Below are 72,089 nucleotides of genomic sequence, written 5' to 3'. Positions count from 1 at the left end.
TTTAGCATTCTCTAGCTTTGTTTTAGCAACATGGCTAAATTAAAGCTTTTGAGGTCTCGAAATTCCAAACCCCTAGCCTCCTTTGCTAAGCCCATCTATTCTCATTTTATCCATTGGACTTTTGTATTATCTCCATTCTGTCCCCACTAAAATTTCCTCAACATGTTGTTCAGCTTCTGAGTAATAAAAGAAGATAATAAAAAGATGCCTATGGTGTAGGCTGGAATGGCTTATATAACTGCCATCAATAGAATTTCCTTACCTACAATAGACAGAAATTTTGTTTTCCAGTTAGAAATACGAGCCCATGTTTTGTCTAATAGAGAATTGAAAGCTGAACATTTAGATCTCTCCACTGCAACTGGAAGTCCCAAATACTTCTTATAAGTTCTAGTTGATCTCACCCCTGCTATTTGCACAATTGTACTCTTCACATCTAGGGGAGTGTTCCCATTGAAAAAGATAGGAAGTCTTTTCTTTATTTAATATCTGCTCAAAAGCCCTCTCATATTGTTCCAAAATACATAAGACTCTACTCCATACCAAAGAATTTGCTTTATAGAACAAGAGAGTATCATCAGCAAAGAAGAAATGATTAATAGTGATAGGAGATCTTCCAAATGGCACACCTGAAATGCTGCCAATATGCTCAGCTTGGTTCAACGGTTTAATGGTGAAGTAAGAGCCTTAACACACATAATAAAGAGATATGGTGAAAGGGGGTCTCCTTATCTTAGACCCTTTGAAGGTGAGAAAGGGGCCTGAGGTTCACCATTAATCAATATGGAATATAAAACCGAGGAGATGCATTCCATAATAAGCGAATGGATCAAATCCCATTTTGTTCATTACTGCTTCAAGAAACCTCCACTCCACACGATCATATGCCTTACTTATATCGAGTTTAAGAGTCATGTAATAGTCATTTCCTTTCTTATCAGTGTTCAATGTATGAAGAGTTTCACAAGCCACAAGAATATTATCAATTATAGTCTCTACATACAAAAATATGAAATCGACATAAAGTAAGTAAGACTCAGTTATTCCAAAAAAGAAATTCTATAAAGGGGACCACTACAAATGTTGGATGATCTAACAACTCTACAAGAAAAGATTTATTTGCTACACTCTCTTTAGATCGTCTATCTTCAAGTTTCTATAGGTACGACGTATTTTTCAATCTCTTCTCAACACTATTACTATTTTCTCTATTGTATTGAGAACTATGTGAAGTCATGAGATCATGTAAAATCACCAAAGATGATGGATTTCACCTTCAAACGATCTATGGTAGCTATCATAATTTTATGTCGAACCACGTAATTCTCTCTTTATTCATTTTTGTATATTTTATTTATTATTTATTTCATGAATGAACATCCGCACATCAGATCAACGTCCAAGCCATCATTGTAGACTATTCGATCATATTATTGGATTTTGGCCATGTTGAAAAATTGCATCAACATACATACTAAATCTCTCTCTCTATAAGTTATAAGTTGTTTATAGTAGGTGAGAATGGTAACCAAACTCTTTATATATATATATATATATATGCTCTGAAATGAATGAGAATAAGAAATGGAAGCAAACTCCCCATGGGGAGGAGGGGAGAGAGAGAGCGCATTTCATGTAATGCCATGTGAGTAAGACTAAGAAATCATAAGTGTAATAGCCCATTTAGACAATCATACATTCCTATGAATTTCATGATATCTCTATTACGCAATGTGTGGGGTTCATCTAAAAGAAACCACATTAGTTTATGTCATCATCAAATGCATGGACTAGACTATGATGTGATGAGAGCGATGGGCCGTTATCAAGACTTTATGACATTGATTGGATATAAATTTGAGGTAGATTTTTGGTATACGTGGTGGGTCAAAATAAATGTCAATCAAAGAAATAAGGTCATTAATATTTCTTTATCCTTTATTATTGTTATTATTGGCCTTAATGTGCATTAAATGTCTAGTAGTGACAATTTAACACGTTAGTCTAAAACAATTAGGCACGACATCTATCTATATATATATATATATATATATATATATATATACACATATATATGAGTTGGTGTGAGGCGCCTAATATTATTTTTTTTTTTAGAAAGAAAGCCTAAATTAAGCGTCTTGATTGCTGGTGGCTAATTTAACTAGATTAAAACTAGATATAGTATGTGCAAGTCGCGTACTCGCATTAAAAAGAAGTGGGGCTTATCATATTAAAAAATAGATTTTTTCGCATGGATCTTAAATTTATCTATTTTTTTTTTAAAAAGAGTACACAGAACTTTTACATATGGTGACCCTTACTTCAATTGAATCGGTCCATTTAGCATCACTCTAATTTTACATAAAGATTGAAATTTATTTTTATTTTTAAATAAGAGTGCTTCCTAAAATACAAATAGCAATCTAGAAATGTACAAATGCCTATATTGTCCTAATAAATTATGGTTTTCAAATAGGAAACTAAAAGCCGATTACAAATAAGTATGGCATGAATCATGGTGCATGATATAAACATGAGGTAGTTCTCCACTAAAAGTGGAGACCATTTATGACAGTTTTGAATATGCAACTCAAATCAATGTGGCATTTCGGTTGTCATTGATGTTGTGCATCAATAAAGATGAAAGAAGATAGCTTAAAGAGACCTATATGCAAGGGGGAGGAGTTATAAGTACTTGTGAATGCACGTGATGCATGGTGGCGCATTCGAACTAGCGCATACCCCTCACATGTCGAGCAAGAGTAGGGCAAATACTGAAAGAGCAACAAAGAAGACAATAATGATCATAGATTGAAATGACGTAGATCTACAAAAACAAAAAAGGATTGAAGGAGCCCCAAGGAAGAGGGGTTTCAACATTAGGGATGGGTGCACCAAAAAATCTTGCAAGTAAGAGCAAAAGGAAATGAACATGAAAGAGCAAAAGTCAACTAGATATCGAAAAGGAAAGACGGAGCCCATGGTTATGTTGGGGTTGTCCCACATCGATTGTGAAATTGGCTGATAGTCAGTTTATAAGTGTGAGAGAAAATCTCATATCTTAAACTAACTTTTGAGGTTGAGAGAGGCTCAAAACCACCTAAGAAGTTATAAGTACAAAGATTTTCACTCCCTAGAATAATGAAAATGGAAGAGAAGTGAGTTTTGGATAAATAGGAGAACCCCTCTTCATGGGGTTAGATAATATCAATCTAATTTTACCACTACTTAGAATGTGATACTCTCGCTTTAAATAAAATGGAAATATATGGAATCAATGCACCCTCGTTCACATTTAAAAGCAAAACCAAAATAAATCTATATATATATATATATATGAGCAATGCTAGGTACAGTTCTCAAATGGAGACCGCAATGTAAGTTTAGACAATTTTAGCTTTAAAATTTTAAAATTATCCCTCTTAAAATGATATTTTCTCTCATTTAATAAAAGGTCTGCATATGCAGTCTCCAAATGGGAACTGTAAATAAAATTTCTCTTATATATATATATTTTTAATTTAGACATATTTGTTATGAAAATGATATATATAGAGACAACTAATTTACAACTTACAAATAAAATAATATTTTTTGTTAAATTTCAAATAAATTGTAGAAAAATTATAAAGGGATAGTTGCTTTATCATTTCTCCACAATCCAAACACCTCATCAGTAGGATCTTCAATCTCTTGCACAAGCATCAGAATTTTATGCAATGTGAGATGACACAATAGGTCAGAAACTCAGAAGTGCAGGCTTTGAATCTATACATTTTTCCATGTAATTCCGGATTGCCGGATTTCTGCTTCTAACTAGAGGGTCCAAATACACCCAATATATATATATATATATATATATATATATATATATATATTATTTATCATTTTTCGTATAGTAATATAATAATAATTATTATAATAATAAATACCATGTGTATATATATAATGATAAATAAAAAAAAAAAAAATGGTGGATGCCATGAAGTAAAGCAGGCAATGTTTTGGAAGCTTGTCTAAAGCTGATGTGACTTGCTTTGCTCAATATCAGCGGTAGGTGGCACCAGTCCATTTCATGCTTGTCCTCAATATTGATATTCCACGTCTCTTCTGGCTGGCCATGCTGGCTGCTTTCTGGCCTTTCCTTTCGCCTTTCAGGCAAGAAGATAAAATACTGATCCATTCTATTTATGAATTTTCTTTTCCTGAATAAGCATATTATATATTAAATATTTACAAAATACATGCATATAGAGGTTTCAATTAATATTTAATCACTTGGTCCCACCTATTTTTCATAATAAAATAAAATAAAATAAAAAATCGCTGATAACATTTCCATTTTTTTGAAAAGATAGACTCTTAACAATAGGATTATAGAATATGTTCATTATATTTATGAATTGATATAATTGATAGGACTACACTGATTAATAAAAATAGTATACAATTTAAAATTATCTATATTTTAAAGAACCCATATTTAATACTTTTCAACCTAATAAAATTTGATTTATAAGATAAGTTAATTAAAATTAAATTCTTGTGTAAATTAAATCATGTCATATCAGTCGTGTGGACTATATATCATTCACATCTGTTTATAAATAGAATAGCTTTTATTTAATTTATCAAGTAGCATGACAAATTATTATTAGAAAAGTTCTTATCATCAGTCAATATTCATACTTTCACTCTCCCACACCATATGAAAATACTATAAATAAATGTAGAGTGTGAGAGTAAATAATGACTGATACATAGCATTTCTCTTATTATTATAGTATTAATAGATACTAGAAATTAGTTGTAATAGAGATAGTATGCTAGCTAGCTTGTTTGGCTTCTTTGTCTTTTTATTGTCTTGTCTTGGACATGTATGTAGGGTATTGAACATATGACATGATTTTCATGATCGAGTGGCATCGCACGTATTGTATGTTTGTTGACTAACACGCTTCAAATTCACATTCATTGATTCCCTTTGTGAAGTCCCAAGTCTTTTCAAATTTATGTCTTTTATATCTAGATCTCTCCTTTCTTCACACTTTTTACCTATTGACTACATACATACATATATGTCTTCTTGTTCTTTGAGATGGTAAATAGATATTGGTGCTTATAAATTAACTCTCCCAATATGAGTATAAACTATATAATTTGAAGATTAATCTTCATGTATAAACTATATGTCATGTGTCCTTTTGATGCATGAATGCATCGCCCTTAGTAATCATATAATTTGACACTATTAAATGGTAGAAATAGGAAGTGGGCATAACCAAAAGTAGGAAGTGGGCATTGATGGTTAGAGCAAAGGGACCACTTCATAAAAGGTATGTGATGATGAGTGAACGTGGGTGGCGTTCTCATTTCCTCTAAGCTTCTTTTCTTGTTGGGTTCACATCCAGGGTGGTACTAGTTGCTCATTCAGCACGAATTATTGCGTGCAATTTTATATTAGAGAAATGTTAGTACGTCATTTGAGTTGGTTCTCTCATTTTGACCATTTATATATTTTATTTTAAATTTTTTTTACTTAATGATTAAAAAAGTAACTTTTAGTGTATTTTTATATTTTTTAAAAATATTTAAATATGTTAAAGAAATATGAAAAGAAAAAATAAAAAGACAAATTTGTACTAGGCGGCACACCCAACAGTCATTGTTGGGCGGCAACCTAGCACTACTCTTTATATTAATATATACATTTATTTCATTTTTTTATAAAAACAATAAACATAAGACTCTTATTTTATTTATTTATCTTTATTTATGACGAAAAAAATATTGTATATAAGAGTGGAACAACTGTTGAACATATACAAATACAAAACAAAATTAGTAGGTTTGAGTTTAATATAAATGAGCAAGTTTGGGTGTAATATTGGTTTTTTTATAGGTTAAAATATATAAAAAAAAATATTAATTTTTTTAGTAGGTAGTCTTAAGGGCTTGTTTGGGAAACACATTTCATCCCATTCCATCTCATCTTATATCAAAATCTCTTATAATTTTCTTCCCAAAATCACTCAAACACAATTTATTATAATTTTAACATAATTTCAAATTTTTCCAAACTTTCAAATAAAACACAAAAAATAATTTAACTTTTTCAAATCCTAAAATAAAAATTATATTAAAAAATTATATTCTAACAATATTTTAAATTTATAATAATTTTATTCAACTTTTTTCCTCTACTTTTCCAAAACCAAATACAATATCTTAACTTAAACTAAAACTATTAACAAATTTCTCACTCATTTCATTTCCCAAGCATCCCCTTATTATTTTTTTTATAGATATTGTGGCTACTAATAAATATAGATTTTAACTTTTATATGATATTATATTAATCAAGTCAAATAGGTTATGCAGATTAGTTCAACCCAAACAGATTGAAATGAATCGTGTCATGTTGACCTATTTCTAATTAATTATTAAACGGGTGACACGACACAACTTGTTATTTAAATGAATTGTATTAGAATTTGAAAATTTAACATGTTTAGCTTAACGGATCATATTCAGATTTTCTCATATAACCGAATGTCTATAATTTGATATGACATGACCACGACCCACAAACTCAAATTCTCACCCTAACTATATACAAGGTAATTATGAGACAAAGGAAGTATAAAGTGTTGAGTTGATTTGCACCCAGATGAGCCAATCTACGAGCTACACAATTTCCTTATTCGTAAACATGATAACCAAACAAGAACTCGTTGAGAGCAGAGAAGTAGAACAACATCCCATAATGCATGATACTTATCAAGGCAGATCATTCCAAAGATAATCACCCAGATGCTTAGCCTCAAATCATGCGGATATTCTTACCAAAAATGATGCTACTAATTTCCATACTAATGTAAATAAATAGTGCAACAGAATTCTAGCAAAACAGCTGTAAATTCTTCCATCTTTAGATTGATGTAATTCCTTATTTTGTGTATACACTATAAATTAGACTCTCAACACATCAATACATTTGAGGAAAATTTCTATTGAAATATCTTTGTACATTTCTCTACATGGTATCAGACAGCCACAACTCAAACAAGACTACGATTCCTACCTCAGATATGTCTTCTTCCCAAAATCCAAATAATCAACCTCTCTCCCCCACCGAAACACCATTGGTTGCTCTCAATATCACAGCTCAAATCAATGAGAAATTAACTCCCTCCACCTTTTCGCAATGGCGTGCCCAATTTGAAGCTCTTTTCATTGGGTACGACCTATTAGACTATGTCACTGGCCTTTCGGTGTGTCCATCATCTGATGGCACTCCCTCATCTACCTAAAAATAACCCATTGGGTTCGGCAGGACAAGTTGATTCTCAGTGCCATCCTTGCCTCAACATCCACCACCATCACTCCTTTTATAGTTACTGCTTAAACATCTCATGAGGCATGGAAAAAATTGAATCATATGTATGCTAGTAGAGCTCGAATAAGGGTTATGCAACTCAAGGAAGGAATTACCTTGATTCAAAAGGGAAATCGCTCGATTCCAGAGTATCTCCATGCCGTAAAGGCGTTGGCTGATGAGATAGCTCTAATTGACCATCCCATATCCGATGATGATCTAACCCTTTACATTCTTAATGGTTTGGGTTCTGATTTTAGGGAAATAGCTGCCCCAATCTGTGTGAGAGAAAAATCATTGACCTTCGAAGAGCTGCATGATCTTCTCATTGGCCATGACAGCTATCTTCGGCGACTTGAGTTTGCAACTCAAAACCTTGTGGTGTCGGCGAACTACACACATTGCAAGACAACTTCTGGAAATTCTTCCCAGAAAACTCACAGGAAACCATCTGGTTTCTCCCGTAACCAAGGCCAAACTAAAGACCCAAGGTTTCACAACAAAGCATCGGGCTGACCTAACAACACCCAAAGAAAGTATCAGCCCAGATGCCAACTTTGTGACTAGATTGGTCACACAGCTAAGTCGTGCTCTCAACTAAATTCTCATGTCGTCACTGCCAATTGCACCTCTACTTCTAAAGTCACGGAAAATAAATAGCTCAAGGACTCCGCTACGTCCCATAATATCACTGGTGATCTCAACAATTTATCAATTCACTCAGAATATGATGGTACCAATGAAGTCGTGCTTGGTGATGGTTCAAGTTTGGCTGTCTCACATATAGGATCCCTAACTCTAAAATCACCAAACAAGACTTTCATTCTCAAAGATACACTTTGTGTTCTCAGCCTTTCCAAAAATCTTATCTCTGTACATCATTTTACATCTCAAAATAATGTGATTATTGAATTTCACCCCTTTTATTTTCTTATGAAGGACAAGATCTTGGAGATGACCCTGCTAAGAGGTGCATGTGAAAATGGTGTCTACATCTTTCCGGAAATACTGGTGGCATCTTCTCCAATGGTTGCTAATGTGCATGAATGAACCTCTCTTGACGATGGCACAAACGTCTTGGTCATCCGTCCTCCAAAATTGTTCTCAATGTTGTTTGTAATTTTTCTTTTCCAGTCACACCAAATAAAGAGTCTTTTTTATGTTCATCATGTTCTATCAATAAAGCTCATCAACAATCATTTGGTTCTAATAGTCTCTCGAGCAATGCACCTCTTGAACTCATTTATACGGATGTTTGGGGTCCCGCTCACTATGTTGGTTTAGATGGTTCTCGCTATTATCTTCTTTTTATTGATCATCCCACCAAATACATGTGGTTTTATTCTATGGAAACAAAATTCAAGGTCGTAACAATTTTTCCAAAATTCAAAAATCTTGTTGAAAATCAGTTCCAATCCAAAATTAAAACCATATACTCGGACAATGGGGGTGAATATGTGAGTTTAAAATCTTTTTTCTCTCTTCATGGCATAAGTCATCTAACTACCGCTCCCCACACACCCCAACAAAATGGTGTCTCGGAATGACGTTACCGTCATCTGGTGGAAACTGGTCTCACGTTGCTTCATGATGCCAATTTACCTCTCACTTATTGGCCACATGCTTTTCAAACAGTCACATACCTTATAAATCATCAACCCACACCATTGCTCTAAAATATATCTTGGTACTCACCAAACCATACAACAGACACAAAATGGAGCCCAAATCTATACCCTGTATTTTTTTGGGCTATTCCCTCACTCAAAATGCTTACCGGTGTCTTGATCCAAACACACGGCGTCTTTATATCTCACGTCATGTATTATTTGACGAGGCCCAAAGCCCATTGACTGAAACTCAGCCCTCTTCAAACTCTCATACTAACTCGAGTATCTCCTAGGTTCCATATTCGGTCCTTTTGCCGCGCCGCCCGTGAAGCTCTCCGCGCCACCAATGTCTTCGGCTAATGTTCCCACCATGCTCACTGCAACTCCAAGTACTCTTCATGACTCGCCTTCATTTACTTTACAAACTCATTTGAATTTGGATTCTCATGTTGCAAACTCAGCACTGCCAAGCCCTAACCCGCCAAATACGTTGCCGAACTTGCCTCAAAGCCCCACTCTCTTTGTCCCTTTTGAACTAGGTGATAGCTCTACCCAACCTTCTGAACCGAACCACAAAATCCCTCACGGACTCAACACCCATCCACCTCTCGAACCCATCATATGACCACTCGGTCTATGAACCAAATCTTCAAACCAAAACAATTGCACACTGTCACCAAACATCCCCTACCCGCGACCATTGAACCCACATCTGTGAGTCAAGCCGTCTCTGAATCTCACTGGCGTGAGGCCATGTCCCACGAACTAACTGCCTTCATGCGGCATGGGACATGGGACTTGGTCCCTCCTCCAAGTCACTGCAACCCAGTAGGCTGTAAATGGGTCTTTAGAGTGAAATGCAAACTTGATGGGTCAGTGGACAGGTTTAAAGCCCGTCTTGTGGCTAAAGGGTACCACCAACGTCCGGGAGTTGATTACAAGGAGACCTTCAGTCCCGTGGTTAAGCCAGCCACGATTTGAACTGTTTTATCCATTGTTATAATGAATGGTTGGGGTTTGCGGCAAATGGAAATAAACAATGCCTTCTTACATGGGGAACTTAGTGAAACTGTTTACATGTTGCAACCCCCAAGTTTTAAGGATTTACTAAACCTGATCATGTCTGTCGACTCCATAAGGGTATTTATGGTCTCAAACAGGCACCTCGGGCATGGTACTCGGCACTGAAAAATGCTCTACTTCAGTTTGGTTTTCAGAATTCATGGCTGATTCTTCATTATTTATTTAAAAACATGATTCAATTCTCTGTTATTTTCTGGTATATGTGGATGATTTAGTGATTACAGGCAATAACTCAAAATTTGTGAGCTCTATTGTTGAACAACTTGGCTAGAAATTCTCATTGAAGGACATGAGATCCTTGCATTACTTCTTAGGAGTGGAAGTTTTACCCACTCAAGATGGTATATTTCTTTCCCAACACAAGTATGTTCGTGATTTATTGTCCAATACTAACATGCTTGGTTCCAAAGAAGTATGCACCCCTCTCTCAACCAACACACCTCTTAAACTCAATGATGGTACTGCTTCCTTTGATAGCACTGAATACAGAAGAGTTATTGGCAGCCTACAATATCTATCCCTCACTCGGCCCGACATCTCATTTGTTGTAAATAAGCTATCCCAATTCATGCACAAGCCCACTCAAACCCATTGAACAGCAACAAAGAGGCTCTAGCGCTACTTGAAGCAAACTATTTTCCATGGTGTTAAGCTGACCAGTAAGACACATCCCACTCTCACAACCTTTTCAGATGCTAATTGGGCAGGTAACTTTGACGATCACACCTCCACTTCAGCCTATATCAGCTTCCTCGGTTCAAATCCTATCTCATGGAGTTCAAAGAAGCAACGTGTCATGGCAAGATCCTCGACAGAAGCTGAGTACAGGGCGCTTGCTAATACAGCTTTTGAAACTGTTTGGATACATTCTCTTCTTCAAGAACTTGGTTTCAAGCTTCAATCAACTCCATCTCTGCTCTGCGACAATCTTGGAGCTACACATCTTAGTTTCAATCCTGTTCAATATTCAAGGATGAAACACATTCAAATTGATCTTCACTTTGTTCGAGATCTAGTTCAACGAGGTGCACTTCAAGTCAGACATGTTCACACTTAAGACCAGCTTGCTGATTTATTGACAAAACCACTTTCAAGGCAGCGGACAAAAGTATTAAGAAACAAAATTGCTCTTGCTGATGGCAGCTCAATTTTGAGGGGGTGTATCAAGGCATATCATTTCAAAGATAATCATCCAGATGCTTAGCCTCAAATCATGTGGATATTCTTACCAAAAATGATGTTATTGATTTTCATACTAATGTAAATAAATAGTGCAGCAGAATTCTAGCAAAACAGCTATAAATTCTTCCATCTTTAGATTGCTTTAATTCCTTATTTTGTGTATACACTTTGTATAAATTAGACTCTCAACACATCAATACATTTGAGGAAAATTTTCATTGAAATATCTTTTTACATTTCTCTACAATACTTTCAAGCAGGATTAGACTTGATCTTGATCCAGATGATCACAACCATCATAAAAAGAATGTTCCAAAATTATGTCTTAAATACTGAGCTGATAACACAAGTCTTTAAACCAACCACACCCGCCCAATTCCTCAGCATATAAAAACCAACCACACCCAAGTCTAATAAAAGAGTTTTGCTATGTATAGGCAAGTTTGCGTACCAATCTGTGTATTAATGTTGTTATCTTCATATTCTAAATTCAAATTAGCACCGTTTTCAATAAAGTCTACTTTCTGACCAATTATATTGAATGGATGCGCGTATTAGTACGCAGAATCACTTATAATTAGATTTTTTCCTAATAAAACAAATGAGCCCAACTCGAACTTACTCAAGTAATTCTTTTTAAATGTTTAGAATACTTCCATTATTTACTTTATATATATATATATATAAATAAAACCATTAACTTTTAACTTAATAATTAAAGTTAAAGTTGATAATAGGTACAATTATCAACTTTAACATACACATACATATAGATAGCTAAATATGCTACATAACATTAATAAATATATGCTAATACCATATGCTTAATATTTTATATGCATATAATTTTGATATGATATAAGTAAATATATATATATATATATGTATATAAGAAAACAATTAAATTAATTAATTAGAGTTCTTATCTTAATGCTTAGATATGTCCGTGTTTAAATAAAAGGATAAAACGACAAATTACATATTGATTAAGTGGAGATGTATAGTGTAAGACTTCTTTATAACATTTTTCAATAAAAATTACACAACTATGCACTTTTGAGTAAAAACTGCTTTTGTACCTAGCATCGCTCTTTATTTACCTCCTGGTACAATGTAATAAAGCAAATTACCGTCAAGAAGAGTCATTCTATTTACACCCTTTACATGACAAAGGTTTGATTTGTAATAGACTTAATTTCTAAACTTTTCTTACAAATCAAATCATCTTAAGTCAACGGTGATATACACTGATTTGTATATAAATTTTTTTAAATGAGTTATTTTATTATTAAGTCAGTGTATAGAATACACAATTTATATCATTTAAATAATAATATTTGATTTATAAATTTAAATTTTGATATTTATCTTCTAAATTAAATTATTATATGTAAACATAATTTTTATTTTCAAATATATAAAAATAAAATGGTAGCGTAGATATAAAATTTTTCATATAAAATAAGATCATTTTTTTAAATTTATTTTTTATATCATGTAGAAGATTCAACTGAGATATGGTGTGCTCGACTGTTCAGAACTTCAGACTGAACGGTAGAGAAACAGTTCCTCTCGACCACGCAATTTAAGTACACAGAAAAAGGCAAAAAAGTACAACTATTGTATAATGTAAAGATTTTTCCGAAATTATTCAAAATAAAATTATTATTTATTTCGCTGAAACGTACGTTTAATTTTCACTTAAAAGCATATAATTTGCGGGACGAATGTAATATTCTATGGAAATATGGCGCGCGTGAATAACGCTGCACGTGGAGAACTCGAGTGCACTGATCTCTGACGCTTACCTTAGTGTGTGCGCATCACGCTCTTCCTTCCCTCTACTGACTCCAGTCCTAGCAGCTCATCGTCTCGTATTCGAGTGTCGACACCTGGGGATGGGGGGTGCATTTCGAGGAGAGTGCGTTTAAACTCGGATCTTTCTTCCATTTTGTAAATTTATCTGGTTTTCCTGTAACGGTTCCTGGGTACAGTGCATCAAGATCGTGTGGTTTTCAAATTTTGGTGCTACGAATTGTCTCGCTTTAAAACACGGACTTTTCAAATTTGGAGAAATCCCGTGCTTTGCTTATCTTGTTTCAACTTTCATTTGGTCTCTTCACCATTAGAATTGTTTGATTACTATTGGAAGATATGGTTTTGCGCGGAGTCTGGTAGATTTTCTGTCGCTTTCTCTCGCGCTTGAGCAATTTGGAATTGAAGGCTTATCCGGAAGTTGTTTTCCTAGCGATTCTTGGAATCGGGATTGCTGTTTTCGAAGCAGTGAGGGCGGAGGACGTGAGACCAGTGAGCTCTGGAAAAACTGAAGCTGATGAATCTTCTTGCAGTTCTGGCATCTGTGTCTGGCACTGTTCCTTGTTCTCAGTGATGGGTTGCGTTTATTCGAGGGTTTGTATTGGCGAGGTTACTACTCCGAGAATCAAAGGTACCCAAAATGCGAGCACGGGGGAGATCGGCGTGTTCTCTCCGGCCTCTTCCGACGACGGCGAAGGGGCCGAAATTAGGGACCAGTTCCACCAATTGGGCCACAACAGAGACCCCGAGATGGGCGTCACCAGGCTCTCTAGGGTTTCGGCTCAGTTCCTACCGCCAGATGGGTCGAGAACCGTGAAGGTTCCCGCAGGGAACTACGAATTACGGTATTCCTTTTTGTCTCAAAGAGGGTATTACCCTGATGCTCTTGATAAGGCTAACCAGGACAGCTTTTGCATTCACACACCGTTTGGTACTAACCCGGATGACCATTTCTTCGGGGTCTTTGATGGCCATGGCGAATTCGGAGCTCAGTGTTCGCAGTTTGTGAAGCGAAAGTTATGCGAGAATTTACTTCGTAACAGTAAATTTAATGTTGATGCTGTTGAGGCATGCCACGGTGCCTTTTTAACGACGAATTCGCAACTACATGCTGATAGTTTGGATGATAGTATGAGTGGAACCACTGCAATTACTGTACTTGTTCGTGGTAGGACTATATATGTAGCGAATTCTGGTGATTCCAGAGCGGTTATTGCGGAGAGGAGAGGGAAGGATATTGCGGCCGTAGACCTTTCGATTGATCAGACGCCATTCCGAGCGGATGAGCTCGAAAGAGTTAGGCTTTGTGGTGCCAGGGTGCTTACACTGGATCAGATCGAGGGGTTGAAGAACCCGAATGTGCAGTGTTGGGGCACCGAAGAAGGTGATGATGGCGATCCACCGAGATTGTGGGTGCCAAATGGGATGTATCCCGGCACGGCTTTTACACGCAGTATTGGTGATTCAATTGCTGAGTCAATTGGGGTTGTTGCTACCCCTGAAATTGTTGTTTTGGAGCTCACACCGGATCATCCTTTCTTAGTGCTTGCAAGCGATGGGGTATTCGAGTTTCTATCTAGCCAAACCGTGGTTGATATGGTATGATATCATGCTTATTTATGGCAATTCAGATTTATGTTCTATCAGAAATATGTGTTGGTACTTAATCGGTTAATTGCAAGCGAAGAGCAATTTCCCCCCTTTTTGGCCATTTTTGTTACAACAAGAACAAATATATAAGGGCATTTTCCGAATTTAGGGTCTTTTCCGTTTGAGATGTAATCGGATTCTGGAAGTGTTGTAAATATGGTTGAGATAATTCAGTCATGAGGCTTGATTAGGGGGAAAAAACCTCCCCAGAGTTAGAAGCAGCATATGCTATACTTTTATTTAGCAATAAAGACCTGGAAATTATGTAACATTAATTATAGTTTCAAACTTTCATTTCATATATAATTCAGTAATTTTTAAATTCCACATATATCTTTGTTGAATTGCTCATAAGCAGTTTTCTCTACAAAAAATATTTATGTAGACCATAATAAACAAGCATCCATTTCTATTTTTAATCCTTAAAATTGAAATGTGGTCATGCAAAAACTTCAACATATAAGAAGTTGACGCAGTGTTCAAAAAAATATTTAGCTTCTTTTTAGAGTCTTCTCCCACTAATACATTTTTAAAATGCTTTAAGATCTTATTCTCATAGATGAAAATAATTCATATCGCATGAGTTGAATTCATTTTCTTACTGATAAAAAATTTGGATTCAATTCCTCACCAGTGAGATGACTAAAATAAGCACAACTTACCAATTGACCGCATTAGCTTCTGAAATATTTTACCTGCCTTATGCATTTTAATGATCGCAACTTACACAATCAGCTATTTCTTTAGTACTATTGTTTACCCATAAAATGATGAGTTTATTTTTTCATTTATCCTTTTCAAATCTCAATGTTGCATTACTTACATTTTCATGTCTAGAAAGAGGGTACATTGTTAAATATCGTACCTATTCTGTCTTCCAAATCTTGGTTGGCATAGCTCCTTACTAGGCCTCTACTTTTGCAGGTTACAAAATTTAAGGATCCCCGTGATGCTTGTGCTGCAATTGTTGCAGAATCTTATAGACTTTGGCTGCAGTATGAAACCCGTACAGATGATATTACCGTGATCGTTGTGCATATTAATGGGCTAACTGACGTAAGTAGGCTTGTTGTTTGTAATATATTTATTCATTTATTTTTGAAAAAAAAAAAAAAGCATTTCCTTATGGGTACCAAGTTAACTTTTTTTTTTTTAACAGACTGCTGGTGGTCAATCAGCAACTCATGGTGCATTTTTACGTCCCCCAGTTCCTCATGTTATAGAGATGACAGGATCAGAGTCTCCTTCGACCTTTAGCTGGAACTCTAAGAACCATCGTGTAAGGCATGATTTATCACGGGCACGTCTCCGTGCCATTGAAAGTTCCCTGGAGAATGGGCAAATTTGGGTTCCTCCGCCTCCGGCCCACACGAAGTCTTGGGAAGAAGAAGTAAACCTTTTCCATTTTGTGTGTGTGCGTGCACGTGTATGCATAAACTGTGTATGGAACATAATAGTAGCATTAATATTCATAGAAGCAAATCAGTATGGGTGCTCAAGTGTTGCATACTTGCATGACACAGGCACACATTGAACGGGCACTCCATGACCACTTCCTCTTCAGAAAACTTACTGACACCCAGTGTCATGTGTTGTTGGATTGTATGCAAAGAGTTGAGGTCGAGCCAGGGGAAGTTGTAGTTAAACAGGTCAGTTCTTTAGGCACTCTACTTCTCAAAACTTAAGGCCTCGTTTGTTTTCACAGTTCATCTCATCTATCTAATCATTACAACTTTCCGAAATTTCTACATAAAATATAATAAACAATTCAACTTTTTCAAATCTCAATTCAACTTTTTCAAATTCCAAAACAAAAATAATATTAAAAAAAATATATTCTAACAATATTTTATTCAACTTTCAACTTTCATCTCAACTTATCTCATCTCATCTAAAAAAAAAACGAGGCTTAGAGTTCAAAGCTCTTATACACAATCCTGAAGTTGTTCACAAATTATTAGTGGTGGATATGGATCAAAGGTTCACAACAGCCAGCTAATGCATATGGGCCAAAATAACAATATGAATGAAGTACTATTACTGTTGTACATGATGATATGTGAATGTACAAATATCAAGAAATAATTAACCTTAAAACAACTGTAAACCTTTGTTGGATATTCTGAAATTAACAAACAACTCATTATTTTTCATTGCATGCAAATGTTGCAGTACATCCTGCATAAGGAAATTGACCTTCAAAATGGTAAGCTGTATAAGGTTTCCTTGTGCATTGCATCAAATCTATGGGTGGTATTTCATTCATGACACTGAACCCTGGCTTGAATTGCTTGGGGACTTGGTCAGAAAAATGGAGATTGTATTCTAAATATAATTTTGGCTGGAGTTTTGGAATTATGCAGGAGTGTCATGATTGTTACATTTTGCAGGGTGGTGAAGGTGACTGCTTTTATGTTGTTGGCAGTGGGGAATTCGAGGTCTTGGCAACCCAGGTTCTCATTTTGGTGCTTGATTAAACTCAATCTTAATTTTTGTCATTCCTTTGATTGATTCTTCAAGCATATTAAGATTATTGACTATAATGGTTTTTATCTTGGGCAATGCAGTTAGATTTTTATGCCTCAATTGATATCTCATGGAGTGTAGTGCAGTTAGATTTTTATTGCTTATTTTCAGTGAGATCATGAAAGTTTTTGCTCATTATTAGGAAGAACAAAATGGTGAGGTCCCAAGGGTTCTGCAGCGCTATACAGCTGAAAAGTTATCATCCTTTGGGGAGCTGGCTTTAATGTGAGTTCTTTCTCTATTACTGTTATACTCCTAAACCAAATTAAAGATATGATTTCTTCACAGAGACTCCAATTTCCAGGAGTTGGTGAGTTGTTCTTGTCGATATAAAAACTGTAAGACATCATCAAAATCGGAAACCGACAAATTAAAATGATTTAAAAGTTCAAATCCATTTTAGCATGACCAGTTTAATGTTTTAATGCCCATATGTGTGTGCCCTTGGTGATGACTTATTATTCATATTATCATTCTTATTGTTACTTTTATTATTGTTACTGCTACTTATAAAAAAAAGTGTTGTATTGTTATTATTTTGAATTACACAAACATCTTTTTTTTTTTTTTCCTCTGAAATATTTCAAATGGCCTTTTCTAGATTTGTTTATTGCTGTTGATCATAGTGGTATGTAATTTTTTTTGTGTTTTTTCGTTGCTATTTGTGACACAATAGGTATAACAAACCACTCCAGGCCTCTGTTCGTGCTGTGACGAGTGGAACTCTCTGGGCTTTAATGAGAGAGGATTTTCGAGGAATTTTAATGTCAGAGTTCTCTAATTTGTCATCCTTGAAGTTGCTTCGATCAGTAGATCTTCTTTCAAGATTGACAATCTTACAGCTGAGTCACATTGCAGATTCCCTTTCTGAAGTTTCCTTCTCAGATGGGCAGACAATAGCTGACAAAGTAAAGTTGCTCTCTTAAAGAATAGACCCCGCTTCCTGTGTATATTTCTTTTCGTATTCCCTCTGTATATTTCTTCTCATATTCCTTCAGCATCCATTTGCAGAATGAAGGCCTTTCTGCATTGTACATTATCCAGAAGGGACATGTGAGAATTACTTTTGATTCCGATTTATTGAGGAATCCAAATGTTTCCAGCCTCATGTCTGAGAATCTAAAAGATAATGATAATCCCCAGAGCAGTCCAGAGCTCTCAGTGGAGAAAATAGAGGGAAGCTATTTTGGTGAATGGGCCCTTATTGGTGAATCTATAGGTTCCTTGAAAGCAGTTGCTGTGGGCAATGTTGTATGTGCCCTTTTAACGAAGGAAAATTTTGATTCAGTTGTTGGCCCTTTAACCAAGCTTTCTGAGGATGAACACAAGTACGTTGAAACCATGTTTTCACATCCAATCTTCCCTTTTAAATGTCATGGGTATACTTTGGAGTTAATTTGGCAAAACAATGACACTTCTTTTTCCTTCAAACTGATCGATACCATCAAAAGTGCTTCAGGTCCCTGATACTTCGCATTTATATCATTTAGGTCAAGGAACTATTCCTCTGATTTTCCCAAGGACTTTGCCAAGAGTATTGATGTTTCAGCTTTTGCTAAAATTCAGCTCTCTGATTTGGTAAGGGGGCAGTGATCTGCTCGAAACTAATATTGCCAAGAACTTATGTTTAAAGAAATCTACTTCTGAAATCATCTAATGGAGTTTCCAATGTAGGAATGGAGGAGGTGTCTATGCTCCACTGATTGCAGTGAGATTGGGCTTGTACTGTTAAGAGACTCAGGTTGGCTTTGCCCTCTGCTATGATACCTTTTGTTTCCCCGGATGGAATTAGGTTTTGATGCTTGTTTGCTTGGAAGGCTTATATGCTACTAAAATGTGCATGAAATTGAAATGACATGAATTCATGAATAAACATTTCCTCCCCACACTAGAAAATCATCCCTATGGTAGAATACAAATGTGATATTGTGATCATAGGAGGATATATATGTTTGATGAATTGTTCTGTGTACTGATGAAATGATTTTCTATGATTCCAATTGACAATCAGAAAATCTGCTTAGTTTGAAGAGATTTTCAAAGCAGAAGGTCAAAGGTCTGGGAAAGGAAGCACAGGTCTTAAAAGAGAAAAACCTGATGAAGAGTTTGAGTCCTTCAGCTTGTGTACCTCAGGTTCTGAGTACTTGTGCCAATCAAGTTCATGCTGGCATACTTCTAAATACATGCCTTGCTTGCCCTTTGGCTTCCATACTTCACACCCCACTCAATGAACCATCTGCACTGTTCTTTGCTGCCTCTCTCATTTCTGCCTTAGAAAATCTACACAAGGTCTAATATCTAGATATTGTTTACTTTTCCCATTTTCTTGTTTGTTGCTGTAAATTTATTATAATTTCTTTTCTCAAATTTTTTCTTGTATTTCAGAATGGTGTTCTTTACAGAGGTGTGTCCCCTGATGTTTTAATGTTGGATCAAACAGGATATATACAGGTTGGTGCTGTATTATGTTTTATGCTGAATTTTCTTCATCATTATCTATATTCAAGTCATGTAACTGGCATGGATTTAACTTTCTGCCACCTAGAAAGGGGTGAAATACATACATGGATAATAATATAACTCTCTCTTGCTGTAATCTAGCTAGTGGACTTCAGATTTGGGAAGAAGTTACACGGTGAGAGGACATTTACAATTTGTGGGATGGCAGATTCCTTAGCTCCAGAGATAGTCCAGGGAAAAGGCCATGGTTTACCTGCTGACTGGTAAAATTGCGAGTTGTACTTTGCTGTCATGTTCATCCTAAAAAATGTCTTTTATCGTTAGATCTTTGTGAAGCATGTGTGATAGTTATACATTTTCGCGCTAATTCATTAAAAAAATGTGAAATGTATAAATAACTTATATTCAGGGCTATTACCCCAACAAACAATGGACGTAGAGGTATCTGAACTTTAATCATCCCTATGCTGTTTGAAACTTTTGGGGATTTCAGCAGCACCCTTTACAAAACAAGATTGGCAAATTACTCATAGAATCTTTTTGAGTATTACAATTGTAACTATCCAAGGGATGATGTTGCATTGACACTCGAGAGGCATTGATAACATCTAAAACAATATTCATCTATTAACTCATCCAGTTCTTCAGTATCACCATGGCTCCTCGATTAGAAAGAGAATTCCTATGCACTTTCATGACAATGTCAGGAATTATTAGGAAGGATTTTATAGATGAAGTGGGACGTCAAAATACCTATTGCCATGTAAACAAAAGCTCAAGAGCAATCATTACACTTTCTGAGATTCTTCATTTCTATACCATGGATGGTAAGGTGGATACATATTATAGTACAGTGTTTTTTTTGGGAGGATGTAATCTTTAATTGTAATTGGAATTACAGTCTGTGACAGTTTTTCTTGTCTTCTTTTTGACAGTATTTTTGGAACTGTCTGGAGCCCCCTTAATTGTTTGTATATGTGCAGGTGGGCGTTAGGAGTCTTGGTATATTTCATGCTACATGGTGAAATGCCATTTGGGTCATGGAGAGAAAGCGAGCTTGATACGTTTGCTAAGATTGCTAAAGGACAGCTAACTCTTTCAGAGAGTTTAAGCCCTGAAGCTGTTGATCTCCTCACCAAGGTATCATTGAAAGTATCTTGTTATTAACATTTATCTCTCACTTCCTTGATTGTACTGGGTGGAAATGCTAGGGTTTTTTTTACTTGGTCATATTCTGATAAATGATTTGTTCAGTTACTTGAAGTTGATGAAAACACAAGACTTGGAAGCCAAGGTCCTAATTCTGTCAAATGCCATCCGTGGTTTGATGGTATTGACTGGGAAGGGATTATGAATAGTAGCTTTCCTGTTCCTCAAGAGATCACCTCCCGAATAGCGCAACATTTAGAAGGTTATTCTGAGGAATGCAGTACTCTAGTTTCCTTTTCTCAGACTGTAGACGAACCCAACGTTCCTGAATGGCTTGATGACTGGTAGAAGAATGATCATCTTGGGTTTCAAATTCTTTAAACCTTTTGTGATTGAAGTCCTACTGTCTCAAATGAGATTGACTAGTCGCTTATTTGAAGGATTAGAATGCTGACATGCTGAGTTGATGGAGAAGATCAAGTTTCTTGTGTAAATTTGGTCACACTCCCTTATATATGTTTCATTTTGGTAATATATTTTCATGATAGAATTGGTAGACTATTCCTTTAGGATGTTTGCTCTGCCACCTAATTGGCCATTTAACCAGCTCGGAGGAGAGGTCAGTTAATAGATTGTTATTTATCACTTTTATTTATTTTTTGTTTTCTGAAATTTCCCTAATGTAAATGCATATATATGTAAATGAATGAGGTTTCCCTTCCCTTTTCACAATGAAATTCTAGCTTTTTAGCCAAATTTTTCACTGTTGTTGATTGTCATTTGATTTGGCTTGGGAGAGTGATATTATATTTTTCTTTTTTATTTTGTCTTTGTTCCATTCTTATTGTCGTTAATATACATTGGATGTATACGCTTGTTCCAGCACTGAGCTTTGGAACTGGAAAGATTCAACAATTTGTGCCCTTTTACTTGCCTTCTCACTTTCTCTGATGTGTGGCGCTGTTAGTTTCTTGCTTAATTTGAAATTTTGAGTTCTTTGCATAACATTATATATATATATATATATATATATATATATATATATATATATTGTCGTAGTCCATGAAAGCCCTAACCCCATCAAAATAAATAGCATATAATAAGCTCTGGAACCATGGCGGTGGCGGGTCACTTCACAAGACTCTAGCTTTAGCCGAGTTGCATGTGGTGTTCCTCTTCTTTGGTTTCTTGGGGACAATTCAAAAGAACCTCTGCTAAATGGGTTTCTTAAGAACAAGCAGGCAAAAAAATTGAAGAGTTGCATGAGCACCCGAGGCTCGTGTCTTGGCGCTTACTGCAGTAAGCGTGTATGGGACACAATGTGGATATATATATATATATATATATATATATATATATGTCCGGCTTTGAGCATTGTTGGCGAGGTTCCTATGATGTGCAGGCCGACCCTAGGGTATTTGTTTTATCTAAGCAAGTTATATTTTTATAATAATAACTTAATATAGGATACATGGGTAGGGGTGGGAACAAGAATCGTGGCAAGGTTAAGGTTGCTGCATTGTGTTGTTCATAGTTGATTGATGGAGGCCTAGGTCCTCTTCCTCCTTATTTCTGGTTAGGAAAAGCGGAAGCATAACGAGATCACTAGTGTCGGGAGGCTCATGTAAAGCCATTTCATTGTAGTTTCAACGCGTGTGATAAAAGTAAGATCCGAGACCTGAGTTTATTCCATTGAAACGGCGTGTGTTGGCATAGGACTAGCGGAGACTCGAGGGCATGTGAATCTCACACATGGTTAGTGGTGTGACACCAACTGTTTTTCATCTTGAATTTTAGTATTATCAATCGTGTCAACTGATGTCACATATTTTAAATAATTTTCTTTCCCAATGAAGCCCCAAGTCGTATCTCTAACCCAAAAATTAGATATCCTTTAAATAGGAAGATGAGATGAAAAATAATCTGTAAATTATAGTGAAATAATTTGAGTTAATATATTTTATAAGATTTTGAAAAAGCTTAGAAAAAAAAATTGAATAAATATATTATAAAATTAAAATATTATTAGAATATAATTTTTTAATATAATTTTTTTGTTTTGTTTGAACGTTCGGAAAAATTACAATAATGATTGAATCATGGGATGAAAAAGTTAAAAATTTTAAATTGAAAAGTGTCTTTATTTATGGTGATTAAATATTGAGACGAGAGTTAGACAGATTTTGCTATCCAAACTAGGCCAATTGGATTTGAGACGACGGAGGCTTGGGAATGGGGGAGTCTTAATTGGTATATTTCCCAGAGATCCGAAAACTTGTTGATCAAGAATATTTATTTTTTGACTTTGAGATGAGCACATCACCAGTTGCATGAAAATTGAAACCTCAAAATCATATGATCCATCAATATTTTAACCTTAGTCCAAAATTTAAATACCCTCCTACCAATAATAAAAAAGGAGATATGTAGGCACCATGTCAGCAGCAGACCTACAGACCATTAAATTATTAAACCATGAGTCAATAATTTAGCGTACACCCAATATCTCATATATCAAGTCAACAGTTTTAAACTATCTGCATAACATATACCCCAAATGGCATCTTCTCTTCTTTTAAATTTATTAATAGATCAATGCAAAACAAAGTTGTGGATTATTCAAAACTCATTAAGGAAGAGAAAGGGGAATAAACCATATTATTATGAAGCATGAGCGACAAATCAATATGTATTTTAAGATATTCCAATATGGATGGATTCCTTCTTTATTCGAGACGAACAAAGTGGTTTTAGCTATTACGTCTATGCCGTTGCTGATAATGTGCTAATTTAATGAATAACATCTATACAACTCATGCTTCAAATGATATATTTAAAAAAAAAAGAAAAAAATCATGTATGCATGCCGGGTTATATTGACGGTACTACTTTTTCTAATCGCTCTAAAAACATATTTGGTAGGTGCGAAGTCGAATATCATAAATGATGCAAGTGTGTTTTGAAGTCATGAATTGACATTTCACGATAGATGACATGGAAAAGAAAACTGCGTGGGATTTGATGGATGTATAAACAAGATTATCATTTCGAATGATCTATTTATTGAGCAATACTAGATATAATCTTAAAGTATGCAAGTCTCGGGTACTGTTTTTGGAAAATTTTGAGATCTACTGTTAAAAAATATTTTTCTTTTCATGTGAGTATTAGATTTATCTATTTTTTTTCAAATGAAATGTGTGAGATTTATATAGCTTAAGACTGTAAGTATCATTTTTCATTTTTAAACAATGAAACAAAGAAAATGAAATAAAAGGTGCAATATTTACAAGTAGCATGTTTGCGAGATTCCGGGGATGTGCATTGCGTTTAGCCAACAAGTATGCATGATTGGGCGGTGTCACGAGTAGTTTTTGTTTTTACAATATTGTTTAGCAAAAGAACAAAAGGACAACATTTTGCACGTTACAGAGTGGTGGAGAATTCTTAGGGTTTATCATACTGATCCAATGGATCTTGCAATTGCTTCAGTTCCGGTAAAGGTTATTGTGATCATCTGATTCTTTGGGATAGAATATCTTTCTAAAAGTTGCTTCATGCATGGAACCAGGGTGTCATTCACCTAAGATACTCTCCAATTATGTGAATGCATTATATGGATCAATGCAGAGAGAGAAAGACAATGCATTAAATGCTCATATGAGCCTATATTGCTCGAAAATCCTGCACGGATAGAATTAGTCCTATCTGGATGTTGAGCTGAGTTGAGATAAGTTGAGTTCTTTATGAGTAAGTTGAGATGATAGAATAGGTTTTGTGGGGCCCACCTAAGATGAATTTTATTTTATTTATTTATTTATTTTTAGAGTAAAACGAATCACATTCCATTCATTAATAAAGGACGTTATAAAGTTGACTTGAAAACAAGCCAGTTACAGTCGTTAATATCTTCCCAGCACACATTCGTGACTGACATGGTCTAGTCCAGACGGCCTATCTCTTAATACCTAAGTCTAAGAGATAGCACAACTCTGTCTACGATAAAGATAATACAATCCCCTCTCCCGACTAAGCGGAGTAGGGAGTGCCAAACCCCACCAAAACACTGGCTAAGCGGAAAGGGGGGGGGAGGGGACCTTCCCATCGGACTATGGTCCGAGGGTACGATGTAGCTCCCACCCCCTCTGGCCGAAGGTTTTTTTTAGGAAGTTTAGAGAGAAGGGAGAGAGCTCTCTCACTCTAAACTCCTTTCAAAAAGCAAGACTTCACCTAAGATGAGTTTAGATGTGTTTGAATATTAAGATGAGTTTAGATATATTTATGGAAAGTTGAAAAAGGTTGTGAGTCTCATGTATAAAGAAGTGTTGACTTCAAAAAGGTTACGAGTCTCACGTGTAAAAAGGTTTTAAGTTGAGATGAGTTTAATGATTTGAGAGCTAAGTGTTTGGATGTTAAACTCGGCTTAAAATTAGACTGAACTGAGAAGTCCATTGTGAGATCCCAGAATTTCATAAGTTTTAATTATTTTAATTGTGTTATTTTATTTTAATTTATTTTGGTGCATTTTTCCTTATATTTTTAAATTTAGTGTATTATTTTAATTATGTTATTGTGTTATTTTAGTTTGGGCTTGTGAATTTTATTGTTTTTATTCTTGGGCTGTATGTGTGTTTTGTTTGGATTGTGTGTGTGTTTTAATTAAACCCAGCCCGTGCAAAGGGTAAGCCCAGCCCTTGTGTGGATCCAACCCGTTATAAGCCCAGCCCGTGAGGCATTTGGTAACCAGCTTTCCCTTAAATCAAACGACGCCGTTTTGATGGAGTCTAGGGTTTCATCCCTTTTCTTCTTGCGCCGTGCAGCAGCAACTCTTCTTCTTCTTCTTTCTTCCAGCGGGTTCCTCTTCCTCCACGCAGCAGCTACCGACGCCAACCGGACCTTAGTCACACATTTCAGCCGTTTGTCGCCACCTCCATCTTGCTTCTTCCTCTCCGTGTCGTTCGATGGAGGCTTCGAAGCCTTGCTGTCAAGCCATGGCTTCACACGGCCACCATCACCTTCCACCTCGAGCTTCCATGGTTTCTCCGTGTCCATCATTCGTCTGCTGTCAACCCGCACTGCCACGCATGGCTTGAGCTGCCGTTTTCTTTTCTTCCACCCGTGTGACACGTGGTCCCTCCAACCGCCACACTTGGCCTATTTAAGGCCACGGGTTCCTCAAGTTTTTGGGGGTTCCGAGTTCCTCAATCTATGTCTCTCTTAAACTTTTCATCCCTTTGTAATTGGAGTATTTGGTCTGTGAATTTTTGAGTGAACCCGAGTGGTTGTGTGGCTTTGCCGAGTGCTTTTGATTATGAGATTTGTGAGTTTTGGGTGTTAAATCCGAGAGCTTGAGATTTTGTTGTGCTTGGTTTTGTTCTAATTGAGGAAAAATCGATCGGCTGGTGTTTGTTGTTGCCGTGTGATAAAATCCAATTTTTGGGCACTGTTCCGCTGAGCCGCCACCTTGAGCAAACGTTCTTTCGCTTGATCTTTCAGAAATACCCATCTTCGTGTGTATGTAATTTTTCAGTTTTATTAATAAAGTTGTTGTAATTATATTTTGTAAACTGTCATTTCTGATGTAACTGTGATTGTCATGATTTGTTGGAATTGGGCCATGGGCCGGTTTGGAGGACGGGGTATGACGTGTATTGTGAAATGGTGAAATTGTAAATAAAGGATGATTGAACTGTATATTTATGGTTTTTATTAAAATGTGCTGTGATGTTACGTGGTCTGTTGCATTGGTTACTGAATATGTGGGTGCGTGTGTATCACGACCCCAAGTCGAGATGGGGTATTATCTTGGTGGAGCTCCTTTGGTCATTTGGGGAACGTAACAGACTGACGTGACATCCCCTGAGTTGTCGTAGGGCGACGACGGGAACGGACGAGACGGTAACGCTCTCGTACCGATTCCGTGACCTTTTGGCTGGCGAGGTTAGAGGATGCTTGGCCATGTACGTGCTGGGCACGGAACTGGGCATCGCTCGTTACGAAGTCTCATGCACGGACGTTATCCGTGATGTGACGAAGAGAGCCAGAGTGTGCGAACAGTCCATAGGGAAGACCGTAGTGCATGCGTAATTTCATAATAATTATGATTGGGACCGAAAATGAGATTTTTGGTGTAAGTATAAAAATGATATTTTTGGAAAATTGAATGTGGGTTGTTATTCTGTCCGTATGGGGACGCGTGGTTATATAAATGTGTTTTAAATCTCTTGGATGTTGTTTTGGTTAATTACTTGCTGAGATGTCATTATCTCATTGTGATGTTTTACCCTACGGTTCCTTTTTATGGTACTGTAGAGTTTGATGCAGAGCTCGAGTATGAACCTGAAGAACCGACTCCGCCAGAAGCTTAAGTTGCTGATATGTTGTTCAGCGTTTTGAGATTTGTTTCCCTTATGTTATTTGTTTTCTTTAAATTATCTGTTGGAAGACTGTAAAATTCTTGTAATGTTATTTATTGCTTTTTGTAGAATTCTGGTACTTAATAAAGAAAGACATTTTATTTTCTCCGCTGCGAATATTATGTTGTACATTTATTGCATGTTGTACACACTTTGAGCACTGGTCGTTAGGGTGCGTGATCCGTGTGGTCATCATCCTGGTGTCACGAACTCCACAAAAATAACACGTGGGGGTCGGCGGGGGCGCCACAAGTGGTATCAGAGTAGTCTAATTCTGGGTAAAACCGTATAAATACCTAGGTGCAGTACCAGAAAATTTTATTGTAATTTAAAAATATCGAGTTTTAAAAGACACGTTTTATCAGAAAGATGGACCAATCAGGAATGCCACATCCGGAACTTGAGACTGACTTGTCTCGTACTGATGGGAATCTCGCCATGGCTAGAGCTTTAACCTGTATGACAGAATTTCTTCAACAGAATTTTCTGCCGCAAAGGGGGCAACAGAACGGTTGTCCGTACAAACGCTTTTTAGCTTATAGGACCCCTGCTTTTTCTGGACAAGAGGATCCACTTCATGCTGGAAGGTGGATTAGTGATATCGAAAAGACATTTGAGATCTGTGGGTGTACTGAAACTTAGAAGGCGTTATACGCAAGTTACCTGTTGCAAGTTGACGCGACTGCCTGGTGGGGGACCAAGTGAGAGCTTCTGGAAATGGAGTTAGGATCAATTGCAGCGGTATCTTGGCCGCGGTTTAAAAAGGAATTCAATGATCGTTTCTTCCCGAACACTATGAGGAAACAAAAGGCACGAGAGTTTAACAATTTAGTGCAAGGGGAGATGACGGTCGAGCAGTATGCCCGGAAGTTTATAGAACTCGGGAAGTTTGCTACACATTTGATTGCTACAGAGGAGATGCGGATCGAGCGATTTCAGGAGGGTCTACGGCGAGAGATCCGTAGACAGGTTGCTTGTTTGCAAATTCTGACTTTTCAGCAATTAGTGGAGGTTGCTTCGATTGCAGAGCGGGAGTTTATTGATCCTGTTGCTGCTCCAATTGGGCAAAAGAGAAGAGTTTTCGGGAAAGGAAGTAGTTCGGGGTCTGCACCTAAGTTTATTTCCAGGACTGGAGCCCAACCGCAGATGGCCACCGGAGTACGAATGGGGGGTTGAGTGCCAGTATGTGGCAAATGCAATAGGTCACATGTCGGCGAGTGCCACATGTCTGGGATTCAGTGTTTTAGATGCGGGCAAACGGGACATCTTGCTCGCAGCTGCCCTACTATGATGCAGGCGAACCGAGGCGGTTACCGTGGTGGGAGGACTACCCCAAGACCAACTGTTCAAGCTAGGGTCTACGTAGTGACACCTGGTGAGGTAGATGATGAAGCTCAGGAAACCCAAAATGATGGAGTCATCACATGTATAGATTTCTATCAAATCATTTGAAGTTACTTTATTGGGTGTTTTGTTTTGTTAAATTTAATTGGTAGTTTTAAATCTTTTTAGGTAGAGTTCGACTGTATGATTATTATGCTTGCACTTTGTTTGACTCGGTAGCCATCTCAGTCGTTCATTTCTGCCACGTTTGCACGGATGTGCAACCTGATCTTTAAACCTTTATCGCAGTCTTTGGTAGTGAAGTTACCAAATGGGAAAACTGTGTGGTGTTCGAAGGTTACCCTAGGTTGTCCTATGGTTATTAATAGAATGACTCTTAAGGCAGATTTGATAAGGTTTAAATTAATTGAGTTTGACATTATTTTAGGAATGGATTGGTTATATCAGTATTTCGCCAGCATTAATTGTCGTAGTCGGATTGTTAGTTTCCAACTACCTGGGGGAAAGTATTTAGAGTTTGCAGGAAGTAAGATAAAGACGAAACCTGCAGTTATATTTGTCATTCAAGCAAGCAGGGACTTAGCAAATGGGGCAGATGCCTTCTTGGTTCATGTGGTGTCTGCATTTTCGGAGAAGAAATCTTTTGCAGATATTTCGATTGTGAGAGAGTTCTCTGATGTGTTTGTAGATGATTTGCCTGGCTTACCACCTGTTCGTGATTTGGAGTTTTCCATTGATCTAGAATCCGGTGCGGCACCAGTTCATAAGGCCTCGTACCGAATGGCGCCAGCGGAATTAAAAGAGCTAAAAAGTCAATTGCAGGAACTGGTTGATAAGGGGTTTATTCAGCCTAGTTTTTCACCTTGGGGAGCACCAGTGCTATTTGTTAAAAAGAAGGATGGTACCCTTAGAATGTGTATAGATTATCGAGAGCTCAATAAAGTAACCATTAAGAATAAGTATCCCCTACCTCGAATTGATGATTTATTCGATCAACTTCAAGGTGCTACTACTTTTTCAAAAATTGACTTAAAATCGGGATACTATCAATTGAGGATAAAGGATCAGGATATACATATGATGAATAGAGTATTCCGACCCTATCTAGATTCCTTTGTGATAGTTTTTATTGATGATATTTTGGTTTATTCTTAAGAACCGGAAGAGCACGCCAGTCATCTTCGATTGGTTTTGGGTAAGTTAAGAGATCATCAACTCTTTGCAAATCTGAACAAGTGTGAATTTTGGTTGGAGGAGATTAAATTTCTTGGTCATATTATGTCCCGGGATGGAGTAGCAATTAATCCAAGTTAAGTCGAAGCTGTATTGGCATGGCCACGTCCTTCAACGGTGCACGAAATTCGAAGTTTCTTGGGACTTGCTGGTTATTATCGCAAGTTTGTGGAAGGTTTTGCTCGATTGTCTGGACCTCTCACTACTCTTACCAGGAAAAATGTGGAGTTTGTTTGGTCTGACAAATGCGAGAAGAGTTTTTAGGAACTGAAGAAGAGGTTAACTACAGCACCTGTTTTGGCACTTTCGGAACCTCATAAGCCGTTTGTGGTTTTTAGTGATGCTTCCAAATTTGGTTTGGGATGTGTTCTTATGCAGGAGGGAAGAGTTGTGGCGTATGCATCCCGCCAACTGAAGGATCATGAGAAGAATTATCCCACGCACGACTTGGAATTAGCAGTTGTGGTTTTCGCTCTCAAAATTTGGTGGTACTATTTATATGGTGAGACTTGTGAAATTTACACTGATCATAAGAGCCTTAAACATCTTTTCTCGCAGAAAAATCTTAACACGAGACAGAGGAGATGGTTAGAATTAATCAGTGATTATCAGTGTGAGATTAAGTACCACCTAGGAAAAGCAAATCTGGTTGCAGATGCACTAAGTCGGAAGTCTTATTCAGTTGATGAGGCTGAGTTATCAGGGTTAGACTTTCTCCTTTCTGATATAAGGAGACTTCTTGCTGCGAGTTCACAGCAGGAAGAGGTGTTGACTTCAATTCATGATATCCGAATTCTTGATTTTGAGGAGTTGAAGACGCTGCAGGAAAATGACTCTAAGTTGTTAGATATTAAAGAAAGAGTCAAGAAGTCACAAGGACCCGCGCATTTCAGTCTAAGCAGAGATGACATTCTTTTATTCCGTAATCGTAGGGTGATTCTTACAAATTCAGAATTTAAAGAAAGAATCTTGGCTGAGGCCCATGCAGCGCCTTATTCAGTTCATCCTGGAAGTACAAAAATGTACCGAGACTTGAAGAAAAGTTTTTGGTGGGAGAGAATGAAAAGAGACATTGTCTTGTTTATTGCAAAATGTACAACTTGTCGGCAGGTTAAAGATGAGCATCAGAGGCCTGCTGGCTATCTTCAACCACTCCCTATTCCTGAGTGGAAATGGGATGACATCGCAATGGATTTTGTAATTGGTCTACCAAGGACGCCTAGTGGGAAGAATTCAATCTGGGTTATTATTGATCGGTTGACCAAGAGCGCCCATTTCTTACCTATTTCTAACACTGATACTTTGGGAACTTTGACTCGGATATATGTCAAGGAAATTGTGCGTCTTCAAGGAATACCCAACAGTATAGTGTCAGATAGGGACCCACAATTCACGTCTCACTTTTGGAAAAGTTTACAGACAGCTTTGGGCACCAAGTTGAATTTCAGCAGTGCTTATCATCCTCAAACTGACGGCCAATCAGAACGCACTATTCAGACCCTTGAGGATGTGTTGCGAGCTTGTGTTTTGGATTTTAAGGGAAGTTGGAAAAATCTTCTGTCGCTTATAGAGTTTGCTTATAATAACGGTTTTCAAGCGACTATCCAAATGGCCCCTTATGAAGCTCTTTATGAGAGAAAGTGCAGATCTCCTTTGTTTTGGGATGATGTTGGCGAAGGGAACCTACTTGGACCAGAGATTATTCAGGAAATGAGGAATCAGGTTCGAGTTATAAGAGACAAGATGGTAGCTGCGCAGAGTCGTCAGAAAAGCTATTCGGACACGAGGAGAAGAGATCTATTATTTGAGGAAGGTGATTGAGTGTACCTCAAAATTTCTCCAATGAAAGACGTTAAGCGTTTTGGTAAAAAATGGAAACTTAGTCCGAGATATGTTGGCCCTTTTCAGATTCTGGAGAAGGTTGGACCAATTGCTTATCGTATTGCCTTGCCATAATATTTTGGAGAGATTCATGATGTTTTCCTCGTGTCGTCATTGAAGAAGAGTTTTGGTCAGCAGGAGCCACTTTTCGTTGATCCAGGGAGCATTCAACTCCGGCCTGATCTCACGTATGAAGTTGTTCCAACTCAGATCTTGGACAGAAAGGAGCAACAATTAAGATCCAAGTCGATACCTCTAGTTATGGTATCTTGGGAAGATCCTTTAGCTCAGGATTTTTTGTGGAAGAGAGAAGCAGACATGAGAAAGTTCTACCCTTACTTGTTCGAGTAGTTTTGAATGTTTGTTTTCTTTCTCAAGTTTGTTTTGAGTTTTGTATTGTATCTTGTTTCGGAATCAATGAAGGAACTTGGCAATTTCGAGGACGAAATTTCTTTTAAGGGGGAATGATGTGAGATCCCAGAATTTCATAAGTTTTAATTACTTTAATTGTGTTATTTTATTTTAATTTATTTTGGTGTATTTTTCCTTATATTTTTAAATTTAGTGTATTATTTTAATTATGTTATTGTGTTATTTTAGTTTGGGCTTGTGAATTTTATTATTTTTATTTTTGGGCTGTGTGTGTGTTTTGTTTGGGTTGTGTGTGTGTTTTAATTAAACCCAGGCCGCGCAAAGGGTAAGCCCAGCCCTTGTGTGGATCCAACCCGTTATGAGCCCGGCCCGTGAGGCATTTGGTAACCAGCTTTCCCTTAAATCGAACGACGCCGTTTTGATGGAGTCTTGGGTTTCATCCCTTTTCTTCTTGCGCCGTGCAGCAGCAACTCTTCTTCTTCTTCTTCTTTCTTCCAGCGGGTTCCTCTTCCTCCACGCAGCAGCTGCCGATGCCAACCGGACCTTAGTCATGCATTTCAGCCGTTTGTCGCCACCTTCATCTCGCTTCTTCCTCTCCGTGTCGTTTGATGGAGGCTCCGAAGCCTTGCTGTCAAGCCGTGGCTTCACACGGCCACCATCACCTTCCACCTCGAGCTTCCATGGTTTCTCCGTGTCCATCATTCGTCTGCTGTCAACCCGCACTGCCACGCATGGCTTGAGCTGCCGTTTTCTTTTCTTCCACCCCTGTGACATGCGGTCCCTCCAACTGCCACACTTGGCCTATTTAAGGCCACGGGTTCCTCAAGTTTTTGGGGTTTCCGAGTTCCTCAATCTATGTCTCTCTTAAACTTTTCATCCCTTTGTAATTGGAGTGTTTGGTCTGTGAATTTTTGAGTGAACCCGAGTGGTTGTGTGGCTTTGCCGAGTGCTTTTGATTCTAAGATTTGTGAGTTTTGGATGTTAAATTCGAGAGTTTGAGATTTTGTTGTGCTTGGTTTTGTTCTAATTGAGGAAAAATCGATCGGTTGGTGTTTGTTGTTGCCGTGTGATAAAACCCAATTTTTGGGCATTGTTCCACTGAGCCGTCACCTTGAGCAAACGTTCTTTCGCTTGATCTTTCAGAAATACCTATCTTCATGTGTATGTAATTTTTCAGTTTTATTAATAAAGTTATTGTAATTATATTTTGTAAACTGTCATTTCTGATGTAACTGTGATTGTAATGATTTGTTGGAATTGGGCCATGGGCCGATTTGGGGGACTGGGTATGACGTGTATTTTGAAATGGTGAAATTGTAAATAAAGGATTAATTTTATAAATGAATTGTATATTCCTATTAAATGATTGAACTGTATATTTATGGTTTTTATTAAAATGTGCTGTGATGTTACGTGGTCTGTTGCATTGGTTACTGAATATGTGGGTGCGTGTGTATCACAACCCCAAGTCGAGATGGGGTATTAACTTGGTGGAGCTCCTCTGGTCACTCGGGATCGTAACAGACTAACGTGACATCTCCTGAGTTGTCGCAGGGTGACGACGGGAATGGACGAGACGGTAACGCTCTCGTACCGATTCCGTGACCTTTTGGCTGGCGAGGTTAGAGGATGCTTGGTCATGTACGCGCTGGGCGCAGAACTGGGCATCGCTTGTTACAAAGTCTAATGCACGGACGTTACCCGTGATGTGACGAAGAGAGCCAGGGTGTGCGGACGGTCCATAGGGGAGACCGTAGTGCATGCGTAATTTCATAATAATTATGATTGAGACCAAAAATGAAATTTTTCGTGTAAGTATAAAAATTGTATTTTTGGGAAATTGAGTGTGGGTTGTTATTCTGTCCGTATGGGGATGCGTGATTATATAAATGTGTTTTAAATCTCTTGAATGTTGTTTTGGTTAATTACTTGCTGAGATGTCATAATCTCATTGTGGTGTTTTACCTTACAGTTCCGTTTTATGGTGCCGTAGAGTTTGACGCAGAGCCCGAGTATGAACCTCAAGGACCGACTCCGCCAGAAGCTTAAGTTGTTAATATGTTGTTCAGCGTTTTAGGATTTGTTTCCCTTATGTTATTTGTTTTCTTTAAATTATCTGTTGGAAGATTGTAAAATTCTTGTAAAGTTATTTTAATGCTTTTTGTACAATTCTGGTACTTAATAAAGAAAGACCTTTTATTTTCTCCGCTGCGAATATTATGTTGTACATTTATTGCATGTTGTACACACTTTGAGCACTGGTCGTTGGGGTGCGTGATCCGTGTGGTCATCATCCATCATCCCGGTGTCACGAACTCCACAAAAATAACACGTGGGGGTCGGGGGCGCCACATCTATGTTCCAAACGGGGCCTTAATAATGTAGGCTCCACTTGACATATTTATCTCCCTCTGAAATTTGATCATTCAATTCGATCAAACAATTAGATAGGATGATCTTTATTGGGCTTTCTTTTGGCATAAGTTCCCTTCTTCATGATGTAAAAGAGTTTGTTTCCCAAAACAAAAGCAAAACAAGTGCAGAGGTACTGAACCTTGATGAATAAATTGGCTTTTACTTTCATTGTTTGGAGATCAAAATCTCACTACAACATCATAAATTGAAAACAATGTAATGACACCATGTGAAACCATAGAAACAACATAAATGAAAAATGAAAGGTATATCTGTTCCCTTTGAACTCAACATTAGTCTTTGCTTTATCAAAATACTAACTAAAATCTACATGAAAACTGTATCCATGATCAACTCAAGCTGACTTCTATCTCCATTAAATGTCAGCGAAATTCAAGAACTATGACCTATGCAACAGTGATGGAAAAGACATTCTTTGGAGATATAAATATATGTATCAATCTGATTTTTTATACATCTAATGCTGCAGAGGTTTGTGTGTTCTGAGAATGTTGAGACCTTTCTCTATTGGCATACCATTGAACTGTTCCTCTGGCAATTGGAAACCAAAGCCGCCTCAATCTTTCCTCTTTCACATCATTTCCAACCAAAGAAGACTCCCCATTGATTCTGTTCTTCATACCCGAATCTCCATGCCTCGAAACAGCAGTGATTTCAGACATTGATCTTCTCTCGCCCGGATTCATATACCTTGATGTCTGACTTAATTTCAATGTGGCATCTGATGTAGAAGCAAGTCCTGGAAATGAAATGGGACTGGTTTTGTTCAGTGTGCTAACCTTGCCATCAAACGATCTCTTCATCTCCATCTCTTCCTTTATCTTCACAATCTGCTCGTTTTCTAAACCTCCTGCTATGGAGGCCGACTGAACATTATTCGAATCCAAAGAAGAGAACCTGTTGCTTGACGTAGCGTTAAGCATCTCCGAATTCAAGAACATCAGGTCTGAAGAACTCACGCTGCTCCACCGGTTCTTGAAAACAAAATCAGATGCAATGATCTTGTGATTATGTTTATGCAAGACTCCATGTGCCTCCTCACCATCTCCGGCTTCTTCTTCTTGCATCAAAGATTTCTCTTCCTTGTCAACCTTTCCAGCTTTTCGAAAGCTACTTCCAAGACTGAATCTTGAAGACCCACGACGATCTTCTTCTCTCTGGACAAAGAGCTCTATGGTTGAGTCGTCTCTCATCTCCGACTGGTCCATCAATCTCATGCTATTTGTGTATGTAAAAATTGTTGGGTCCTCAACGCTGACCCTGTGCCGGCAAAGAGGACAACTTGAGTGCTTTTCAAGCCAATTGTCGATGCAGTCAATGTGAAAGGCATGCTTGCACTTGGGCAGCAGCCGGAGGATTTCGATATCTTCGAACTTGGAAAGGCATACTGCACATTCAAGTCCTTCCTTTGACCCATTAAGAGAAGAGAATCTGAAGAAAGGAAGTGACTCGATCACCGTCTTGTCGATGCCGGAAAATCGAGAGCTTGATCGGATAAATCCCAAGTGTTGTGTATTGCCATGAACGGAAGCTCTCCTGTGACAGAATTTTGCATAGACAAGGAGAAGGATTGTCAATGAGAACATGACTAAGAGGATCCCCAAGACAACAGCAAGACTAGGTTGAAAACTTTGTGATTCATCCCCTAGGTTGGAGGACGTTTGTGCTTTGACATGGAAGAACATGAAATAAATATGCAAAATGAGAAAACTCAATCGAATCATGGCTGCCGGGTTTTGTCGAGTTATCAAGACTTTCTCAGAATTCTAGAGCTCTCCGGCAAGCATTCTTCTGGAAAAATGTAAAATACTCATTGTTTGTGCAGATAACTTTGTAATTTATATAAATAGTCTGAGATCATGGGGTTGTTACTTCCCCCAAAAGGCAATCCTTCTGTTTTGCCAAAATTTCCTTGGTTTCTTCATAGACATTTCTCATGGGTACTAATTTAATTTATAATCTTTTGATCTTAGCTTAAGTATTAAATGTTTTGAGATTTGGTAGTGATGACAATATGGACAAGCTTACAGTTTTAAACAAATAGACTTTGGCCAATGACATTGTCTGTGTTCTGCAGAGGGTGAGAATAGAACCTCTTTTCTGAATTCTATAAACTAAACCAATCTGACATCATTAGACCTACAAAATATCAAGTTTACAAACATAATTAAAAATCATCTGACATCATTGGAGAGCTACGAAATTGATCTTAATGCATGCAGTCAATATGAACTGTTCATCAGGAATATGGACCATGTTGCATATATAAGCGCTGACGCATTTGATCATACTCTGGCTTTGCATTTGGAAACTATGGTTCAAAACTGACCTGATGATGGCTGATGCAATGAGTGACTGTTCACTTCTTTTGAGTTGAGATGTTTTAGATGAGTTGAATAAAATATTGTTAGAATATTATTTTTTAATATTATTATTATTTTGAGATTTGAAAAAGTTGAATTGTTTATTGTATTTTATGTAAAAACTTAAGAAGATTGTAATAATGAGATGAGATGAGTTGAGGTGAGTTTCTAATCCAAACCGGGGCTAAGTTAATTGCATTTTCCTCCATGAATTACTGTCCAATTCTTATTTACATCCACAATTTTTGGTTCAGACTCTAATTTGAAGTTTCATCAATGAAAAATTAACATCATCTTTAGTAAAAGTCTATGCATGAAAACCAAGGTATCCTTTATATGGTTATATATATGTGTTTATGTATATTCAATTAAACTGAAGGAGAACATGAAAGTATTATTAGATGTAAGTGGTAAACTAGTTGGCATGCATTAAAATACCCACAAGAAAAGTCAATGGGGTTGGATCTAATTGTTCTATTATACCTATACTGCCGCTGATTATCTCAGTGTAAAGGTCATGATCCACGCACTTATGTTAGTTAGTTATGTTTGGATACTTAGAATAGTAGTGAAGTTATTTGAGTTATAATGTTTTATTAAGTTTTAGAAAAAAAGAGAGAAAAAGTTGAACAAAAATATTATAAAATTTTAAAAAATATTTGATTTTTTTTTTTTGAAATTTAAAAAATTAGTATTGTTTTTCGTGTTTTGTTTGAGAGTTTAAAAAAGTTGTAATGATTAGGTAATGATTAGATGAAAAAGTTGAAGATTTAAAATTAAAAAAGTATTTTATATTTACGTGATGATTGGAAAGAAAATATCTTAGAACAATTGTATTGCCAAACGGAGCCTTAATTCGTAAAATGTTAAAAAAAAAAAAAAAAAAAATCTCTATTGCAAATTAGTCTAACTAAATCACCACTTCAAGTTAGTTTCCCAAGTCAAGGATGAGAATTTTGACAAAAAAAGGTAAATATGTGAATGAAAATAGACAAAGATATATATATATATATATATATATATAATATATATACTGGGGCGGAGTTGCTTTCCAAGATCTCTAAGGAATTATGGGACTTTCTTTCTGGTTAGTGGTGGAGGGTGGAGGCCAGAAGCCCCCCCCCAAAAAAAAAAAAAAAAAAAGGAGGAAATTAGGAGAGGGGGTTCTAGCTTGGCCCTAGATTTGAGCCTTCACACAATTCAAGTTGATATTAGTAGATAGAGTTTGTAGATCTAAAGTATATCAAACTACCAAACTTGTACTCCATAAGAGACTTTTAAAGAGATTCTTTGTCACATATCAAAATAAAACGTAATAAAGCCTAACTCATATCTATGAACACGTGTTTAATTCATACATACATACATACATAAATTCTGTGTTTCTTATGATCTATCTATATTTCTATCTAAAATAGCTAATCAAAAGCCATTTTTATCTATTATGGTTAATAATTCTTTTTAAGTATACTGATATATCTATTATTTTTCTATGTCATTTCAGGATTATTATTATTTATTTATTTTAAAAAATAATGTGATTGTGAAAACTATAAAGGAAAAAAAAAAAAAGACAGGAAAAGAGAAACAAACAATAAAAAAAATGTAGATAGGGCCACCCAACACAATTATTATAACTTTATAATATTTTTATTCAATTTGCTATTTCTTTTTTCTCAAAATCTAATAAAACATATTAACTCAAACTATTTTAATACTATTCAGAGATTATTTCATTATTATTTACAAATCGAAGACGATACTTGGCCGCCTCAAAGTTACCGCTCCGATATTTTAATTTTTTTTCTTAATAATTAAAGAAGTGACTATTAGTAAAATTTTATATTTTTTTTCTTAATGATTAAGAATATTAAAAAAAAGAAAAAAAATTAAACATACTAAAGAACACGTCTAACAGGACATAGCGAACACCTTCTTAACATTAATTTTTACAAATTTCTCATTTCATTTCATATCTTTCACCAAACGAAATAAACCCTTGGGATTGCTTTAACAATTCCAGACAATCGATGAAAAGGATATATACATAGGAGGAAAAACCCTGGCTAGAAATTAAAAAAGGGTATTTATTCTAGAGAGCACAATGTCTTGTGGACAATTAATGGGGTCTGAAGTGTTGATGTGAGGTAGCTTGCAAAACAATCAAGGCTTTGCGTGCATGAGTTAAAGGTAAAGAATTTGGACAAATTTGCTGCTTGTTAATTATTTTTTATAGTTTAAGATATAATAATAAAATGTCAATTTCAATCATTTGAAGGGAAATGTTTAATAAGCATATAATAATTAGAACTTTGGAATATATATATATATATATATATATATATTATTTCTCAGCACATGAAAACCAAGATGTAAAGAATAAACACAAAACCGGCCGTGTTTCTTTGAAGATGCACATGAGGCACGACAAAATTGCTGTTAATAATTTAAAGGAAATATTTTAGACACAAAGAAATTACACAAAAATAAATCTATAAACTGATATGTCTTCATGTGATACGTCAGATTGTAAAGTTATTTTTATTATGAAATAGATCTAACAAATTTTATAAAATTACGTCAGTGTGTAAATTTATTTTTATATAATTTTTTTATGTATATAACTTTTCATAATTTAAACATGACAGATCATAGTAGATTCGTGACCAATACGAATAATGTAAGTTGTCAGTATCAGGCTTTTTTTTTTCTTACACCTGTATTGTTTCAACTTCTTCTTCATCGCCCTACAAATTCATTCCTTTTGAGTTAAAGGAGCTTCATATTAAAATAAAAAAAAAATGCGAAAATCATATCTCTTTTTTTTTTCATAATTTAAATCTTTTGATTTTCCTTTTTATATCCTATATAAATGCATATTTTAAAAATAAAATTAATTGCTCTCTAAAAACTGCAGAAAATGTTAGTTAAAAGCCACTCCCGTCTCTAGCATAGAGTATTTATTATTTATGCGATTTATTTTTCATTTATTATAATATGAAAAATGATAAACACAAAATACTTTTTACAATATATTTCATAATCATATTTTAAAAGGAGGAATATTATTGTAAAATACCATATAAAAGTAAGACCACTTTACTAAAATATTCTCATTTTACATCATATATTATAAAAAGTGTTGTAAAAAATATTGTTGTATATTATTGAAAGAGAAGATAAAACTAGTTTGCAAGTGCTAAAGTTCTTCTTTTTTTTTTTTTTTTTTTTTCTTTTTTTTTTTTTTTAACGGCATTTCCCTGTCATAAATGAAGAAGGTGCATAAACAATTATGACCGAGGAATACCGTTAAAAAAAAAAAACTTTTATGTTCTTGAGGGAAAAAGAAAAAAGAAAAGAAGTTTGAACGTTCAAGGAATACTTCTGTTTTTAATTTTTGGTAACGCTAGAAAAGTGATAAATATTTCAACACAAGCTCGTCCATATGCTAATGTTCTTGCATATGTAGGAGAGGAATATATATGTAGTGTTTGTCTTCTTGTAACTTGTACGTAACTGTGGCCTGTGCCCCATGTAAGAGGTAAAGCTGTACTTGCTTGGCAGCTACCACCAAAAGTCAGCTCCAAAAAGATAAATGGATTCAGCCCCGATCAATAATCTATATGTGCGCACCACCATCTTAGGTCATAGCTGCAATGGCTTTTTGAATATTAAAATTCATCCTTATCGGCCAGCCGCCAGCATTTCTGGGCTCTTTTGTAAAAAGTTGAAACTGGTGCAGTGCAGCGCAGCACAAAAGCCGTACTACTATGGCAAAGTCTCTTCTATTTTCTTCCATTAGTCCCAAGCATTTGCAATAAATAAGCTTGTTTTGTCTTGTAAAAATAAGCTCTAGTAGTTCAGGAAAACGACTGAATTAGATTTGGAGACGTTTCTGTTTAATTGAAAATGTATTCCTGGAAGTTAGTAAAAGATTCTCAGGTAGCCCATATTGCCCAGTAGTGTCATTTAGTACGCACTAATTCCACAAACCAGTATTAGATATTCACAGGAGAAGTTCATAATGAATGAGCTACTTGAAACTATATGCAATTTTACCTACAAATATCATCCTCATCGAAGCCTCATACCAACCATACAAGGTCAGTTGCAGTACCCTGACAACAAGAATTCTACTTTTGACATTTAAGACAACAAATCCCATAAGCTAGTGGGGGATCATGTTGGGTCTCACAAAGCAGCTAAAACTTGTACCATTTAAACAAAAGTGGTAACATTTTTCTCAAGAGGTACTGTGAAAGGCTTGATTCCACTATTTGACCAATGGATGACAGTAGAACATTATTACATACAAATGCAATATTTGATTGCAGATGCCAAGCCAACTGAATAAACTAAGACAGATAACTAAGCAAGCACATAGAGAAAAGGAGGAATCTCACAGGAGTAGACAAGACCATAGCCAGGTTTTCCTCCATAATTTTCAAGAGTTAATAGTCTAATTGTACATAATGATACAGAATCAGATCTGAGAAGAGGCAGCAGGATTGCTACCAGGAAATGTCACTGGACTAGTGCCATTCTCTGGATTAACATGCTCTTCGTTGGCATGCCGAACAAACTCTTCAGTAGACATATGGGAACCATGACAAGCGCACACAATTTTAATTTCGTTTGTGCTGTATCTGTAAGTAACACCAGAAATTTTTCTACCATTTGGGCCTGAACCAGTGGTAGAAACCCATGGTAGGTTGGGGTAAGAGCCACATCCCCCAAATTTCAGCTCTGCTGCAATGCCCGGCTTTATAGCTGAAAAATTGATTAATGAACCATCTGCTGTTGAACGATCAGAAGCATCTTTTGCCTTAAGGTTTGTGCTACTCCCTTTCAGATCTTCTTCCACCTGAGAAGAGGAGCCTTCCTCAGGGCCATGCTGTTTGCTATCACCTTTGGCCCGTTCTAATGTCCTCCCATCATATTGTGTAGCCTCTGATGAATTAGGTGGAATTACCAGCAATGGCAGGCACATCAATACAAAAAAGGGTAAGAATTCATTTCCAATCATAAGCCTTGACCCGCAGTAAAACATAACACCATACGGTCAATATCAGTAATCAATTTTAGCAGAACTCTCAACAGTTAATTTTTAATAACAGTATAGCAAGGGATAGACAGAGACACTAGGCCATTGGAATAGGTCCTAATTTCACTGGTTGAAAGATATCATCCCCTTGCATAACTATTAACCATGGCAGTGTCATGCAATAATATCCTGCAACCAGTTAAACTTTAATGTGAATCAAACTCGGGCTGAGTAATCCCAGTTCTCCCTAGGGCTTTAGTTATTGAATTAATTTAGCATCCTACGCCAGGTGACAAAGCAATGATGAACAACAAATGAGTCAACATTGACATTTCAACTATATGCAGTTCATAGTCATGAAAGGTAAGGCTCCTTTGTGTGCTGAGGAATTGGGAAAGGTAAAAACTGAGTATATTAGACCAAACGCTTGTCCACCAACTGGAATTCAACCATGTTTCCTAGTAAGTTCTAAAACAGTTAAAAATGAAACCTTGAGACATTTTACCTGAGTTTGGTGGACTTCTGCCAGCATAGGGTGAGTGGAACTGTTGTGGTTGAGAAACCAAACCCCAGGAGTTATCCTTGTCTAACATAGGAAGCTGGACTGGCGAATACCCAAACATAGGAAGCTGTTGTGGCAAGTTTCCAGGATTCACAGGTTGTGTCCCTGATCGATCACTACCGGCAGAAGGCATTGCCTGCAACATTCCCGGGGGTGGATGGCCTGATGTGCTGGGTACCCCAACAGAGTTTGACTCCTTCACATGTAAAGAGTAAGGCACATTCATCATGTTTACCGCTTGGATGGAGAAAGGAACACCATAGGTCATATTGCCAAGCTTAAATTCATTTTCCGACGGACTATTAAACCTCTTTTGCCCATTTAAGTCCACACCGCTTGAATCAGCCAGCCCATGAATCTCCTTTGGAACCTCAGAAGACCCACCAACTCCAAAGAATCTTTTGGGGCCATCATCATGTTGTGAAACAAACCTTGATGTTGAGCCCTCAACTTCAGATTCTGCCACATCTTCATTTTCAGCAGTTGAACCATCATCTGTTGTTATGGAAATGTGGGATGCTCTAGTCTTCTCATGGAAAACAGCATGCGCTTCTCTCTCATGCTTCTTTTGATGGTTTATCTCATCAAACATCATCTTGCGCTTGTTAACTGCCTCTAGTCGTTTTTCTTCCTCAATTTCGGCAGACTTGTTAATGTTTGCAACCCAGACTCCTCTCCCATTCAAGTTTATAGAAGCATCTGCTTCAGCAGTGGTCTTGGAGAGGTCATTAAAAAAGTTCTCCTTAAGTTTTATTGACTCACTTCTCTGCGATCCGGTACTTGAGTCTTGCTTCTGGGTGCCGGCTTGGAGAAAGTTCTTAAAATCATCCACTACTTTATTCCCTCTATCACCTTCTTCTAACTTGATATCTGAGGAGCTGCCATTTTTACCCTTGGACTTGATAGACAATCCACCACAAGATAAACCCAAGCTAAGCTCAAGCCCATTATCATCTTCCATTTTATATGAAACCAAAGAATATCAAAATGGCTTAAACGTAATCTTTTCTGCTTCTCATTGTCAAGTAGATGACTTCCCTAAGAATCTCAACCCTGAAGTGATGAGCAACCATCTTAAAGATACATCCATGAAAAAGAAGATTTCATTACAAGTGAAAAATCTATTATCCACCTATTATAATATATAAATTTTGTAGGAGAGAACTTTGCTCCCCTTTAGCCACATCATCTGCTCCCCCATTATATACACCATTAAACGAATACTAAATACTATATCTACCTAAAGTTAAGGTCATTAAATGAAAAACATCACTTCCGATTGAATTAGTAACTTTCAATTAAAATTAGCAGTCTTTTAGTTTTCCAAGAATGTTTTATTTTTTCTTTCTCGGTTCATGCTTTTTTACCTTTGACTGGATTCATGAAAGGTTATTGAATTTTAGATAAAGTTAGAGCCTATAAGTTATTACTTTTAATAATTGACTAATAATGAAATGAATTTCGGTAGCAACAGCACAACCAAATACAACAATACCAATAAATCTGGTAAATATTTTCATTAAAATTGATATTTAACTCACCCCATTTGGTGATAAATCGATCAATACAAATAATTTCTGATTTGGAGTATATCTGGTGATTTTTCATTTATATTGCACAGAAGCCTGAACACTACAGAGGTCCAAGTCAAACATTTCCAGTTGCGGTCCAACAAAAGTTTAGTGCCAGAAAATGGAAGATGCAAACAACTACAGAAATTACTCCAGATCTTGGATATCTAAGAATTCAAGTCGGTTTAGTAAAAACACCAAGCAATCTCAACGTTTTTTTTTTCAAGAATGACTTTTGTAAAGTGAGCTAAAACTAAAATAAATTGAGCAAAACACAGTCTAAATAAAACTTACCCAGTATACAATACACTTCCAGAAAGCAAAAGCAAAAGCAATCAACTTCATAAACAACCACACCAAATCGCATCCATACTAAATTAGATCCCATTCGCACATAAGACTGGTTGATAGCTGAAAGGGTGTTAAAGAAGAATAGGTACAAAATTTCCAAACTTAGGTTTTGCCTATTGCCTACTCCAGAAAACAAAATACTTGATACCGACTTTCCCTAACACAACCACATCCGTATTTGAGCAAAAATCTTCACATTCAGGAAAAATAACACGAAAAATTGAGACGCGTTCTCAAAATTTCCTTCCATATCTTTTTTCCTCGCAACTAGTTGGAGCACCCAGATCTGCCCATCACCAAATCACGCATGCAAAGCCCATAAAACGAAATTGAAGACACCCAAAAGATTGACCCTCCCCAAAAGAAGAGAAAGAAACAGATTAGAGCGGTTGAGCCCCCAAGTAGAAAAGATAGGATGCATTATTAACTATCAAATTACATTCAATCCGAGGAGAATCTAAGTCCCATATTTGACACATATATACCTTCATCAAAATCCCATAAGATTCAATGACCGAAGCTCATCGATTCCCATAGATTGCCAACAAAAGAAAACCATTAAGTTTCAAAAGCTTGCCAAAGAAAAAAAAAAAAACAAAAAGTTCATATAAAGAACACAAACAACAAGACCAGAAAAAGAGATACCTGAATTAAAGGCAAGACTAGATCAAAACTTACGCCGTCTTGCACAGAGCAGAGTGAGGGAGGGAGAGAGAGAGAGAGAGAAGAAGAGAGGGGAAACGAGGTAGATTTTTGGAATATAATAGTGGTAAAGAAAGAAATTGTTGAAATGAAAACCACCTATTTCTTATTTTTTCCTTTCCTTTTTGTTTTTTGGACATGTGATGATCATGTCGATTCTCTTTTGGTAATTTTGCTATTATTTATTTAATAATTTCTGTTTGATATTTTCACCGACTCGTCCTTTCTCCCAATTGTTTTATATTTATTGTTCTTAAAATATCTCTACAATACAATTTAGGGCAATGCTATTTTGCAGTCCAGTATTTATCGTTAGAAACTTAGATGTACCGTTTAGTCTTTTATTTTTTTACTTTTTTCATTTAATATTTTTTAATACATTTAAATATTTTTAAAAAATAAAAAAATATACCAATACACTTAAAAATACTTCTTTAATCACTAAGTAAAAAAAATATATATTTTTGACAAGCGGTCAAAATGAACGGTCAAGTTAGGACATCATACTAGTGTTTTCCTACAATTTAAGGGTGCGAGTTCACACCGGACCCAAAAAATTAATCGGATTGAATGGTTCGGTCCAGATTTAATCGGGTCGAGTTTCAGATCGATCGATTTCGATCTCATAAATTATGGTTTGAGCAAATTCGATTCAGTTCCCAAGTCTATAAATTTTAGATCAAACCAAATCAGACCAAATTGAACTGTTATATATATTTTAAAATTATTTTTTAATAATTTAATATATTATTTTTATATAATAATTGTATAAGTTAATGATATCATTTTTATCTAATTTATTATCATTGACCATATAAATTATTTTTTTAATGAGTTAGTTATATAATACACATTAATAATTCACTTAATTTTAATTTAATAATTTAAATAATTTTTTTATTAATTTATCTGAAAAAAAAAAAGAAAAAAATGGGTTAGACCGAACGATCCGACCAGACCAAATTGATAGCTACTGGGTCCCTATGCATGTTTGGTCCAGTCCGATCCAAGAAAAATGATAAACTGAAAATTTCAATCTATCACTCCCGAGACGGACCGATTTAAACCCCTAAATACATACGTAGATCTGTCTATAAGATTGCAACCTTCATTAATCCTTTACTGAAATGGTGGAGTAAGATACACACATGCATTAGATTATATTAGTATACAATATATAGTGAAAACTACTGTTATCAAGATTAAGGTCTCATTTGTTTTCGTAAATGAAATAATATGAGTTGAGATAAAAGTTGAAAGTTGAATAAAATATTATTAAAATATATTTTTTTAATAAAATTTTTATTTTAAAATTTTAAAAAGTTGAATTGTTTATTTTATTTTATGTGAAAAATTAAAAAAATTGTAATGATTAAATGAAATGAGAATAGTTGTAAAAATAATTAAGAAAAAAGAAAAGAAGAAAAAGAACCACCCCTACCAAACTAGACAGTAGACACAGAATTATTGCAGTAGGTGTACCAACTTATTTATCTTGTTTGATTAGTTAATTGAATCTTAAATCATTTTATTTGTAAGTTTGTCTTCAGAATATAAAAACTTACAGGATAAAAGATTTAATTTGTAAGAAAGGGTTAAGATTTTTTATTTATTTATTTATAAATTACGTTCGGTTTTATAAATTAGAATTTTAAGATTTTGTTATGATCTCGAGCTTATATAATCAAATTTAAAAGGAAAAAAAAAAAAGGATGAGAAGAAAAATTCAACTATGACTATTTAAATTATAAATAATGGTATAGATTTCTTTAAATTTTGGAATCTCTCTTCAATTATGGTACTAGCAACTTGCATTTTCAAGAATTGAGCAAACCATTTTGAGCTTTTAATATCATGTTGGACTAAACTTACCACATGAATCTCAATTATACGTCTCTGGGTAGTTAGGCTGGCCTGGTTTGGATATCAAGATACTTTCATCTCTTCTTATTTTATTTTATTCTTTTTCATCTTAATATCTAAACACAAAAAAATATAAACATATTTCAGTTTCAAATTTTTAATTTTTTTATCTAATCATTACCTAATCATTACAACTTTATCAAACTTTTAAATAAAATAAAAAACAATTCAACTTTTTCAAATTTCAAAATAAAAATTATATTAAAAGTTATATTATAACACTATTTTATAATATTTTTATTCAACTTTTCTTTCACATTTGTCAAAATTTAATAAAAATCCTAACTCAAATCATTTCATTACTATTAATAAATTATCTAATCTCACTGTCTAAACTAGACCTAATAACCAATATATACTTTTATAGTCAATTGAAATAAATTAAAATATTTGTGAAAAGAAAAGGGATGGGAAGAGAAATAGGGAAAATTGATGTAATACATTATGCTATTATATAACAAATAGAGCATTTATGAGTTGTTTGGATTGAGAGAGCTCTCAACTCATCTCATTTAATCATTACAATTTTTCTAAAATTTTACACAAAATACAATAAACAATTCAATTTTTTCAAATCCCAAAATAAAAATAATATTAAAAAATAATATTCTAAAAATATTTTATTAAACTTTTAACTTTCATCTTATCTCAAATCATTATTCAAACCTCCCGACCTTAAAAGAATTTAGCACACTGATCTTTAAACTTTGGCGATTGATCAAGAGCCCTTTATACAGTGTTCGGAGGGTGTAAACGGTCAGGTTTGGTCCTATTTTGGATAAAATTTGAGACCGAACCGGTATGCACCAATTTTACATTTTCAAAAACCGATTTCACACCTGTTACCCCCTAAACCGTTACTTCCAGTTTTACCCGTTTCGGTCAGGTTCGGTCCGATTTTTCGGTTTTAATATACTATATTATAGATTGTATAATATATATATATAATAGTATATTATAGTATATAATACCATAGTGATGATATATTTTAGTATATTATAATATATATTATAATTGTATTATAGACTATAATGATATAAAATTTTAAAATTTAATATTATATTAATTATTAATTTATCATTTAATACAAAATTATTTTATATATAATTATATATTATATATAAAAATTATATACAATATAAAAAATTATAACATATATAAATAAACCAATCCGGTTTGATCGGATCTGATTTTAGAAAAAGAAAAATTAGAACCGGACCGATTTTGACCGGTTTTAAGAAAAATAAAATCAGTACCAGACAGAACTAAACTTGGTACCGGACCAAACCCACCGGTTCGGTCTGGTCTGGTGTAGTCTGATTTACTGGTTCACCGGTTTCTTTTTACACGCATATGAATCCAAATAAATTATGTTTCCATGATGAGATGACCATCAAGAATTATAACTTGTTAGCTTTTTAAGTTATTTTAAAAGTTATTTTTTTAATAATTTTAAAAGTTAATGGTCTTTTATAAATCCATTAATTATAAAACGAAAGCGACATAAGTTGTGAAAACAAAAGAAAAAAAAAAAGATTCCACTAACTTTAACTAGAAATTAATAATTTAAGTTGATGATATACTATTTTTTATTTGATAGCTTTTACTTAATTACACATCAGGGAAATTATTCATTTCACTTGTACCCATCATATTTCTTTTATTTGAAAAATAAAAAATCTTACATTAAAAAATTTATACATTGATATTACTTTACATAATAACGTCATATTTTTTTTACAATAAAAAAAAATTTTACTATCTAATTTATCATAAAACCACATCCATGTGTAAATTTTCTTATGCAAGATTAGCGTGTAAACCAAACACCTTTTTTTATTTTGTTAAACTGCTAGAAGTCTCAATTTACACCTCAACTACTTCATTATATTATATTATTTGATTCTAATTGATAATATTGTCAGAAGTAGGTGATTTGGTTGAAGATTAGGACAATATCTTCGTTTCAAAATTGAGAAACACTACTCTTAAAGAATTTTTTTTACCGAATTGTGTTTTTATTTTTTATTAATTTTTTAACTTCATAACTAAGAAAATATTTTTTAAATATTTAAAATGATTAAAAAAAATTTGAAAAAAAAGAAAAAAAATTTTACATATTTGATACCCATTTGTTACTGAATTTCGGTGAGAGTAGCATCGCTCTTCAAAATTATATATTGTACCAACAATAATTCTTTGTAGAGTCGTGCTACACATAAATCTCACACCTTGTACACCATTTAAAAACATGTGATTTTATCATTTTACCCTCATATTTCATGAAACATAAAGTAGTGTGCAAAGTGTGGAATTTATGTTTAGAGTTTTTCTTCTTTATATCAGCCTTCATTTTAACACTCCGAATACACTGGCCATGTTGGCACAATCTGAAATTACCAATTACTTCCCAAATAAAATCTCCTTCCCTTTCCCCCTTTCCCCCTTCTCCTCCACTAAAAGCATCCTTTGAGGGCTTCATCTCATCCCAGTTGAAATTCCTGTGACAACATCTTCTCTCTCGATTGTGCCGGCACCCGAGCTCCTCTTCTCTTACACAAGTTCCATCTCGAATCCTCAAGTTTTCAACACTTGTGAGATTATTAATCTATTTTCGATTGATTTAGGGTGTTTATGATTTCTATGATTTAGGGTTTCTTTGATTTATTGACTTTGTGCTTTTTATGATTTGTTTCACGATGAATACAAAGTAGAGAACCTGAAAAAATGAAGAAATATGATGAAGCAAGAAAAATTTGAAATCAAAGGCAGTTGAAATTAGATCAGATGAAGCAAGAAAAATGCGAAATCAAATGTAGTTGAAAAATACTATTGGCGGTGAGCTCATTGTGAGGTGAGCACGGAGCAGTGTACATCCGTGGCCTTTGGAACCTTTGACAGTGAGCTCACGGCTTGAGAACAAGATGGAGAGCTTGGGGTTTTTTCACTGGGAAAATGTTAGCATGCGATCTGAGTTTGTCCCTCATTTTGATCGTTCTTGTATTTAATTGCTAGCAGTCCTAGGGCACGTAGCACGACTCTTTTCACTGTTTCGCTCACTTGTAATGTACTAATGGTCTGAATGGTGGTAGTTTCTCAATTTGTTTTTGTTGTAAGAAAAAGACATGTCACTTGCACATTGCCCGGTGTGGCCAGTGTGTTAAAATTTTGACTGATCCGTAGCACAACTCCTTGTACCAATTTGCAACTTGCTAGTATCATAAATAGACACTTGAGACCCAACAAGAAGTTCTGGACCAAGCTAAGTTCAAGCTCATTATCATTTCCATTATATATGCAAGACAGTGACAACCCCTCTACCATTTATTTAGAACTTATCAATAAAAAACACTTTTCATTAATTTAAATACATCAAATCAAAGTTAGAATTAAATATATATTTTAAAAAATATTATTTTATTCTAAGATGGTAGAAAAATAGTAAAATAGTTGTTGGTTTATCATTTCTCATACATGCAATACATTTTCAAAGCCGCGCACATGAAAAAGTCAAAATCTCAATTATATTTCAATGGTTCTTACCATTTTTTTAAGAGAAATAATATTTACAATTTTAAAGTATTTACATCCTGTGTATCTTTTTTTTTAAAAAATAGATAAATTTTAGATCCACATAAAAAAAATAATATTTTTAATAATGAACCCTATTTTTTTAAAAAGAGTGCACAAAACATGCATATACATCTTAAAATTGGATTCCAACACTTTTACAAAATCTCTTAAAACTCATCTATATTTTTATAAATTTCGAAAATTTCAAGATAAATTATTGGTTCAAAATATACCGGTCAAAACTTCTGGATCCTAATATTTACCAAGTTTGATAGCACATATTTCTTAGAGAATGGTCCTATTTTAACTATTATCTATATAATTTATGAAGTACCTTTTTTGTATTTCATTGAGCTACTTGGTTATTTTATTTTATTGACCTATCCCATTCAATCACATGCTAAAAAGACATTTTTATTGTATTTCCTCTATTATCACAGTAAACCCACTTGGTCTTTTGACATTAATTTTTTTTTTAAGAAGAAAAAGATGCAAGTTTGTCCTACCATTTATGATTACTAATGATTACCATTTATGAGTTTCGCTACATACATTTAGTTTTGCATACTCGTTGTGCACTCCACTAATTTAATTAGCCAAAACAGTTATTTTATATTAAAAATAAGTGATACAGCTAATCACATTAGTGGAGAGCGCAATGAGTACGTAAAAGTGATTGTATATAGAGTTTTTGATATTTTATAGATTGATTTCTCATTATTTATTTCTTTGGCTTTCCCACGGCCACTTGGCTATTCTATAAATTTATTATTAATCTTATTATAGCTATTGACTCTTCATTATTTACTTTTTTTAAGGCTTTTCTCACATCTTAACTATTAAGTTTTCTGGAAGCGGCAAACCTAGGGTTTCTGGAGGAGGCACACCTAGAGCTCCTGGCTCATCTCCTCACCAAAGGACGAGGTGATATCTCTCTTGTTCCCTAGGAACGTGGAGTACCCTCTCTAAGGCTGTCGGTCTGAAGAGATTGGAAGGAGCATGGACAACGAGATCTCGAAGTTGTGTGAAGGTTTGAGACTTACTAATGAAGAGAAATAAGAGGTGATGTGTTAGAGGAAGATATTGAGATGTCTTTTGAGAAAAGTAAGAGATGTTTGGTGGCTACCATTGTATCCGATAAAGAGGTCAACAGAGGGGCTTTTAAATCTATAATGTCAAAAATCTAGCAATCTGAGGGTCGTGTTATATTTAAGGAAGTTGGGGGGAATTGATATCTAATTGAATTCAGAGGGATAGAGGAAAAGGAAAAGATCTTAAAGGGGCGGCCATGGAACTTTGACAAATTTCTGGTGAGCTTTTCGGTATGTGATGGGATTACAGCACCAAAAGATATCAAAACTTCTTTTGAGCCACTCTAGATTCAGTTCCATGATATGCCTTTTGCTGGCATGAACAAACGCATGAGTTTAAATTTAGGAGCAACTATAGGAAAAACTCTGATGGTCGACACAAATGAAGGGGGATCAGGTTGGGGCAAGTTCTTGAGAGTTAAAGTTTTGGTAGATATCACAAAGCTGCTAGCAAGAGGTAGAGTTTTAACCATTGATGAAAAAAGGTTCCGGATTACTATCAAATATGAACGGCTCCCCAATTTTTGCTTCCTTTGTGGTATTCTTGAGCATGCAAACTAGAAGTGTGGGAAGATGGATGGCCAAAGAAAATATGAAGAGAGTATTATTAATCAGTATGGACCTTGGATGAGGGCGAGCTCTATAACTAAGCCAATTGAAAACAAAAAGAAGCAAGAAGGTGCGAAACAGAGGACCAATTTTGACAAGTCCTGGCAGAGTAGTCCCAAAGATAATCAATTTGGTTTTGAAGACTCTGGAAAGGAAACTTCGAAAGCTGGTAAATCAACTACCTTTTTCCTGACTCCTTTAATTGTAGAAGATACTGCATTAGAAGAAGTCATTTTAGGCAACGAAATAATTGTAGAGAGAAGTAGAAATACTGAATTGGCACACGAGATCTCTGAGGCTAACAAGAAAAAAAAAAGATGGAGCTTTAATTTCTGAGAAGTCAGTCTACAACATGGTTGACATTACCCACAAGCAGTAGTGTAACGCTCCGTACCCAGAAGGGGTCGGAGAATTACTACCTGTCACTTACAAACCTGTCTCTTCAAGCACCTAAAACTCCAAAGACTTTATAAACAACACACAATCTCATATTTCCAAATAACCATAATACAAACTCCATAAATTATCATTACAAAATAGCATAAACCAAATGGGTCCACAACTTTCTAATACATCTTTAAATCTCAATAGGTCCAAACAACTCAAAGTACTTCAAATACTCAAGTTATATTCTTCTACTAACAATGGGACTCGACCTTCTGTCCATATCTAGTCAAGCTCTGATTTCTAATCCAGACCCCCCAGTTGGGTAATCAGTGTCATCTGAAAATATATGAAGATAAGGAGTGAGTTATCCACAACTCAATAAGCAGAAAACATATACTAGTATGTAAACATGAGCCATTTTTTAGAAAGTTTGGTATGCAGAAATAGAACCTTTCATTTTCATATGCACATCCCAAAACGTGTTATTAAAAAAACTCAAAGCAACTTTTCAATCTTTTCATACTCATAAACTATTTTCATATTCAAAAACCGTTTTGACATAACATAACTGCACATCTTCATTTTATTATATCATATCGTATCGTATCATGTCATATACCATATTTAACCCCCGTGGTAAGGTTGTGCTATCCCCGGTGGCCAAACTAGATAATATCATGTTGTGAAACTTCCCATTTTTCAATCTCGGAGCCCTGAGTGTGCACACAGGAAAGAAAACATAAAATACCACTTTGTTTTCAAAGTGTGTGCACTCATATCATGTTGGTACCAACCATATCACGTGAACTAATATCATCATATCGTAACCATATTCAGAATCAGAATTAAAATAGATAAGTATGCCAAAGGTTTTCATATCCATATCATATCAAACCACGTACTGAACACGTTCATATCATTTTCAGATAATCAATAACAGTTCCAAAATATTTCATATCACATGCATAAAAATCTCAATTTTTCATATTCGCTCTTTTGCACATTTAAGAAACATGTCAAATGTTGCTCATGTCTACACTTTTCATGTCAAAAACATTTCTTAAATCTTTCATACATATTTCATGAGTGAATGCAAAACATATACTGAGATTGTTTTTCACATTTTCTTTTTAAAATAACATGCACAATTTTATGAACCAACCTCAGTTCATTTCTTTTTATGCAATTCTAGCATAGAAATCCCTGGACTTCTTAACTTTTCAAAAATTTCCTCAAAAGTGCCGAACAAAAATTAATCGTCACCTATAAAATAATCACGTAATTTTCGTAAATTTTCAGTCAATCATGTACTTCAGTATTTAAGCCTAAAATGTTAGAATAACCTATTTTAATCCTCAAAACTTAAATTTCCATTCCCTAAAATATCATCACTTCCCAAATACTTCAGTATCCAATTTGACCTTTGACTAAAATATTAAATTCTAACTTATTTACTATTGAAGAATCAAACTATCAAATTTAATACTAAACAGAATAATCACACCAAAATATTTTAACTTATATAACAACAATTATTTAATAAACTAGATCATAATAAAATTACAACGTTATCGTTTACCTTTAAAGGAAGCTTTACTAAAAATAAATTTTAACTTACCAAAAATCATTTCTGTAAACATGGAAAACTTAGAATTTACAAGTACATATTAAAGGTTTAAAACACAGTGATGAAACTTGTAACTTGTAGATAATAATGAATTTGTTTTTATTAGACCGACTATGCAAGGGCTTTTGAATATATATCTATATAAACATATATATATATATATATATATAACAATTTAAAATTAACAAAATGACAAGAAAACCAAGAGAGGAAGTGTAGGAGCTTCGACCAAACCATGTGTATGCGTGGAGGGGCAAGGCGCGGTGGGCTGGTTGGAGGAGCTACGGTGTTGCGACTGGAGTGCAACGGAGGTGTACGGCGGTGGGGTTACCTACGCTGGACGGCGAGAGTGAGGGAAAGATGCACGGTGAGAGAAATGAGGGAGAGATTGAGTGGGAAGAACGGCCAACCAACCAAAAACAAACGTGTGCTTACCGAGAAACCTGAGGCGGCATGCGGCGGAACGGGGTGATGGGGAGTCCTCGCAGGCAGTTTCTATGAGGGTCGCCACGCGGATGAGCTTTCAGTGGAGGGTCAAGGTGGCAGCTTAAGGTGGCCGAATGGTACTCTGTTTTGGATAACGAAAACAGAGGATTTCAAGGCTTGCAAACAGAGGCTATGGGGCGTTGGGTGCAGCTTTGTGCGGCTGGACATGGTGGTGAGGTCCGGACAGAGGTTCACTGTGGAGCGTGGATGAAATGGTGCCGCAACAATGGGCGGTACAGTGGGTGATGGAAGTTGTGGTTGACGACAAAGATCCTTGCTAGCACATTGGAGAGGGGATCTCGGTTTGGCCTTCTGTGAAGAGGAGGACGGGCGGCACTTAGTCTAGGGTTGAAGTTGCTTAACATATATATAGACTAAAAATAGAAAACAGATCAAACCTAAATAAAAGGGAAGAAGGAACGTGCATGGAAATGGAAAAAAAAAAAAAGAGAAAACGGTGTGAATCCGTGCAACAGATTGCATGAACTCGTGCGACGTATTCTGGAAATGTCTTCCACGTGCATGGTCTAGCAGTGGCTGGGTCTTACAAGCAGGACCAACCTCTCGAATCTATGATATGGGATTCCCAGAGGAAGGCTAGAGCACAACACTCCAAGATTCCAACTGCTCACTAGGAAGATGATTCTCCTGACCTTATCGAAAGGGGAAGGCAGGTATGTTCTCAAACTATTACTCTTCCTCCAAAAGTTCTTAAGCTTGGCAACCAGAAAGGCCCATCCAACTGGAAAAGGAAAGCTAGAACCAAGTCCTTAGTTAACCCTCATGGCCTGCTAGACATAATAATGGGAATGGAAAGCCGTAATGACCCAAAAAAAAGGAGTTTGGAAGTGAATGAGGAAAAAATATACCACAATAAGAAGTCTAAACAGCAAGTGACTATTGATGTGAGCAACAACCATTTTGGATTGGCAATGGCTACTGAGTAGCCCTGCCAGTACCAATGAATTTTCTAAGTTGGAACTGCCGAGAGCTTAGGAACCCTCAGACAGTTCGTGAGCTTCACCTGCTGGTGAAGAAGAAGTCTCCAAACGTGGTCTTTTTTATGGAGACCAAATGCAGGAGAGAAAAATTTGAGTTTATCCGAAATAAATTGTAATTTGAGCATAGTTTTGTAGTGGATTGTATTGGCAGTGGGGGTGGTATTGCTCTGATGTGGAAAAAAGAGATTTAGGCTGAACTTCATACATACTCTCAAAGCCACATCTCGGTGACTATCAATGAAGCTATTTTAAACCAAAAATGGCTTGTTACTGGCTTTTATGGGAACCCTGTAGTGGCTAAGAGAGTGAAAAGCTGGAACTTGTTGAGACAGATCAAACCCTCACTCCTCGGTACCTTGGTTGTGTATGGGGGATTTCAATGAAATCTTATCTCAAGAGGAAAAATTGGGAGCTGCCACTAGACCTTATAAACAGATGGAACTAGTCTGATAAGCCTGGGACAACTGTGTATTAAGTGACTTGGGGTTCAAGGGATTGAGATTTACTTGGTGTAACAATAGAGAAGGAAGGAACTTCACAAAGGAAATACTGGATAAAGCAGTGGGGAATAGAGAGTGGAATATGATTTTTGGAATATCTGAGGTCCATCTTCTCCCTGTTTTGAATTCTGACTATAGCCATTTGTTCATTACTTACTATAATGATCTGAGGTTTAATATTAGGAATAAAAGATTGTTCAGATATGAAGCTTATTGGTCAAGACAGGAGGCTTGTTCAAAAATAGTTAGGAATGCTTGAAAACCCATAGCTCCTGAATCTAGCAGATTGGAATACGTTAAAAATGGCCTAACCAAATGCAAGGAGCAATTAGTACTACGATATAGAGGATTTCAGGGGGTTAATAGAAAGTCATTAACACAAAAGAGAGAACAGTTAAAAGATTTGCAGGGTCTGAATCAAGGTGATCAAAATGAGACTATTAAAAGCTTGTAGAAAGAAGTAGATGATTATCTTGAAGATGAGGATCTGAAATGGAGATAGAGAGCTAAGTTAAAGTGGCTGAATGAAGGAGACAAAAATACCAAGTATTTTCACTTCTGTGCAAACCAAAGAAAACAGACAAACTTTATCCACTATATCTCAAATGGAGAGGGCCTATGGGCCAGAAATCCAGAGGAAATCAGTAAAGTCTTTCAAAATTATTTTCAAGATATATTCTCTACCTCTATGCCAACTGGAATTTCCCATAGTCTTGAGCATATTAAAAAGTCAGTGACTGATGAAATGAATAAGGAGCTGGGTAGGGAATTCACAACTAAAGAGATTTCTATTGCAATTCTCAAAATGACCCCTTTGAGCTCCCCAGGACTCGATGGCTTTCCGGCTGTTTTTTATCAAGACCAGTGAAGTATTATCGGTAGTGATGTAGTTCAGGCAGCCAAGGCCATCCTTAACTCAAATTGTGACTTGGAAGCAATAAATGAGACTTTTATAACCTTGATCCCCAAAAAACAAACTCCTAAGTTGGCTTCAGATATTCAGCCCATAAGCTTATGCAATGTCTTTTATAAGATAATTGCTAAGGTGCTAGCCAATAGATAGAAGATTATACTTCTAGATCTTATATCTCAAACACAAAGTGCATTCATCTCAGGTAGGCTCATTTCAGACAATATCATAGTTGTTTATGAAGCCTTGCACACAATGCATGCCCAAATGTCAGGAAGAAATGAAGGTTTTATGGTAGTGAAACTCGATATGAGCAAAGCTTACGATAGAGTAGAATGACCTTTTCTGAAAGTAGTTATGGAGAAAGTAGGTTTTGAAAGAAAATGGATTGTCCTTATTATGCAGTGTGTAACCACCGTTAGTTATTCCATCCTCATTAATGGGGTCCCTCATAGAAGTTTTAAACCATCCTGAGGAATTAGACAAGGGGACCCTTTGTCCCTTTATCCTTTTATACTTTGCTCTGAGGTACTTAGCTCAATTCTAAGTAATGTAGAGGAAAGAAGATTGATCTCAGGAATTCCAATTGCAAGAGGTTCGCTGCATGTAAACCACATTCTTTTTGCAGACGATAGCTTGTTTTTTTGTAAAGCTAATTGTCTAGAGTGGAGCAGGCTTTTTTATCTCCTTAAGTCTTATGAACAAGCATCGGGATAAAGGTTGAATCTTGAGAAAACCTCCATATTTTTCAGTAGAAATACCAGTGCAGAATTACAGAAATTGATATTGGCAGCAACAAGAGTTAGAGCTTTAGTTTCCTATGAGAAATATTTGGGACTTCCTTCTTATGTAGGTAGGAACAAATCCAAAGCTCTCAATCCTATACTGGACAAAATCAGATACAAGATGAGGAACTGGAAGGTCAAATTCTTATCTCAAGCAGGTAAAGAAATTCTTTTTAAATCAGTGATCCAAGCAATCCCTACCTATAGTATGTGACTCTTTAGAATTCCAAAAGTTTTGTTAAGAAAGATCAATAGAGTTATGTAGAAATTCTGGTGGGGGCAAGGGGAAGACAAGGCTAAAATTCATTGGTTGAATTGGAAACTTCTAGGGAAAGCCAAAACTGATGGGGGACTGGGATTCCGAGATTTTGAAAATTTCAATTTAGCTCTCTTAGCAAAACAAGGATGGAGAGTTCTACAAAGACATGATTCTTTGGCTTCACAGGTTCTCAAATCAAAATACTTCCCTCAATCTCACTTCCTTAAGGCCAAACTTGGCACCAATGCTTCATTCATCTGGAAAAGTATAATGGCAGCAAGGGACTTACTAATTGAAGGTCTTATATGGAAAATAGGAAATGGTTGCTTAGTGAATATTTGGCAAGATAAATGGGTCCCAACCCCAACTTCTTTTAGGACTCAATCTCCAGTGAAAATATTAGAAGAGGATGCAAAGGTTAATGAGCTAATTGACCCTAGCTCAAAGCAATGGAATCTGGAATTACTGAAGACATTTTCACAGAAGCTGAGTTCCAAATTATATCCCGAATCCCTAACAGTGTGTGTAGCAACCCAGATAAATTGACATGTAGGTGTACGGAGGATGACAAGTTTTCTGTTAAAAGTGCATATCATCTTCAAGGTGAACTAGTGGACAGAAGCAGAGGTCAATCATCAATCTCTACTAGAGCTGCAGATTTCTGGACTAAGATCTGGAAAATCAAAGCGTCAAATGCTATTAAAAACTTCCCCTGGAGAGCCAGCTTTGAGTCCATTCCAACAAAACAAAATCTGTACAAAAGGAAGGTAGTGGAATCTCCTAATTGCCCCATTTGTTTGACTGAACCTAAAACTGCTATCCAAGCTTTATGGAGCTGTAGAGCTGCATAGGATGTATGGGGCTCATGCTCAAGGAGTCTACAAAAGTGTGGTATGGAGGGGTCTACTTTTCAGCATCTATTAACCCAGTTTTTCTTCTCAAAATCAGTGGAGGTCCAAGAAGAGTTTGCAATTACAGCCTATCATGTGTGGAAAAGAATGAACTATTTTGTTTTTTAAGGGAAGTCTATCTCTCCTACTACCATATGTGATCTGTCCCTTAAAGCACTGGATGATTACAAAAATTCTGTGAAGCAGCCTCCAACCCGAGAAGCTAACAATTCAGCAATGGTTCGGACATGGGAAGCCCCACTTCCAAATACACTCAAGGTCAGCTGTGACGTGGCTATTGACAAGATCAAGTGCAAGGTGGGTGGAGGAGTGATTATCAGGGACTGTGAAGGTAAAGTAATTGCTTCACTCAGATCATCAAGAGGGCTTTTTCCAGATGCTCAACTAGGAGAGGCAGTAGCAGTTCTTAAAGCTACCATCGTATGTATTAATTTGGAATTGCAGCAAGTACTCTTTGAAGGTGATGCCCTCTCTATTGTAAAAGCTATAAATAGCCCAACAGAGAAATGGTCTTCAGATGGAATGATCATTCAAGATGTCAAATGCATGTTACAGAAATTTGATAAGTGGTCTGTTAGGCATGTTCCTAGGGAGTTAAACTTTGTTGCTCATGAGTTAGCCAAGAATGCACTCCTATTATCGGAGGAGGGTATTGATTTAGAGGTTATTCCTCATTGTATTAGTATTTTGTTCTGATTTTTCTAATGAGATCATTTCCCTTAAAAAAAAAAAACTATTATACGATGAACTCCTTTCTAATATTACTTTTTACTTTTATCGAGATATAGAAATTGTCGTTCTTCGAGATTATAATTAGAATATTGAAATAAGATCATTGCAGTTATTTCAGAGCATTTCCCTAAAAGATTCAGTCAAATTACTGTTATTCTCCTCCATCTTCATCCGAACTGTGATTTGTTTGCATGGTTAAAATAGCCCTTCCTTTCCGCTGCCTTGAATTATCTTTCTTATTCACTAACAGGAACCCAAACTCGTGCGTCGGTTTTCATTATTTTCTAATTTCTATCATATAAAGACGAAAAAGAAACGAGAGAAAAGAGGAACAGCAAAACTGAGTTAATGGTCCCATAATTAGCACCCAGAAAGAGAGAGAGAGGACTCGGAGGAAACAGCTAACATATTGCTAAATATAAATATCCTTTTAGCTGGGCTTAAATCTCTGTGACCAATATAAATAGCTCTGAATATTGAATAACAGCAAACTGCAAATACATGTCGAGTAGTGTTCTTTCTACACACCAGAACTAACCCTGGTAATGTTACCTGCAAGATTCCTTGAAAACAACTTCAATAGGGTTATGCTAAACTGATCGTCACTTATCTGTGCATGTCATTGTTGTCTCGTTGTTTCTACTCCTTTCGTTTTTATTTATTGAGCTTTGTTTCTTTCGCATGACGTTATTGGGGTTGACTCTGGCTCCTCCTATAGATTCTGAACTTTTCGACCATTTAACAGATCCACAGGGAGAGGCACAGAGAGAGATCAGAGAAGCAGATTGAGATATGGCAGGTGGAGCATTTGCAGATGCAGGCACTCTTAAGAGGGCCCATCTGTACGAGTACAAGATTACTGGATATTTCATATTTGCATGCATTGTTGCAGCTCTTGGAGGGTCTCTCTTTGGGTATGATCTCGGTGTCTCAGGTGAGTTTTCCATGGATTTTAACGATCGATGTTGATGTTTTCTGCCTGTTATTTTACCAGGAAATTTTCCGTTCATGAATAGCAGTAAATTCTGTGAATTGGGTTATGCGATCAACGTTTTCATATATACAAACACGGTGTCCTTTGGGGGGTTTCCGCCCGTAAATATCAGCACATTCTGTTACCCGGGTTATAGGATTGATGTTTTCATTTTTTAACATGATGCCTACCTTTTCTTTGTATCATCATCATCATCAATGTGGAGGTTCTTTTGAGATTCCACAGGATATCAGAGATTTGGGGAAATAGAGAAGATTTCTATGATATGGGTACAGATTTAGGCACATTTTGGTGTTCAGAAAGGCAGGACAACATAGGAAAATAATTGGAAGTTGAAACACGAAGAGAGAATTAGTTCTAATCTTATGGAATCCATGATCCAGAAAAGTAGTTTTGGGTTAGCAGGTTCATGCATATGCAACACCTCCAAAATAGGTTTATTGCATTTGGGTCCATGATGTGCAGCCTCACCTACCATGGAACATTTCTCTTTTATGATTTTTATTTTCCTAATCAAAACAAACAGAATCCCTAAAAGAGTGTTTATTTTCTATGATTTTCCCAGCTATTGTGTTGTAAGCCAACTTAGGGTTTATGTCAGGGGAGTTGGTTTAACCAGGATCGTGTATGTGTTTGCTTTACATATTCCTATTTACAAAAATTTAAAGATTAAAAAAACCTTCATTTTTCAGTTTACAACTTGAGAGTAAAAATAATGAAAAAGTAATGATAGAATATTGAATAGTAGTGAATAGTAGTGAAAAGTAGGTGAAAAGTAGGTAAAAAATAATAATAAAATAATGAATAGCAGCGGGGTATTATCAGAATAGTAGCGAATACTTGAGAATACTTCACTACCCAAACTAGGTAGAAAAAAAAATCTTTGTGAGCTTCTTCTATGAACAAAGAGACCACCTTTATTATGTTTATATTTGTAACGTCCCAATAGAAGGCCCAAACCACATGACCTATACTCCAAAAGGACTAGTCAATGATACAATTGAAACCCCATTAGAACCTTATAAAGAGCGAGAACTTCTCATTCCCAAACAATGTGATATCTCAGACACCACCTACCCTTATCCATATCATATGGGGCATCACAATCTACCCCCCTTAAATTCCCGACGTCCTCGTTGAGCCTGTCCATTGTAGGTAGCATGGCTCAAATCCCACATTTCTGGTTAGGATAGACTTTGATACTATTTGTAACGCCCCAATAGAAGGCCCAAACCACATGACCTATATTCCAAAAGGACTAGTCAATGATACAATTGAATCCTCATTGGAACCTTATAAAGAGCAAGAACTTTTCCTTCCCAAGCAATGTGGGATCTCATACACCATCTACCCTTATCCATATCATATGGGGTATCACAATATTATTAAAAAATCACATTAAGAATTTTACCTTTTATGCTGATTTCAGGTGGAGTGACTTCCATGGATGATTTTTTGAAGGAATTCTTCCCAAAAGTGTATAGAAGAAAGCAACAACATCTCAATGAAACTGATTACTGTAAATATGACAACCAGGTCCTCACACTCTTTACATCCTCCCTATACTTTGCGGGCCTCATTTCCACTTTTGGAGCGTCCTACGTGTCCAGAAAATATGGCAGAAGAGGCAGCATCCTTGTTGGAGCAACGAGCTTCTTTCTAGGAGCAGTTCTCAATGCAGCTGCAGTTAACATTGCAATGCTGATCATTGGGCGAATCTTCCTCGGTGTTGGCATTGGATTTGGAAATCAAGTAAGCCTGCTAATCAACAAACAAGAATAGAACAATATATATATATATATATATGTAAATATATATATATATATATATATATATATATATAAGTTTTGCAAAAACTCATGCACTTGCTGCTCTTGTTGTTCTAATGTTGCAGGCAGTTCCCTTGTACCTTTCAGAGATGGCTCCTGCAAAGATCCGAGGGGCAGTTAACCAACTCTTTCAATTGACCACTTGCCTAGGGATTCTGATAGCAAACTTCATAAACTATGGTACTGAACAACTCCATCCTTGGGGTTGGAGATTATCTCTTGGTTTGGCCACTGTCCCAGCAACTCTAATGTTTATAGGGGGCGTTTTCCTTCCTGAGACCCCTAATAGTCTTGTAGAACAAGGCAAACTAGAAGAAGGAAGAAGGGTATTGGAGAAAGTCAGAGGTACAACAAATGTAGATGCAGAGTTTGCCGATCTTGTTGATGCAAGCAATGCAGCAAGAGCTGTAAAACATCCATTCAGGAATCTCCTCCAAAGGAGGAATCGTCCCCAGTTGGTAATAGGGGCTTTGGGGATCCCAGCGTTCCAACAGCTCACAGGAATGAACTCTATACTTTTTTATGCTCCAGTCATATTCCAAAGCTTGGGTTTTGGCTCAGAGGCATCTCTATATTCAGCCATTTTCACCAGTGGAGCGCTTGTTGTTGGTGCACTGATATCAATGTCATTAGTGGATAAATTTGGCAGAAGAGCTTTCTTTTTGGAAGCTGGTTCTGAAATGATATTTTGCATGGTAATTACATTTTTAATCTCTAGTTCTTGAACTTATTTCCGAAGAAACTTTATTGGATTGAGTACTTACCAGCTCTGTTTATCTGTAGGCAGCTGTCGCCATAACTCTGGCGCTGAAGTTTGGGCAAGGAGAAACCCTCACTAAAGGAATTGGCATCTTTCTTGTGATTGTGATATGCTTGTTTGTCTTGGCTTATGGAAGATCTTGGGGCCCTCTGGGTTGGCTAGTACCAAGCGAGATCTTCCCACTCGAGACAAGGTCGGCTGGTCAGAGTGTTGTGGTCTGTGTCAACCTCCTCTTCACTGCATTGATAGCACAGTGTTTCCTGGTGTCACTGTGCCATCTGCAATATGGAATTTTCTTGCTGTTCGGAGGATTAATCATCATCATGAGCTGCTTCATCTTCTTCCTCTTGCCAGAAACAAAGCAAGTGCCAATTGAGGAGGTGTATCTGCTTTGGCAAAATCATTGGTTCTGGAAAAACATAGTAAGAGAAACAGACCAAGCTGGTGACTCCGATGGGAAATCAACATTGCAAGTTTAGAGTCCTCAGTAAAGAAATCTCATGATTTAATAATTTAATAATTGCAATTGTTTCTCGCATTCATATTGTACTGAATACTAGTGAAGTTTCAATCGTCAGATTTTTTTTTTTGACAAGTGGTTTCAGTCGTCAGATTAACAACAGGATTTGTGCAACATGTTGGAAATGCAAACACAGATCCATAATAGTGATGAAAATTAAGATAACATAGGAATGCAAGTGAAAGAGAATGCCTCATACTAAATTTTATTTATCTTGAAGAAAAATAAAATTTAAATACACCAATAAAGTTTTGCGAAGGACGGCAACAATGCCAGAAAGTTTAATGTGAATCAGGCTAATAGTTTAGCAAGTTCATCCACTCTCAAGCTTCCTTGCGGTACTACATCTTGATAAAGGCCATCGAAATCTCTCCCTCTTGTAATATTAGAACTCTTCTTCTCACTTCCTTTTGGGGAAACTATTGTGTCATCCATTACTTTCAAATTCCTGGTTTCTTGCACCTCCACCTTTTGAAACACTACCCTTCTAGGTCGATGCCTAAATACAGGACCAGGTGCGGCAGTCTGGGCAAGGGCAACTGCCCTTTGATAAACAACGTCATCATCCAAAGAGGAACCACCTAAAATAACTGCACTCCCATTGTCAACAGCTTGTTTCCATAGTTGAAGAATTCCCTCTGTGCAAGGTGCACTCAACCTTGCTGGCTCGTTGGGATGTTGAGCCACTAAGGAAACATGTAGCAGCTTGTCATGAGGTACAAAACCCACAATGCCAGCTTCCACCCTACTTCCAGGGTTTCCAGCAGTTCCCGCTTTGATGTCGGATCCTATTGTTATCTGCAGTCCTTCGTGAGTGCAACTGTTATTATCCCATGTGGCATCACTTTGGGAGTTAGTGCTCATAGGTTTATCAACACAGCCAGTAGAATCCGATATGGTTGCACTTTTGAAGTTATTCTTCCTAGATTCAGGCCCATCATCAGAACACCCTGTGACATCTGCTTCCGTTTTAATTCTATATGTCATCTCCACATTTGAATCTGCATCAATAGCTACAGATGGATTAACATTTTCTGTTGGGGATGGATCCTTATCTCCCTCTGCACCCCCATACACACAACTTGCAAGGTGCATGCTAGTACCAAGTGTTTTGAGACTTGGATCATCAACATTGGACGTGTTGGCTTCCTCATTATCATTACCTAGTTTTGGGAGGGTAGATTTCCAATTCCAGCCTCTCCACATAAGTATGTGCTCATATGCAAAGGAGATAAGCACACATGGTACAAGATCCTGCAGTTAAAAAAGAATTGAGGGAACTGTTTCATTTCTTCTACACATGGGAAAACATGACTAACCAAAGTTTACCAGACCTTGAGTTTGGCACCTATTCTTCGGTAGTCGCTCCCATTTATCCCTTGACAATCTATTCGGACCAGTTCACACTCTTCAAATGCCTCTCTGACATTTTTTACTAGGTCACAGTACACGCCATTTTTTGCTGTGTGACATACAAACCATGGAAAAATATCAATTTACTTGGGAGCAATTTGAATATTTATAGTCAATCTATACATAAACTCAACAAAAGGAGTGTTACCTAGCTTGCATATTGGTATAAGTTTCTGCCCCTTGTTGCGCATCTCAGTTGCTTCTTCATGTGTTAGACCCTCTGGAACCTGCCGAATCAGCCTTGGATATACTGGGGGAACAGGTTTCCAAAGCATGAGAGGAAATCGGGGACGAGTTCTATAGTTGTAGTTTCTTCCTCGGAAGAGGAATAGCACCCCACCTTTACGATAAATAATTTTCCCACCAGTTCTCTCCTGTCATATCATATACCCTTAGGAACATTAATTTGAAGAAAAAAGGATAAGACAATGTCAAATCGCCCCAAATAATGCATGATGACAACATCACCCAGACGCACATTGTAACGGTTTATGATAGAAGTAGACTATTTTGACTATTCAAGAACTAGTTATCCTACGTTACATGTGGAAAAAGTAAGATTAAGGTCCCATTTGTATAGTGAAAGTGTTTTATCTCATCTCATCTCATTATTACAACTTTCCCAAATTCCCATACAAAATATAATACACAATTCAATTTTTTTCAAATCCCAAAACAATAATAATATTCTAACAATATTTTATTCAATTTTCAACTTTCATCTCAACCCATCTCATCTCAATTCACTATCCAAACTGCACCTAAGTCATTAACAGTACGGGTGACTTAATCAGCAAGGCATGCTTAGCCGCATAGGGCAATAGAGGCATGGAGTAGCAGTAGCAAGAAACCAACCTCTAGTTGCTGGTGCACGTTGTCCATGTCCACTGTACACACGCCCTTGCATTTTATCTTGCACACTCGCCGCCTCTTCCAGAGAGCATGGATGTTATCCAACATGTTATGTGTCAAACCATCTCTTCCTGAGAAACGAACAAATAATCGTAAAGAGAACACAGTGTCAGTGTGCAAGAGATTTGCAACATTTTTCTTAGGAAAAAACCCTCTGCTACTACACTAATCCAGTTAAAAGCATTCATCACAATTTCTTCAAGTTATTCAATCTCCGTGGAGAGGACAAAAAAGAAACACCAAAACTAACAAAATAACGCTAAGAAACTTAGTAACTTACATTCGAGATAAGATAAAAGAGAATCAATAAATTCAAGCAAACCAACGTTGAATTGCACCAGAAGTGGAAAAAGAAAATCCTCAGAAAAAGGAGAAAACATAAGAATAAAAACCAACAAAGTTCCATTAATTACCCATATTCAATTGACGCTTCGTTTTAATGCATGCTTTGACCAAGTCCGCAATCTCCTCCTTCGTCAACGGCTCACCCAATATCTCCTCCCTCGACCTCGCGGGCCGCGGGCCCGACCCGGCCAAGAACGGGCCGGGCGACTGAACCGGTTTGACACCCTTCTTATTCGGCGGCGGCAACTGGAAGGAATCGAACTCCTTGAGCTGCTTTTTGCTCGGCGGCAACGGGGCCCGCCCAGTCCACGGTCGGGGCATTGTTGTCGGCCCAAACGGTACGAAAGGCGGCTCGCGCAGCCTCAACGGCTTCGCTTTTGGGGTCTCCGTGTAACTGTACTTGAATTCAAACGGAGCTCCGTCGATAACGTAGGAAACCCCATCGGGACCGATGGTGATATTGGCGTCCCGAGCTGCCGGTCTTGGTTGTGACTGTGGTTGGGAAAAGTTGGGGATTTTAATCGTTTTCTGGGTTCGGCGAAAGGCGGGATGAACATTTTTGGGGTCAGGGTTGGGGTTTTTGGAGTACTTAGATCTCTTGCCCGGAATTGAAGGGGCGGAAGGAAAGGAGGGTGTGCCAACGGACTTGAACGTTTCGGTGGTGGTGATAGTGTCAGTTTCATGACTGTCGGCGATTCGGGTGGCGGACTCGAAGCGGCGCTCGCGGCGGATGTCGTCTTCAATTTCCTTCTGGGCACGTCTGCGTTCTTCGAATTTCTGGGCGTTGGCGTTGTTCCAGCGGGAGAACCGGACCTCCGTGGACGGGCGGTGCTGTGAAGGGTTCGAATTGGGGTTCACAGGTAGTGGCGGCGGCGTGAAGATTGGGCAGGGGATGGGCCATTTAAGCGCCATTGAGGAATTGAGTTTAAGAAGTAGAAAAGGGGCACAAAAGAAACATTAATGGTGTCTCTGAGAATGGTGTTTTGGGGGGTGGAGGTGACTAGAAAAACGATTTCGAAGGAGGTTGGGTTTGAGACTTTTGAGGTTTTTGCCGCTATCTCATCTGCTCCAGGAGGAAGGATCAACGTCCCTACTTCAGAAATTAACGCTATTTTTAGGACCTTTTGTTTCAGTGGCTATAACGTAATGCCATAACAATAGGTTTCAACATTACTTTTAGGCCATGTTTAATTTCACTTTTGACGCATTTTATAATAAAAATATTTCATAATCTTAAATAATTAAATCATGTAAATTTAGAAATTTAATTTATAAAATCATTACATTTTTATTCTTTGTACATTTAAGAGATAATTTTTTTCCCCAATCATCTTCATGTCTATTTAAAAATATAATGTTTTAGGATTTTGAATTTAGGAATTAACTTTGACCTAATTGTGTACATTTCATGCATGAACCATAATTTTGTAGAATTAAAACTATTTGTAATTGTCAATCTGAATCAAATAATTCAATGTTGAATAGAGATAATTTAATCAAATATTTTCCTTGACATCTTTTATTGTTCTATAGAAAAATGCATTTTTCTTTTGTTGAAATGTATTATGTTTGTGTATGTGTATGATTATTTTAAGTATTTTCTGGATTTTAAGTATTTTGTTTTGTAAATATTGTTTCAGCACATTGAAGCGTAGGAAACATTTCCTTTATCTCCTGCTAGTAAGGGTTCAAACAATTCCCCATTCAATAAACTCTTTGTTCTAAATCTCATGGTGGGTAATTATAATTGTACCTCTGATTCTGAAGAAGAAGCTGGGAATGTGAGAATGAAACCTAAGAAACAGAAAAACATGACAAATCTAGCTTTAGATTTGGGGTGTAAATCGATCCGGTACAGTCTAGTGGTGATGAACTGAAACTTATTTTTTCAGACCAGACTGGACCGAATACCTATAGGGACAGAACTGGACTGGACTAATAGCTATCGGTCTGGTCTGTTCATTTTGGCCCAATTATGTTCTTATTTTCTTTCATTTTTTTTGTAAATAAATTAATAAAAAAATTATTTAAATTAATAAAATTTAAATTAAGTGAATTATTAGTGTAGATTATATAACTAACTCATTAAAAAAATATTTAACTATAATTATATTTATGATGTTGATAGTTATTACTTACTAACTTATACTTTAATCTTTAATATGCATAATTATTAATAATGTCATATATTTTATGTATGATTAATGAATATCAAATAATTTCATTGTACATAGATTATTTATGCTTGATTGCAACTTAGATATTTAAAAAAAATACTTAATTTAATTAAGTATAAATAGTAGAATATGTATGAATGTATGATGTATTAACTATTTACATATAATGACATAAATTATCACATGATTTATGATTTATGATTAATTATTAATTTATAGTATATATTATTTTATATTTTATATGGTCAATGATAATAAATTAGATAAAAATTATATCATTAACTTATACTATATAAAAATAATATATTAAATTATTAAAACTATTTTAAATATATATATAGTTCGGTCTGATCTGATCTGATCCAAAATTTATAAACCTCGGGACCGGACCGCATTTCTTTGGTCCACAATTTTATGGGACCAAAACCGACCAGCACAGTTTTCTGTCTGATCGATTTTTTTGGTCCGGACCGAAAATTGTACACCCCTACTTTAGATTATGGCAACCTCTTACAAGGAAGTCAATTTTGGAAAAGGTTACTCCAAAGTATGCACAAATTCGACATTGAGTGAAGATCAAAGATTCAAAATCTAGGTGTTATCTTTACAGTTGTATCGCAAGGAGTGTTTTTGACAAGAGAAGTGTTACAACTATAAAGAGATTCTATAAAAATAATTTCATAAACTAATATGACTTTATATGCAATATTAGATCTATTTTATAATAAAAATAATTTTACAATCTAATATACTACGTTAAAATATTTGTGTATTTACATTTTATGGGACGTGAGATCTATTTGAAGCTAAAATATTTTTATTTTTTACAAAAGGCTTGGGTAACTTCCATGATAAGGTCATCACCCTTTTCTAACAATATATCTTCGTATAACAATGTCAAACAAACTATGAAATTGCAAGTAGGGCTGTACACCGATGGATCGGCGTCAATTTTGATGCCAAACTGAGACCCCACCAATGTCTGCTATGAGTCTATTGAATCGGCCGAAACCGATCGATTAGGGAGAGAAAACCGATCATATCGGTCTCGACGTGTGTCGGTGCGGTCTTTGATCTACCGTCGATGTCTTCTGTGAAGGAGGAGGAGCTGAGGAAGAAGAAGATGTGCCGCACCATCGTCTGCCATGGGAGTTTAGAATAAAGTTGCAGACGAGGAACTAAAGAAGAAGAAGACATGGGGAAGAAGAAGAATGGGGGTTATTAATCCATTTAGAAACGGCACCGTTTGGCTTAAAGCCAAACAACACCATTCTATAATTTTTTGTTTAACTTCCAGGTCTTAAAACGACGCCGTTTCACTCATTTGAGAGAAATGACGCCATTTTATATAATATATTTTTAAAAAATAGACCGGATCGGTTAGTTTAGTGGTTTCCCAGTGGTTCAAATTGGCACAAAATCGTCGATATCAGTTTTCCCTCAAATCCTCTCACTTGTCGACTAGTCCTTGTCGGTTCTGGCCGGTTTCATGCTCTGGCGGCTGTTTGATCGGTTCTCGGCCAGTTCCAGCGGTTCCTGTACACCCCTAACTACAAATCAAAGTAAAAGCAGACAAAACTAGATGTTTCTGTTAGCTGGAACAATATTAGTTTGGAAGATAAAATCACTTCAATTCACTTCAAACTAATCATTAATGAAATTCATTATTTTTTGAACTTCTCATAAAAAATTAAAACTCATTTCAAGCCACTTCATATATTAAACACATATATCAACTTATTTATATTAAAATATATCTCAATGAGATCAACAAAATATTATTATTTACATATCAACTCAGATCATCTGAAATCAATCCAATATCCAAACATAGCCTAAATTTACATTCGCAAGTATTTCCATTTCCATATTGAAGAGTGGAAAATGATAGTATGACCACCAAATATGCACCAACACATATTTTTATTTATTTATTTATGCTTTTAATAGTTAATAAAGTGACTATTAGTGAATTTTATTTTTCCTAATGGTTGAGGATGTTTAAAAAATAATTCAAGAAAAAAGAGTTCATTTATACTAGTATGCAAATTTGGTAGACACATTTAATACTCACCCTTACCATTGTTCATTGAAGAGGTGGCACAAGCAGCCAATATCCATATCCTAGATGAAATACACTCCATATTTCTTGACAGTCATTGTGTCTTATCCTTACATGGTAGGGATCTAAAACTGAACTATTTGAACAATGAGTATCAGTTAAGTGATAATAGAGACGAATGTGGTCTTCTGTACCCACCTTGTAAGGGGATTTTTCCCACAAGGCCCAAGAGGCCCTATCAAACCCGACCTGGAGCAGAAAGCCATTAACCCAGCCCACTAAGAGGCTCCTCTGTATATGACCTGTAGAAGAGATAGTGTTGCAGGGGATGAGACTCGTCAATTTGAAGACCCCTCAAGTAGTGTCCAGTCCTCAAGTGCCCACTCGCACAACAGGGATGATATGTGGGGAACCAATGATTTACTAACAGAGAAGTCATGAATAGATCAGAAGGAAGGCAAACTGAGAGGAGGATGTTGAAAAACCACGCTACATTAATGGTTCTGCCACCCAGACAACACTCCACATTAATGACGTCATTGCAGAGCCACGCCGCATTTAAATACTCTAACAAAAGAAACAATATAGGGAACAAGAACTTCATGAAAGTAGGCACGATCTGCTCCTCGGACCTGTAGTATAAATAGTAGATCCCAGGTATGAGAATACTCTTTCTGATCCCTAGATTCACTTCTTTGTTACTTTCCAAAAATATTTACTAACTTTGGCATCGAAGGTTACCTGGCCCCAAGATCACCCTCTTAAAGCCATAGTCATTTCTACCTTGTGCAAGCCCATATTCGAAGACATGAGTTGTCGGAGCTTGGTCCAAAGGTGTGCGAAACACAACTTTAACAGTGGCGCAGTCTATGGGATCGTAAGAGATCTTGCGTGTCATTCTCATGCCTGTGACAACCTGTTCCAAACAACTCAGGAGAGACATGGGAGATACCATGGAAACAAGGTTGAAAATTATGGAGGAGTGGGTAACAAAACTAATTGGCGAAGTACAGACACTCTGTAAAGAGAACGAGGAACTAAAAAAAAATCTCAAAGGGAGCAAGACAGCAGGGCAAGATCCAGCGATACTGAGCGCATAGGATCGCATGCAGGACTTAACAAGGATGAGGAGTAGAAAAATATGCAGAACGAGCT

General features: G+C 36.2%; 5 protein-coding genes across 7 annotated transcripts; 2 read left to right on the top strand and 3 right to left on the bottom strand.

Moving 5' to 3' along the window:
* Positions 1-13,031: 13,031 nt before the first annotated feature.
* On the top strand, positions 13,032-21,606 carry LOC121251049 (protein phosphatase 2C and cyclic nucleotide-binding/kinase domain-containing protein). The gene is made up of 15 exons (XM_041150349.1): positions 13,032-14,667; positions 15,643-15,774; positions 15,878-16,108; positions 16,242-16,367; positions 17,109-17,171; positions 17,387-17,469; positions 17,921-18,152; positions 18,256-18,572; positions 18,735-18,822; positions 18,919-18,985; positions 19,256-19,533; positions 19,630-19,695; positions 19,846-19,967; positions 20,688-20,844; positions 20,959-21,606. Exons 1-15 carry the CDS (start codon positions 13,642-13,644, stop codon positions 21,199-21,201), a joined length of 3,231 nt encoding a protein of 1,076 aa, XP_041006283.1. The 5' UTR covers positions 13,032-13,641; the 3' UTR covers positions 21,202-21,606.
* Positions 21,607-34,734: 13,128 nt separating this feature from the next.
* On the bottom strand, positions 34,735-36,537 carry LOC121251077 (E3 ubiquitin-protein ligase ATL42-like). The gene has a single exon (XM_041150392.1). It carries the CDS (start codon positions 36,257-36,259, stop codon positions 34,985-34,987), a length of 1,275 nt encoding a protein of 424 aa, XP_041006326.1. The 5' UTR covers positions 36,260-36,537; the 3' UTR covers positions 34,735-34,984.
* A 4,612-nt stretch (positions 36,538-41,149) lies between these two features.
* LOC121251071 (ninja-family protein mc410) lies at positions 41,150-45,231 on the bottom strand. Of its 3 annotated transcripts, none has more exons than XM_041150378.1 (3): positions 45,072-45,231; positions 42,448-43,557; positions 41,150-41,848 (listed from the first exon to the last, which is right to left on the bottom strand). In XM_041150378.1, exons 2-3 carry the CDS (start codon positions 43,463-43,465, stop codon positions 41,382-41,384), a joined length of 1,485 nt encoding a protein of 494 aa, XP_041006312.1. In that variant the 5' UTR covers positions 43,466-43,557; positions 45,072-45,231; the 3' UTR covers positions 41,150-41,381. The 3 variants fall into 3 exon arrangements, with proteins under 3 accessions (XP_041006312.1, XP_041006313.1, XP_041006314.1); XM_041150379.1 differs by having other exon boundaries at positions 42,448-43,577; positions 45,072-45,227; XM_041150380.1 differs by lacking the exon at positions 45,072-45,231 and adding an exon at positions 44,912-45,034.
* A 15,124-nt stretch (positions 45,232-60,355) lies between these two features.
* LOC121251068 (sugar transport protein 14-like) lies at positions 60,356-64,076 on the top strand. The gene is made up of 5 exons (XM_041150373.1): positions 60,356-60,464; positions 60,668-60,856; positions 62,346-62,668; positions 62,811-63,440; positions 63,529-64,076. Exons 2-5 carry the CDS (start codon positions 60,715-60,717, stop codon positions 63,982-63,984), a joined length of 1,551 nt encoding a protein of 516 aa, XP_041006307.1. The 5' UTR covers positions 60,356-60,464; positions 60,668-60,714; the 3' UTR covers positions 63,985-64,076.
* Positions 64,077-64,198: 122 nt separating this feature from the next.
* LOC121251055 (CRS2-associated factor 1, chloroplastic) lies at positions 64,199-67,816 on the bottom strand. The gene is made up of 5 exons (XM_041150359.1): positions 66,764-67,816; positions 66,294-66,421; positions 65,587-65,812; positions 65,360-65,487; positions 64,199-65,279 (listed from the first exon to the last, which is right to left on the bottom strand). Exons 1-5 carry the CDS (start codon positions 67,605-67,607, stop codon positions 64,317-64,319), a joined length of 2,289 nt encoding a protein of 762 aa, XP_041006293.1. The 5' UTR covers positions 67,608-67,816; the 3' UTR covers positions 64,199-64,316.
* Positions 67,817-72,089: the final 4,273 nt, after the last annotated feature.

Source organism: Juglans microcarpa x Juglans regia, chromosome 2D, assembly GCF_004785595.1.
Source record: "Juglans microcarpa x Juglans regia isolate MS1-56 chromosome 2D, Jm3101_v1.0, whole genome shotgun sequence".
Taxonomy (NCBI): domain Eukaryota; kingdom Viridiplantae; phylum Streptophyta; class Magnoliopsida; order Fagales; family Juglandaceae; genus Juglans; species Juglans microcarpa x Juglans regia.
Note: the sequence above shows the minus strand (reverse complement) of the source record. Positions and strands in the feature narration are given on the sequence as shown.

What these genes read in the sequence shown, in the direction of transcription:
- LOC121251049 (XM_041150349.1), top strand. Translation starts at nt 13,642, where the DNA reads ATGGGTTGCGTTTATTCGAGGGTTTGTATTGGCGAGGTTACTACTCCG. An exon ending in TTTGGGGAGCTGGCTTTAAT is followed by an intron (nt 17,470 to 17,920) that starts GTGAGTTCTTTC and finishes GTGACACAATAG; the next exon opens with GTATAACAAACCACTCCAGG. An exon ending in TGTACTGTTAAGAGACTCAG is followed by an intron (nt 18,986 to 19,255) that starts GTTGGCTTTGCC and finishes ATTGACAATCAG; the next exon opens with AAAATCTGCTTAGTTTGAAG.
- LOC121251077 (XM_041150392.1), bottom strand. Translation starts at nt 36,259, where the DNA reads ATGATTCGATTGAGTTTTCTCATTTTGCATATTTATTTCATGTTCTTC.
- LOC121251071 (XM_041150378.1), bottom strand. Translation starts at nt 43,465, where the DNA reads ATGGAAGATGATAATGGGCTTGAGCTTAGCTTGGGTTTATCTTGTGGT. An exon ending in CAGAAGTCCACCAAACTCAG is followed by an intron (nt 41,849 to 42,447) that starts GTAAAATGTCTC and finishes CTAATTCATCAG; the next exon opens with AGGCTACACAATATGATGGG.
- LOC121251068 (XM_041150373.1), top strand. Translation starts at nt 60,715, where the DNA reads ATGGCAGGTGGAGCATTTGCAGATGCAGGCACTCTTAAGAGGGCCCAT. An exon ending in GTATGATCTCGGTGTCTCAG is followed by an intron (nt 60,857 to 62,345) that starts GTGAGTTTTCCA and finishes TGCTGATTTCAG; the next exon opens with GTGGAGTGACTTCCATGGAT. An exon ending in CTGAAATGATATTTTGCATG is followed by an intron (nt 63,441 to 63,528) that starts GTAATTACATTT and finishes GTTTATCTGTAG; the next exon opens with GCAGCTGTCGCCATAACTCT.
- LOC121251055 (XM_041150359.1), bottom strand. Translation starts at nt 67,607, where the DNA reads ATGGCGCTTAAATGGCCCATCCCCTGCCCAATCTTCACGCCGCCGCCA. An exon ending in GAAGCGTCAATTGAATATGG is followed by an intron (nt 66,422 to 66,763) that starts GTAATTAATGGA and finishes TTCGTTTCTCAG; the next exon opens with GAAGAGATGGTTTGACACAT. An exon ending in TATACCAATATGCAAGCTAG is followed by an intron (nt 65,488 to 65,586) that starts GTAACACTCCTT and finishes TATGTCACACAG; the next exon opens with CAAAAAATGGCGTGTACTGT.